General features: G+C 43.2%; 2 protein-coding genes across 6 annotated transcripts; both read right to left on the reverse strand.

Moving 5' to 3' along the window:
• Positions 1 to 17,850: 17,850 nt before the first annotated feature.
• On the reverse strand, positions 17,851 to 39,663 carry LHX9 (LIM homeobox 9). 5 transcript variants are annotated; one of them, XM_032770903.2, is made up of 6 exons: positions 39,392 to 39,663; positions 33,341 to 33,459; positions 31,391 to 31,593; positions 29,933 to 30,288; positions 23,871 to 24,073; positions 22,016 to 22,613 (listed from the first exon to the last, which is right to left on the reverse strand). In XM_032770903.2, exons 2-6 carry the CDS (start codon positions 33,455 to 33,457, stop codon positions 22,356 to 22,358), a joined length of 1,137 nt encoding a protein of 378 aa, XP_032626794.1. In that variant the 5' UTR covers positions 33,458 to 33,459; positions 39,392 to 39,663; the 3' UTR covers positions 22,016 to 22,355. The 5 variants fall into 5 exon arrangements, with proteins under 5 accessions (XP_032626797.1, XP_032626795.1, XP_032626794.1 ...); XM_032770899.2 differs by having other exon boundaries at positions 33,341 to 33,625; XM_032770906.1 differs by lacking the exons at positions 22,016 to 22,613; positions 39,392 to 39,663 and adding an exon at positions 17,851 to 19,238 and having other exon boundaries at positions 29,933 to 30,285; positions 33,341 to 33,894.
• Positions 39,664 to 44,187: 4,524 nt separating this feature from the next.
• C7H1orf53 (chromosome 7 C1orf53 homolog) lies at positions 44,188 to 49,089 on the reverse strand. Its single transcript, XM_032770897.2, has 3 exons — positions 48,824 to 49,089; positions 45,775 to 45,876; positions 44,188 to 44,414 (listed from the first exon to the last, which is right to left on the reverse strand). The coding sequence occupies exons 1-3, from the start codon at positions 48,998 to 49,000 to the stop codon at positions 44,343 to 44,345; spliced, it is 351 nt and encodes a 116-aa protein (XP_032626788.2). The 5' UTR covers positions 49,001 to 49,089; the 3' UTR covers positions 44,188 to 44,342.
• Positions 49,090 to 71,788: the final 22,699 nt, after the last annotated feature.

Consider the following 71,788-nt stretch of genomic DNA (forward strand, 5'->3'; position numbering starts at 1 on the left):
GAAGTTGCTCAAGCAGAGATAGGACTTCCCTTGTGCATTAAAATTTCTTCTTTAATTACACAATTATGTGCAAATACTTAGGGACAAATCCTGGGAATTACTGACCATTCCCAGTTCTGACTGATGCGGTACAGCACATTACATAACAGTGAGGGGAGAGGAAACTTGTAAGAGTAGCATTTTACAAAATGGAGCCCAGGGTCTAAATGTCAATGAAGCCAATACTGCTTCAGTTCTAAATCCCGGTCTGAAATATCCACATGGTAAATTGTATGGAACAATGTGTCCCTGTATCATAGGTGAAGGTCTGAGTCAGCCCTGCCTATGAAGATTCCCTCTGTCCCAGTGCCCATATACCAGCATTTCACCCTTAGAGACAACATGTATTAAGCATTAGTATGGCATGACTAAAGCAGAGCAATAGCCAATGTAGGGAAGGGTCCTGAAAGGCTTCTTGGCAACACACAGACACTGCCTGCTTTTAAAGGGACATGCATAGGTGTTTTGTTAGTGCCTGCTGTAACCCTTTTAACAGGCTGCAGATTGTGCGGGCTGCTACAAGCTATATTGATTTAGTTCCATTCATTCCCTGAATGTGGCTAAGAGTATACAGATTTCTCTCTCCTGGGATCCTATTATTTGTTCCCCACCAACAATCCTCATGCAATCAGGGGACAAACAAAAGTAAGGACTGTAGGAAGAAAGATCTCAGTTTTGAGTCTGCAGCCCTGATTTTCTTGAAACTCACATAAGTGTAATGAAGACCCTTGACTGAAGCCAAATTAAATAGTATTACAAGCTGAAACCAACAGTCTCCACAATAGGAGACTTACACACTCTGTTCTAAGAGCTGTGAACATGGGCTTTTGTCACCTTGGATTATGCCCCAGGGTAGTGTCTTTACAATGCTTCTGCATATGGAACTTCCTTTTGGGGAACATGTGGAGGTTCTTGTTCCCAGTCACAGGGTAACTGGTCCCTTCAAGAAAGAGAGCAGGATCCAGTGCACTTTGTGACATCCTTTCCACCCCTCCCCCTGAGCCTTCCTATGCCCAAATGTAGGCTTGATGGCCATTTTTTGTTCAAGTTCTCCAGTCACATAGGCACTACTACTTCCTCTGACACCAAAAGGGCTAGCAATCTTTGTCAAAAGTATTTGTTTTGCCACTCATAAACTGTGTGACAAAAGTCAGGCCAGCACTATGTCCAATGAACTTTATATACCTCATGTAATCCCCCAGAGTTCTTGGCATGCCATAATTTATAACAGAGACCTTGGGCTACCTGCAAAGCCATCTACAAGATCAGTCTCTGACCCTAGTTTAGTTTGTACAAACCTATATTTGCCAGCCCTCCAGGATTGTTCTGAAATCTCCAAGAATTAAAGATGATGATTTAATTAAAGATGCCATGTGATGAAACTTCCAGGAATACTTCCAATCAAAATTGGCAACCTTAAAGCTGTTTCATAACTCTGAGGAAGTGCCTTATCAGTGTACCCCCTTCCGCACTGAGAATGCCAGTAACAATATCCACCTCTTCTTAGGGTTTCCAGTGACTCAGGTCTGCATACCCTTATCTAAGGCTTTTAGGATGTCCTTTAATTGAACCCACTTTTTTTCTTCCACCCACATTGTTATGGGAGTAACATCTCCCCCGTAGACACTCTGTGTCCTTTCATACTTCTTTCCACAGCCAAAATACTGCCCATGGAGCATTTGTTTTTCTCCAGATGATCTGGTTCCCCACCATAGGTGCTGGAACTAGGTGCTGGTGGTGCAGCAGATTCCCCTGACTAAAAGTGGTTTCCATTATATACAAGGGTTACAATTTGGTTCAATGGCTCTCTGCACTCCCATTATACAAATAGTTCTAGCACCCCTTGTCCCCTTCATTTCAATCCCATAATAGTCAGGGGCCCCATCACCCTGTAACACAGTGTCTTTAACAGTCTGGGCCTCCCCACGTTTTCATAGGGTCCTGTGCAATGGGTCAGACCTCATAATCTGGATGTGGGTAGTGTGTGTGGGGGGGGAAAATACCTCACCTGTCCTTGTTGCCCACAATCCATCCATAGAGTTGGGTGAGGCTCATATCTCTTTCTCTTTCTGTCTTTGGGGCAGCTAATCTCTTCCTTTCAGTGGATCCCCTCAAAATGTTGCCATGGAAGCCTGAAACTCCTCTGGTCATTGGTTCTGCTCTACCTGCCAACTTGGGAAAGTGGCTAATTCATCCAGGAAAGACAACATCGCCAGCTTTCTGTTCTCCCTTCCCTCCTTGATTTAATGGTAGGGGAGGAAGGGTGTCCATCTCACAATCCTGCAAACACCACTATATGTTAAAGGCATACCTGCCTGGTAGCACCCACTTCTGGCCAAGGACAGCTCTGATGGGGCCTGCCTCAGTGTCTCCATAACTCAGACTCCCTTAAAAAGGGGGCAAATGTTCCCCCTTCTGGAGTCCAATTTATTACGTTTAATAAGAAGTCTTTGAAAAGTAAACCTCAAACCTTTGAAGTGTTCATCCTACTTTCAGCTGGGCCCAGCCCCTCCTCCCAGACATCCTATCTTCCCTTCAGTGTTCAAACACTCTTATGCTTCAGTCCCAAGCTAGTCACAGCTCTCTCCCTGAAGGGCTGTTTTCTTGCTCTCCCAGTACCTTTTGTCTGGAGTTCAGGCTTCTCCAACAGATAGCTTCCTCCCTCGGCTCAGAGACCTACAGGAACCACCATACTCCCTTCAGTGTCTGCAAATATCTCCCAATCATTTCCAGTAGTCTTTTTTTTTTTTTTTTTTTTAAATAAGGTCTAGGTGCCTTTCCTTAGGCCCTATTGGGCAGCAGCTAATCAACCCAGTGCACTGGACACTGCTCCCTTTCTTGCAGAGGCCAGTCACCCTGTGACAGGAGCCCTGCTGCTCTTATCTGCTATGACACTTAATCAAAAAGGGTCGAATTCACCTGTGCAGAAAGCCATTCTAGACCTTATACACCACTTACCAAGGGTTTAAGTGGGATTTAAGTTGATGCATAAGACTTGTGCCGTTTCTCCACACAAAAGTGAATATCACCCATATAGAACACAGCCAACACAGAGTAATATCAAGAAACAACACTTGTAACAACACAAGTGTTCTGATGTCCTCTGACATCAGGAAATAGTCAGCAATCCACAGATGGCTCTTCTCTGTAATCAATGGGGAAAAGTGACAGAGCCTTCAGAAAAAAGAACAATGAGTACTTGTGACACCTTAGAGACTAACAAGTTTATTTGAGCATAAGCTTTTGTGGGCTAAAGCCCACTTCATCGGATGCATGGAGTGGAAAATACAGTAGATAGATAGATAGATATATAGATAGATTTAGAGTAAACATGAAAAATGGGGGTTGCCATACCAACTCTAATGAGACTAATCGATTAAGGTGGGCTATTATCAGCAGGAGAAAAAAAGCCTTTGTAGTGATAATCAGGATGGCCCATTTCAAACAGTTGACAAGAAGGTGTGAGTAACAGTAGGGGGAAAATTAGCCTGGGGAAATAGTTTTTAGTTTGTGTAATGACTCATCCACTCCCAGTCTTTATTCATACCTAATTTAATGGTGTCCAGTTTGCAAATTAATTCTAGTTCTGCAGTTTCCCACGAAAGCTTATGCTCAAATAAATTTGTTAGTCTCTAAGGTGCCACAAGTACTCCTCATTCTTTTTGCTGACACAAATTAACATGGCTACCACTCTAGAACCTTCAGAGGATCTGAAGAAGAAGCTCTCTTTGAACAGGACTGTCATTAGCACTACAGATGAAAAACCACCCCAAGACACACTCTCCTGTTAGCCAGAGAGGAAATGGTAGCCTGCATTTTGACACATGTCAGCATCAAGGTTGAGCAGAAAAGCAGTGATGCGCATACCAGCATGTGTACTAGCAGCGTGATTATCGTCACTGCATTTTATATTTGGAATCAATTGACAATCACCACAACAGGGGATTTATGCACTGGACAAACTGTTATCCTGCTGAGACGACCTGTACAAGGGTGGAATTATTTGTTTTGAATGTTACTATCACGCTTGTGAGTGGATTATGAAATTCTGCTCCCCTTTAGAAACATTGGTTTGCCTGTGTGTTGGAAGGAGCATGAAGCCACTTTCACCTTATGCCACCAAGAAATGTATGTATGTATCTACACCTAAAAATCGGATATTTAGATAGGATTTTCCACACGTGCCTCGTCCCTAGTCTGAAAATCATCTAGGCTGCCTCTCTCCCACCCACTCAGAAATTGAAACCTTTCTTCAAGCCTCGGACCTTAAAATCCAAAGCCCTCCACCCTCTGTGTATAAAGATGTTAATGACTAGCAAATTCAACTTCACTTACTATATTGCTACATATCTCATATATGGAGGATTAGAGGAATCACCATGTCAGTAATAACCTGAAATGCCAGAAGTATGTGTACATCTGTACTGCGCCAGCTTCCCAAAGAACAGTGTATATACAAAGAATGTTTAGCACATATGGTAGAGACAGTCATATAATAAATTCCATTTATCTTTGCACTTCTTGACCATTTTCACTCTACTCGCCCACTAATCCATCTACCCCCAAAACTTCTGAGCCTTGTCAAACAGCTGTCATTTAAAAAAAGAAACTAACAAGAAGACTTTACACAACCTGCCAGAGAAATGTTTCACCAGTGCTGTACTAATGGTGTGGGAAGTGCTTTGGGATCCTTTAGAATGAAACAGGTATTAATGAGCTAATAAAATATACCCCAATTCTGCATGGGCTTATCTTCACCACTGAAGGTAGAAAACTAACTAAAACTGTCAGTAGGAGACTACCATAGCAATGAAGCTAAGCATATGAATGTTTGCAGGATCAGGGCCTTAGTGATCTTGTGTGTGAGAAAGAGCTGGTATTTGAGCTGGCTTCTTTTCTCATATCTATAAGAGGCAAGCACTTTTCTGAGACTCCTACATTACTCAATCACACAGGAGGAATTAAGGATAAAAAGATAAGCTTCACTTCAGAATTTTCTTGCTTTTGTCAGTTAAGGTTATGGCCTAAATAATATTTCAAACTTTTTTTTAATATATGTAACATATTCTGGGCTTGGGCTATCTTATGCCTGACTGACATTTAGAAAACAACATGTCAGTTGTTTCTTAACAAGAACATGCTTGCAGCATGCAGCGGAGAAAATGTTAGCATAGCAAAGAGTGCTGTGAGCAATAGAACATGTCAAGGTCCTTCCTAAGTTGAAAATGTTCTCCTGTGAGGAAGAGGATCAGATAACTCTAAAGCAGGGATAAAGCTAGTTAAACTGTTTATTGCAAATAATTTTAATTGCTGGTTATTCTGTTTGCAAAGTATTTAATTTTAAAAATTATTTGTTGTTTTTAAATATTCATCAGATTTTATTTGGCTGCATTTCAGTTGCTGGTTTGTTCACTTCAATTATACAGTTCAATTCACGGTGTGTGACTGGCCACCTGAATCACATGGTATTGTTACTGCTGCCTGACTAGATGGCTGAAACTTTTTTAAATAAGAAAATGAAAAGTGGTAAATAATGATCACCACATGTTTTAGACAAAAAAATAATTTGAAGATTGGCAAATGGCAAACATTTGCAAATACCCAGTATACTCATAATAATTAATACAATATTATGAATAACAATAAACTGAACTCATCACTTGTCTGAATTTACTTCCTGACCAGCTCTTGCCAGAACTGATGGTCAGTAGGATAACAAGAATCTTCAATTAGTGCCATAACCATTAAAAATAGGCCCAAAATGCAAAGTTCAAGCCTAGAGATAAACTTTCAAAAAGATCGCCAGAGAGATGATCAGTTCAGATCCAAATTCTCAAAGATCAGAACTGGCATTTTGGTGTAGGTATGTCTCTTTGTTTATTTCTCTTCCTCTGCAATTAACTCACCTTTCTTTTTGATTGCCTGATTTCTACTAAACCTTCCCACTGCAGGTTTGTCCTCATATAGGAACTTTTCCCCACCATGCTTTTCTAGAGTCTGGCTGGCCCTTTGACTATTGCAGAGAAACTCTACGGCAGCCTTAAAGTGGCCATTTTGCCACTGCTTGCTGTTTGTTGCTATTTCTGCTTCCTGAGTGTAAGGGACTGCAGAAGATTTTGTTACGGTTTAGCTAAGGCTGTTCGCCTTCTCAAGGACAGGTTATTAAAGGTTGCTGTATACTAGCCTATGCTGTTTGTAGCCGGTTGGAACCGCTTAGCCTGGGAAGCCCGGCGTGTTTGGAAAAGCCTGGCCCTTTGCCATAAGAGATAGCCCAGTTGTGGGAAAGCTCCCACATGCCTATGTATGAGCTGCTTTACATGCTATTAGCATAAAGTTATATTTATCAGAATTTGTTTTGCTGCTTTGGACTCGCTCCCCGCTTTGAGTTAGCAACGTGCAGAGTCCCCGTTGCGGGTGTGTTTTCTTTACCTTCATTAAAAGCCATATCACTCACTGTGTGTGTGTGTGTGTGTGTCTCGTCCCTGCAGAGCACTTAGGCACGTAACACTGAGATTGTAAAAATTCTTACCTTTCCATAGTTTTTTCTTTCTTCTTCCTCACAAGAGGGTGCATTGTGCAAGCTGCGTGGAAGCTTTTTAAAGACAGCATAATAGAGGCTCAACTTAAATGTATACCCCAAATTAAAAAAACATAGTAAGAGAACCAAAAAAGAGCCACCATGGCTAAACAACAAAGTAAAAGAAGCAGTGAGAGGCAAAAAGGCATCCTTTAAAATGTGGAAGTTAAATCCTAGTGAGGAAAATAGAAAGGAGCATAAACACTGGCCAATGAAGTGTAAAAATACAATCAGGAAGGCCAAAAAAGAATTTGAGGAAATAATAGCAATTTTTTTAAGTACATCAGAAGAAGGAAGCCTGCTAAACAACCAGTGAGGTCAGTGGACAATCGAGGTGCTAAAGGAGCACTCAAGGACGATATGGCCATTGCAGAGAAACTAAATGAATTCTTTGCATTAGTCTTCATTGCTGAGGATGTGAGGGAGATTCCCAAACTTGAGTCATTCTTTTTATGCAACAGACCTGAGGAACTGTCCCAGATTGAGGTGTCATTAAAGGAGGTTTTGGAACAAATTGATAAATTAAACAGCAATAAGTCAGCAGGACCAGATGGTATTCACCCAAGAGTTCTGAAGGTGAAAATGCAGAACTACTAACTGTAGTCTGTAACCTATCATTTAAATCAGCTTTTGTAGCAGATGACTGGAGGATAGCTAATGTGACGCCGTTTTTTAAAAACGGCTCCAGAGATGATCCTAGCAATTACAGCCTGTAAGTCTGACTTCAAGACTGGGCAAGCTGGTTGAAACTATAATAAAGAACAATATTGTCAGACATATAGATGAGCATAATTTGTTGAGGAAGAATCAACATGGTTTTAGTAAAGAGAAGTAATGCCTCACCAATTTACTAGAATTCCTTGAGGGGGTCAACAAGCATGTAGACCAAGCGGATCCAGTGTACTTAGATTTTCAGAAAGCCTTTGACAAGGTCCCTCACCAAAGGCTCTTACACAAAATATGCTGCCACGGGATAAGAGGGAAGGTGTTCTCATTTATTGGTAACTGGTTAAAAGATAGGAAACAAAGTGTAGGTGTAAATGGTCAGTTTTCAGAATGGAGAGAGGTAAATAGTGGTATCCCCTGGAGACCTGTACTGGGCCCAGTCCTATTCAACATATTTATAAATGATCTGGGAAAAGGGGTAAACAGTGAGATGGCAAAAATTGCAGATGATGAAAACTATTAAAGATAGTTAAGACCCAGGCAGACTGCAAAGAGCTACAAAAGGATCTCTCAAAACTGGGTGACTGGGCAACAAAATGACAGATGAAATTTAATGTTGATAAATGCAAAGTAATGCACATTTCAAAGCATAATCCCAACTATACATATAAAATGATGACGGTTTAAATTAGCTATTACCACTTACGAAAGAGATTTTAGAGTCATTGTAGATAGTACTCTAAAAACATCCACTCAATGTGCATCAGCAGTGAAAAAAGCAAACAGAATGCTGGGAATAATTAAGAAAAGGATAGATAATAGGACAGAAAATATCATGTTGCCTCTTTATAAATCCATGGTACGCCCACATCTTGAATACTGTGTGCAGATGTGGTCGATCCATCTCAAAAAAGATATATTGGAATTGGAAAAGGTTAAGAAAAGGGCAACAAAAGTTATTCGGGGTATGGAGAGATTAATAAGACTGGGACTTTTCAGCTTGGAAAAGAGAGACGGCAAAGGGGAAATATGATTAAGGTCTATAAAATCATGACTGGTGTAGAAAAAGTAGGTAAGGAAGTGTTGTTTACTACTTCTCATACCACAAGAACTAGGGGTCACCAAATGAAATTAATAGGCAACAGGTTTAAAACAAACAAAAGGAAGTATTTCTTCACACAACACACAGTGAACCTGTGGAACTCCTTGCCAGAGTATGTTGTGAAGGTCAAGACAGGGTTAAAAAAACAACTACATAAATTCATGGAGGATAAGTACATCAATGGCTATTAGCCAGGATGGGCAGGAATGGCATCCCTAGCCTCTGTTTACCAGAAGCTGGGAATGAACGAAGGGGGATGGATCACTTGATGATTACCTGTTCTGTTCATTTCCTCTAGGGTACTTGGCACTGGCCACTGTCTGAAGCAGGGCTGGCTCTACTGTTTTCGCCGCTCCAAGCAGCGCGCCAAGTTGCTGCTATGGACGGGGGAGGGGGGCAGTCCGTGTGCCATTAGGGCGGGATGCGCACGACTCTACTTTCCCCTTTCCGACCTGCTCCTGCCACCTGTGCGCTTCTGCTCTCCCAGGCCAGCTGGGGCGCTTTGTGGTGTGACATGTGGATCCCAGCGCACTCCACTGACCTGCCAGGACCGAGCTTGAGCTCCCCACGACAAACTCTTGGAAACCCCCGACCCCACCTGCTCAGTGCTGTTGCAACTCATCTGACCGGCGCACCCGGCCACAGGAGGAATAATCCAGCTTCAGGAAGGGCCAGCCTGGAACGGGGCAGGGAGTGGTACCCGGCCCCCCAGGGGAGCTACATGGGGGTAACACATGTCCCCTCCCCCTCCCCCCATCAGGCCCAGGCCGCCCAAAGGAACGCCTCTCCCTCCAGCTACACCTGGGCCGGGTTGACCCGTTACTCTGCGAGGCTGCCGTGGGTCGGCCCTAGCCGGCCAGCCACCCACAGGCGCTGTCCGAGTTACACGGGACCCCGGCACTCTTCCGACTGAGCTGCAGCCCAGCATTGGTGCATGTGGGATGTCTGCGCTCTTATCTCCATGGGCCTTGCTCGGCCCGCTGGGGATGGCTCGGCAGGAGCCGGCTCTGAACCTGGCCCCAGACCCCACTGGGCTGGACACTTGCAACTGGCTATGGCAGGGGTATTGTGCTTGGCTCTGCAGCCTCCACTGCTGGCCTCCAGGGCTGGCTCTACTGTTTTTGCACCCAAGCAGCGTGCCGAATTGCTGCTGCAGGCAGCGGAATCAGTCAGGGTGCAGTTAGGGCGGTAGGCGTGTTTCCGCGGCGGCGGCAATTCAGAGGCAGCTTCTGTCTTCAGCCGGAAGACAGAAGCTGCACCACCATGGACAGCTGAATACAGAAGCTGCCGCCAAATTGCCGTCACCATGGAAACCTGTGTGCCACCCTAATGGCACACTGACTGCCCCCACTGTCCGGCAGCAATTTGGCGGGCTGCTTGGGGACAAAAACACAGGGACTGCCGTCCCTTGTAGATTGCCGCCCCAAGCACCTGCTTGGGATGCTGGTGCCTGGAGCAGGCCCTGGTCTGAAGACAGGATACTGAGCTAGATGGACCTTTGGTCTGACTCAGTATGGCCGTTCTTATGTTCTAACTTATAGACTTAAGGTGACATCCAGGAAAATGCTTGGTTCAGCTCAGAAAATAGCAATGTTCTGCCTGCTAGCTAAACCCTGTAGGGCCATTCTTATATTCATTCTCATAGCTCCAATGACCATTCTGGTGGCTGATCCCTAAAAGCAGTTCATCCTTCTCCTGAAGGAGTTACTGAGGAATTATGTATAGATTGTAGCTATACAAACACATTTATTGAGGGAAAAAACTGAACCTGTGGAACATTTTTGTCTCTATGATGCTTGTGAGCTTGGTATTTCCTTTTGGGGTGAACATATGGACTTTCTTATTTACTTATTTGTTGCCCAGTTGCTCTTGTCTGCTAAGAAACTTAATCATGTATGGTCAAATTCACCTGTCCAGAGTAAGAATCATAAAAAAAATGAATAATTTTTATCATCTCCTTTACAAGTGTATGAAGTTGAGGGAAATCTTACTCAAAAGGGAAGTGTGATGTGTACTAAGGAGCAACATGATGAAAACCTTCAGGGTCTTGTTTACAAGTCACCTGCATTTTCCTGCTGTTCTATTGCTGGAGAATCCTGACATACCTGCTCCTTTTATGAGCCCATAATGATGATTTGCATGCAGATCACAGCTTTATATTGGGAAAATCAAAGATGGAAAAGAAGCCAGCAGATCTCCATCTCTGACTGTTCAAAGAGGAAGTGCCAAGAAACAAGCATGGATCCTAAGAATGGAGAGGGGGGAATATGACAGGTTCCTGGCTGAAGTCTGTAGCATTTCTTATGGCCCTCTGAAGAGGGGAGCAAGGAATTACATCTATTATCTAATGACTCCTTACAGCAATCGTTTGAGCTAGGTACAGTAAGTATTATTTCCATTTCATAGATGGGAAAATTTGAGACAGAAGGGATAAATAAACTGTTCAAGGTCACAGACGGAGTCAGTATCACAGCTAGAACTAGATCTCAGCATTCCTTAGGCCATGTCTACACCACCCACCAGATCGGTGGGTAGTAATCGATCTATTGGGGATCGATTTATCGCGTCTTATCTAGATGTGATAAATTGATCCCTGAATCTATGCCCGTACTCCACCTCAGCAGGAGGAGCAAGCAGAGTTGACGGGGGAGCCGCAGCAGTCAACTTGCCGCCGTGAGGATGGCCTGGTAAGTCAAACCAAGACACTTTGACTTCAGCTACGCGAATAGCATAGCTGAAGTTGCGTATCTTAGATCGATCCCCCTCCCCCGCCACTGTAGACCAGCCCTTAGTTTCTTGGAGTATTTTCACACCAGTATATCTCTTTCCTTCTCTTAGGAAGGGAGGATTAAGGGAGAAATGAGGCCTAACAAACTGAACACAAGTTCACCAAACAAAGCAGCTGAGAAGAAAGTCTGTTCAGTTCTGGAATATGTACTTGCTGAGTGATTGTTCTTACCAATGTAATATAGCTTTGCTTATAAGACTACATCTGAGATACTGTGTACAGCTTGGGTTGCCACATTTTAAAAAGATGCAGAGAAAACAAAAATGTTCAAAGAAAATGAAATAAGCAATAAAAGGAATTAGAGAATTTGATTTAGCTGCAGTGAAAAGTAAAGGGAAATAAATTCATTTAGCCTTATGACACGATGCATAAGGGGATAGACGTGAACTTTGTGTAAATTAGCTATCAGCAAACCTGTTTTTTTTTAAAAAAAAAAAGAAAAATAGGCTGTCCCAGCCCATCCTACTATCCTCTCAAACCTTTGCCCCTTTCTAGAACTGACCTGAACTGATCCTATTAGAAGGATCTGAAATGTCCGATTCACTGTTTAATCACATAGCCCCTCACTTCTGGGTTTTGTTCAGGACCAGAAAGGCCAAAATACCATAAAAAGACAGTTCTTGCATTTCAGGCCAGACACCAAGCCTTTGTAATGGGACTGGAGTTGCAATTTGAAATCCCAGAAATCAAGTCAGGGAGCTCCTGCTCTTATCAAGTTTCCTGAGTACAGTCTGTAGATACACTAAGGTCAGACAGTTTGGATAAGATTCAGACAAGCAAGTTCTCCAGATGAACCTTTTTGAGATTTTCCCATTGCTATTATAAATATTTAATGCAATGGAGTGATAAGAACTGTTGATCTGATCATCAGCTGTAATGGCCTGATCCGTCAAGTCCCCTAATCTCTGAACTCCCACTGACTTTCATGGTAGTACCTCACATGGAGAGCTTGTAGGTTTAGGTCCAAAATGAGACCCAATGGTTTTAAAGTAATTAATGTTTGTGAGGTATTCAGCTATCATGGTAATGCAAGGCATATAATTACCTAGATAAAGATTAAATTGCAGAAGAGATTAGCTTATTTGATGTGGAGAATGTGGGAATTTTTGTAATATTTGTTGTGAATAATAAATGTGACTCACTTTACCCACTCACTTTGTATTGCTAACTACTGGGCATGACAGAGTTAATTTCCTCCTCTGAGATAGAGGAAGAGGAATTAGTGGATGTCATATACACCAGAATCAGCTGGGCCTATCAAGAACCAAATGGAATGCACACGTGAATGGAGGGTCCTGCATAAATAATAGAAACCTCAGTGCCTGACAACCAAGGAAGAAGAACAGGTGGTCACAGAGTGACTGCTTCTGAAGACAAAAGAAACCAGTTTCGAGTAGAGTTTGCTGCTATGCTCAGACAGGAACAGAGATCCAAAGAGAAGCTAAAATGGATACCAGCCAGCGAACCACGGATAAATAAGGCAGTTGTTTAGCTTGGCTTTTCCATGCTGACCTAAGGACTCTCAAAGACTGTATACCAGTTGACTAATAATTGCTGGTTTGTTTAGAAAAGGCTTCCCTGTGTCATTGCAGCTACTCACTGGTTGCATTGCTCCCTGAAACAATTAAAGTCTATAAAGAGGTATCTGAACTCGTTGGGACTTGCTTCTTCTTAGCATGCGCAACATGCCTCGGGTGGCACATGACCAGGATTCATCACTGAATTTGGTCCACTGGTTGGATCATTAGCTTTCCCAAGTTGGGCCACGTACTGATGGAGAGTGCAGCGTAAATGCTGATCCAGGCCCCTTTGGGACTTGCTGTAGAGCCATAGAGAAAAACAGGGTACTGGCGTCTGAAGGCACGGTTTGAGTTTTACAGCTTCAGGGCTCATCCTTGTGAAAAACTGAGCTTCAAGCTTGGTAAGTAAAGGGGGTACTTCCATAAGAGTGTGTAAAGGCTCGGGCATCAAACCCCTGTAGGTCCATGACACTTCACTATTAGAAAAAACTAACTAAGTACTAACAAGACAAAGAAAGATTGGAACAACTTGTCTAGCTGAGGCAGTTATGGTTGATTCAACATAGATACATAAGTCAAGACTAAATATGTGAAAAGAACAGAATAACTATGTTGGCTTGGTGCAGCAGATCCTAACCCACGAGAATCTGATTCTTGATTGCAGCCTGAAAATAACATCATTAAAGGTTAAGATTTTGTCAGTTATTTTTAGTAAAAGTCACGGACAGATCGCAATCAATAAACAAAAATTCACAGAAGCCCATGACCTGTCCGTGACTTTTACTAAAAGTAATGGGTGGCGGTCTGACATGGGGATGACTGAAGCCTTAGCAGGGTGGGATGAGAGCCTAAGCCCCATTTTGGGGGGAAAGGCAGGGTCCAGCACCTGCCCCCTAAAACAAATAACAGCTCTAGCACCTTGGCGCTGTGGGACCCCAGCCGGCTGATAGCTCCAGGCCTGCTACCCCAGGGCTGAAGTGGAAAATGTCACAGAGGTCTCTGAAAGTCACAGGATCCATGACTTCCATGACCTCTGTGACATAATCATATTCTTAAGCACTATTTAAGTATGTAATGGTCCTCACTCAGAGTCTGGTCAGGGAGAGTTGCCTAGTGGTCATAGCTGGAACCCCTGATTGCCAAGGGGTGTGTGGGGAAGCGAGCCCAGGACCTCCCACTCCACCAGTCTCTGACCCAGGGCCCTTTGGGCTACTAACTGTCTGGCAACCAAGGCTGCTTAAGGCTGTCCTCCCTGGGTCTCTTCCTCTCATTCCCACTCTCCCCTCACCTCCTCACCCAGTCAGCTTAGTCCAAGGCTTTCCCTTGTTGGGAAAGTCCAAACCAAAATAAGTAAGAGAGGGTTACCATTGTCCAGGGTCCACAGGCAGGGGAAAAGGGAATACTTCCCTGTCTGATTGTCTGTGGGGTGGGTCCTTCCTGCCCTTAGGGAGGGCTCCTTTGGGCAGCTGTGACAGAGCCTTAAGGCTCATCTCAGCAGATCTGTTCACCTCCAGTTCTACCACCCAAATGAGCTAATTCCCTGTTTCTTTAATTCCTCCAGCAGATGGAGCATTTGCTGCAGGTGTGGCTGGGCCAGGCTGGCTGAACCCAAAATAATCTCATAACCCCTTGTTGCCCAGTGTGGGGTTTGTACACCCTATCACAAAGTACCAGGCACAAGGGATTTATACATAGTAAGTCTTCAGTCGTATATACCAACGTAACAAGAGGGAGCTTATGAGGAGAAACAAGATGCCTTCAAAATGAAAGTAGAAAGAAAGCCAAGCATTAAGAATGACACCACAACTTCACCATTTTAAGAGACACATTCTGTAACACCTATTCATTAGGCCCCATGTGCCACAAAATGGACATCCAGTATTGGTCATGGACTATACTGCACCAACTCAACTTTTTCTTATGTAGCATATGTTTTCTCCAAGTGTTAAAATTGCATGTTGTGCCTATTAAATGTGCCAGACAGTCAGACCTACGTAATGAGGGCTATTTTCTATTCTTTGAAGAAGTGCAGTATAAGCAATGGCGGTATAGGCCTTAGTCTAAAAAAAGAGAGTTTGCCTATTAATTGCAAAATCAGCTCAGTCTCCAAACTTATTCCCGTCCTTTCTACTGAGACTGCCCCCAAAAGATGCCTGCCATGCTAGAGGAGTGTAAGAGTTTGGCAAGGTTAGCTACCTGCTATGAACTGGACTGAGGTCACCAACACTTTTGTGGGATTTTTTAAATATACAGTAGTATTTTTTACTTGTATTTTCACCTTTTTTTAATGTAACTCTTTTATTGGTTTTGGATATTTGATAGCATTCCTTTTACCTCTTTAGGACAATTATTCACTTAAAGTTCTGCCCAGAGATTGTTCCCTGTAGCTTCTTTGCCCCAGGATCAGATTGCAGGGGGCCAGAGCAGGCTACTGACTCCTAGGCTCTTAGCAAATCCACACTCCTGAAGGAACAGTTAAGCATACCAGTTGCTGCAGAGCTCCAACTTCAAGTCTATGAACATTCTTCTTTCTCCACTCCCTCAGGCACCACAGAGCCTTAATCTGTCCATATTTGGTATACTGCTCCCACAGTAATGATATAAGGGTTAATCATGTAGGCAATGAGTGGAAGAGTCCCCATGGTGGGCATATGTGAATTCTCTAGCCCTGTTCTTATGCTGTTCCTTCTCCATCATTTGTTTGGTTGAAGACACCTGAGGGCTAGATGTAGCACCCTTGAAGACTCAAAATGTTGTGCATGTTTTCAGAGAGAGATCCCTACTGAACTGTGTAGTTGAAATGTAAGAGAGGCACAGCTAACCTTCATTCACTAGAAATACATTTTAAAAATGAATAATTATTGAAAATATTTTCCCCCTATTACAGTCCAGTTTAAAAAGAGCACAAAACAGAGATGGACATAGGATTTGCTGTACTGAATCAGACCCATTGGTCCCTCAAATCTGGTACCCTACTCCTGGGAGTGGCTAACATCAGCTACTGCAAAGGATGCTTTACTAGCAGTCTCAAGCCCATAAACAAAAGAAGTCCATTTGACCCAAAACCACAACTGAATTCACCAATAAATGCCTATAATTTCTAATACTAATTGCCTAAATACAAGTTAGAATTGAGTTTACTTTGAAATTGTTTAATGGTAATTTACTAGTGGAGTAGAATACTCCTTTTTAGTAAGAAAGAAAGCTCAGACTTCAAGGACTGCAATAAATTGCTGTTCTAGACATTACAAAGAACATCTGCCAAAGCAGTCTAGATACACGTGCTTTTCAGGGCATTACATATTTTAATTTTTTGGTCAAATACTATAAAAAGAAAAGTCATCCAGCAATATGATCCATAAGACAAAACCAATTCTGAAGACAAGCTTTAGTGTAAAGAAAAATTGTACCCAACTCTCTTTTGTTACAATGTGTACCTGTATAAAGACTTTTATTTTAGGTCTGAATGATTTAAATTGGTATGGAAGTGCCTGAATGTCTGAAGGCAAAACTAGCAGTATGTGGACAGGTATGTCTCTTAATAGGGCTGTGTCATGTGAGAAGCCCAGAAGAATTGCTCAACATTGCAGAATAACTGAGTGATTTCTCTAGCATTTCAGTAGCTGCTGGAAATTCCAGTAATAGAATTTGTGGCCTTTATTGCAGGGTGGACAGGGGGAGGAAAAATATTTCTGAAGTCAATATAATGCTCAAGCAGGGTGCTTGGATTAGCAACGCTGAAGAATGAAGTCCTCTTCACAGAACAGCATTCAGTGGCTTCTTTTGTCTTGTATGTTGTAAGCTTGTTCTGGAGGGAATGTTTTTTCAGAAGCAAGAGAATAACTCAATTCATAGTTCATTCATAGCCTGATCCAAAAGCCCACTCAAGTCAGAGGGAGACTTCATTAACTTCAGTGGGCTATGGATCTGACTGTCAGTCATTTGACCTGCTCCTGCAAATGATTTCTCTGGCAACCAATTCAGAGTAAGATTTTGCAGGCTTGGACCTACTGGCCTCTCTGTTGAGAACAAGGGTACCACATAGTGCTGAACATGGTGAGATAGTGGTGCTTGTCCACTACAAACTGGATTAAGCCTCCCCAACTCATTTTCTACACCCTATGTTTTTACGAACCCTGATCTGTATTGTGTTCTATCTTTTTTTGTTTCCAATGGTTCCTCCTCTTCTGTTGCAGTCCCTACCATTTTAACTTGCTCCCCTTTTCCTGTACTAAACAGGTATTGTCCTGCTTAGAACTAATCGAGGTGGGCTAATGTAAATCTCCAGAAGAGCCATAGCACCATGTGTACAAAACTCATTGAAGTCAATGGTAGTTCTGAGTATGGATTGATGAGCAGAATCTGTGCCTAACAGCACTAGTTAGATGGGGCAGGTGAAATTTTGGCTCTACTGAAGTCAATGGTAGTTTTGCCATTGACTTCAATGGAGCCAGGCTTTCACCTAGAGCTTTTAGCTAACACAATTTTCTCTGCCCTCCCACTTTTAAATCAGATGAAAACTGGAACCACACAGGATGAGTTTTAATGAAAGTATGGCTCTAAGAATGAATAGGGGAAATGAGTTAATCCATTTACTAGAGATAATGAACACATTGATTTGCGCAAGATTTTACAGGGAATAGATAGATTTCCCCCTCCATCCCGCACCTGACCTCAATCAGAAGTCGCTTACTGGTTAGATCAATTTCTTAACTTTTGTAATTGCATTATTTGTCTAAGCACAGCAGAGAGAACCAATAGTATAATGTGATATGACTCATTGCTTTTTTACCTTGAGTTGCTTCATATATCAACAGAGTTTAAATTCTTAAGCTGATTTAAACTAAATCCTCTGTGCTAATTTTTTTTCCAACAGTATGTTAACACATACTGTAAAAGTGTTATTTAAACAATATTCACCATAATTGCCACTAGTAAATGATAAGTAACTGCAGCTTGCACATTCTACATACTGGTCTTCAGAAGATTATTGAAGTAATCTGTGTGCAATTTTGTGTTACGTTGTTAATAATAATATGTACTGGACTTGTCTGAGTTTTCTCTTTAGTATTCAGAAACTGAGAGTTTAAGAAAACATTCAGAATGCTGAGGATACACATAAGTGAAATATTTAATGTCTGTCAGTATTCATAAAAGTTACACTGTTTACATAGGGTTCATTTCTATATAATAAATATTTCATCTTAATGAAAAGATTTTCTGGCAAGTCTCGTATATGTTAATTTGTTTAACATATGCTTTGGATATATAACTAAATAGCAATATAGTTTAAAAAAAACTTTCTGCAAATAGTCCTTTGAACAATTATAAAACCTCATTACTAAAGAATTGGTTATCTTTACACTTGCTTGTTGGCTTGTTAAACTCAGCTGTGATTTGGAATGGGCAAAGATCAGTTCTTTCTTAGGACAGCCTTTTCTTAACAGTTCAATAAATTTGTTCATTGCATAGTGAAGATATAAACGTCTCAGGGTTCCATAAATTATACCTTTGTACTCTAAAAAGTCATTGATGGTTTTGCATACTATACTGCATATGCTTTCCTATGCTGATTTTACTTCGTTAGTTTTGTTGTTGAGGCTGATGGAATTATTATTAATTTTATTTTAGATATGTCAATTGTACACAACAAATGAAGAGAAGAAAATGAAAAATTTAAACACCAAAGGAAATTATTTTACACTTTGCAACAATATTGCCACCTCATTCTTTTGGCTTTCTATATATAACATGATGAAAATGTACCGTACTGCTTCTTTTCAAAAAATGAGTTTAAATTAATTTCAACAGTTAGCTATGTGTTTACATAAAGTTAACTATGTTTGCATCAAATAAAATGTTTATTAATGAAAGCTATTTATTATACAAGAAACATCAAAGAGAAAATTCATCATACAGAAATGTACACTATCGGTGACAGATGGAAAAGTGCATGCAGATTTCTTTGTTTTATTAAAAAAAAGAAGTCAGAAACAATTGTACTAAATTTACTGGGTTTTGATCCCTATGATCTTAAATGAGTGAAAAGTTTTTTCTCTGAATTTACAATATGCCATTTAACAGATATGACTAATACACATTAGCAAGCAAGTGGAATGAAAGCATTTGGATTTTATTTTACAAGTACTTGTGCTTGACAAATGTGATTTTTAATTTGTTTTTAAGAAGAATTGTCTTCAAATATGGGCTGGGTAGATTGCTGCCAGGTTGCTCTGGTTTTATACACAGTATCTCTAAATTTGTTTTTAATACCACACAAATTGTTTAAGTCTTTTGTTCTGATAATTAAACACCATAAAACAACATATGTTTTGTTAACATTCAGGAAATGACATTGGAGTCTTTTATTTTATTTTTTAAATTTTTTGGCTCAAAAATTTTTTAAATATATGATTATCATAACCTAATATTGTCTTTGTCTTCACTGCAGTGGGTTTCCGATCAAACTTTTCCCCTTCTTTTAATACTTTAGGGAATTTTCAAACGTCGGGATGTTTGGCTGTAATGCCCCAAGATTTGTTCTCCCTGAAAGAAATCATAGTGACAATTTATTAAACTACAGAGCAACCTGGCTTTTAGGGGTCTGCAATTCTAGTTTGTGTTCAATATACCTAGCATTAAATCTTGATTCATTTCATCATAATTATTTGTTATATTTTTCATGCAATTACTGTAGCTGCTAGTTATCTGATTTTTAAAATCCTAAGATAAGGTTGCAATATCAAATCAGTGGGGCATTACTTTTCAGGTGCAAAAGAAAAAGGGGGGGATTTAAAAATTAAAACCTAAGTTGCGCCCTCAATGGTAAGTACATTTACTATGAAGAAAGTGAAAACCTAAAAAGAAATCACATTTATAAGATTGTGTTCACATGTTTAACACCATTCATTCATTCATCCATTCATAGTAAAAATGCAAAGAGACACATAGATATGGGTAGACTTAAATTAAAAAAAAAACTGATGAGAAATAAAACTCCTTGGATCCAAAATGATTTATTCACACAAATTTAATAGGATATATCACAATTGTTTGGTCCATAAATATTTAGGGGAAATAGTTTCTATACAATGCATTTATCAATAAACAAAGAAACATGGACAATTTTGCTAGACCACTTACTGTACTATAAACACGAAGCTCAATATATAAGATTATTGAATTTATCAACTATATCTGAAAGAGTGCACAACTGCTTTCTATGACATGTTTGTCTCCTCTAATAGGATACACCATAAAAAGAGTTTCAGAAATAAGAGGTAAAACAGTACAAAACTAGTGAGGTGTCAAAAGGGCTTAAAACAGTTAATTTAACAAACAACACATATATCCTGATTTTTCACAAACTTACTCCCAAGTTATATCATAAGGCACATAGTAGAACTGAGTTATAATTAGTCTACTTAATAAAGTAGATCTATAGTACCATATATTGTTCTGTCAAAGAACAAAATTTATAAGTATCAATATTTTTACCTGTAAAAGTGTATTAAGATCTCAGCCTTACCAAGGTTGTTTGGTCTGGTTAGTGGTAAATGCCCATAAGATAATAGAAATAGGAAAAGTCAAGATTTAAGCTCCACAGAAGATGATAACCATACTTGCTAAATATATAATGGCAAACACACTTTTCTTCTATTACAGTGTTAACATCTCTTCCATCATCTTTTTTTTAAAAAATAAGCTACTTTTCTGTGCTAATTTTCTAAAAACCCTGAGCAAAAGTTACAATAATGCACTTTAATGTGGGCAGTGAACTGTCAATATGTAACCACACATTTATACAGCCAAAGAGGACATCTTTAAAATATATTAACTATCCACTTTCACCACCAAAAGAGAGATTTGATGGGGTCTAAAAAGTGGATCTATGTGCAAAGCTATTCTTAACAATCCACTAAAAGCAAGATGTAGATCTTTATTGGTATTTTTTGTTTTTGTTTCTCAGACTTTCCACAATCGAATTGTTTTAAACTACAATAAAGGGGAACAAATGAACATTCACCACTGCCCAGACCATTCCGACTTTTAGCTTAATTAAAAGAAAGAAAAAAGGAAAAAGAAAAAGAAAAAAAATTGCTATTGTAAACTAGGAAATGTATTTAGATCAGCATCCACAAGGTCTTCTGAGTTTATCTGCCTCAAAGCTACCCACTGCCAATTCCAAATTTCATAAGAATTCTTCTAATGCATTTTTCTTTTATACAAAAGTTAAAAAACTAAAGTATATATTAGAAATATTAATGTACTAAATATTTAAGTTCATGTATTAAACAAAGTGTCTGATACAATCTCATGAAACATCTAAAATAAATTCAAAATAGCATGAATAAAATGTACTAAAATCAGTTTCCTTAAACATCTTAATAAATTATATTTTGCTTATTTCCATCTTCCCTGAAAAAGTTTAATTCATCGAGAATTGCCTTAGTAATAAACATATGTATACGTTTAGAACTTCATCCTACACTCACTAAAGTTAATGACAAATCTCCCATTGGCTTTAATGATGCAGGATCAGTGCCATATAGAGTGAATTGTTTTCATTTTTTTAAATTAAAATCAATGGCATTTATGGCAGAGTGGGAAAAAATGAAATTTTGCCTAGGCAATGCTAAAACTTATATTGAAGTATTCAGCCTTGTGGCCCAATCCTGCAAACAGTCATGCAACAGAGTAACCTTACTCATACGAGAAAACTCATTGAGATCAATGAGACTCTTCATTTGAATAGTTCCTCTGGTGTATACTTCAGTGAACCTCCTTACGTGAGTTAAATTACTCTGGAGCATAAGTGTTTGCAGGATTAAGGCCTTTGGTATGCATAATTCAGAATTCACAGAGCAAAGGCCTGATCTTGCAGTCCTTACCTACACACCAGTCCCATTGAGCCTAATCCTGCAAGTCCTCCATCCGTGCCCTACTCCCACTGGTGTCAATGGACATTCCACATGGATGAATGGCTTGCAGGGTTGAGATTATTGACCTGTGTGGGAATTTTGGGTGCTCAATGAATACAGGGTCAAGCTCATAACTAATATTTATACCAAAAAAAAAAAAAAAAAAAGAAGGAGGAGGAAGAAGAAGAAGGAAGAAGAAGCAGCAGCAGCATTGACACTTGGAATGCCTCTGTCTGTTCCAATTCCTAATTTAATTTGTTCTGTAGGTGTGAAAAATACATAGTATGAAACTTAAACATGTATTATAAAAATAAAGTTAGACTTAGGACTCTGAAACTCCATAAATGCACATACAATCCTGGAGCAGCAAACTATTGGCTTTAAATGAACTGTCAGAGGCTTTCTCGGATTATCAGAGTGGGAATATAATTTTCTTCTCCCTCTCTTCCCCCCCAAGATTCTGGAAATAAGTAACATACAATTTTAAGAGGCACTTATTAGAATGATTCATAATTTTCCCTTCAATTGTCTGATGAATTAAAAAAAATCCAAATACAATTTATAGACAAAATATGTTCATTTATAATGGAGACATATTACTGCAAACTCATTTGCCAAGTGGCTGCAGATGCTACACACCAAGCTGTTTGTTTTCCCAAATATTTTGTGGGTTTGTTTAAAAAAAAATAAAGAGTCTTGTAAATAATAATAAAGAAGAATAAGAATTAAAAAAACTCAAATGTTAGAAAAGGCTCGTTAAGGTAGTTTGTGAGGGGCTCCCGGATTCGTGGCTGTCCAAGTTAGAGGTCACTGATGTCACTACAGTGATAGTGGGATTGGTCAGGTCTGTTAAAGTGGTCGCAGTGCCGGGTGAAGTGAGAGCGCCGCTGTCTGCTGAGGGCGGTGCTGGAAGTGACGTGCCATCAGCTTTATCGACACCCCCATTCTCCTGCCGCAAAAGATTCCTTCTGAATTTGGCTCTTGCGTTTTGGAACCAAACCTGCAAACCAATCCCAATTGATTTCTTTACCGATGTTTGCTTTTTGTTTTTGTTTTTATGTTTGTTTTTGTTTGGCAAATCATCTAAGTAACTCTACATCTTTGTTTACTACTAGTTTGCATCATTTCCGTCATACAAAGGCATCTGTACATTAGTTCCAGCACTGTGGGTGCTGATAAATGGAACATTGAAGCCCACAGTGAGGATCTCTTAGAGCAGCCTTGCAGAACTCTACTCACCAACTCATCCAAGGAGAGTAACTTTTCTGATGGACAAGTAACACATCCTTGGGGTGGGAGGTGTTGTTCCATTACCTAGGTCCTAGGTCATCATGGTAAAGGATGGGTAAAGTAAAGATTTTGTGCTTGGGCTGGTAAACTTTCGTGACCATTTTTGAAGTCTGAAAACTTTAAAAGGGGAAATGACACTATCCTTTATAGCACTGGTTATTAATATGGGTTTTCTAGTCCTCTTCCCTGTAAAGCTGTAGGTTCATTTAAAATATTTTAGGTGACATGTAGCATGGACAAGCAATTAATGCAAATAGATTCTCCTTTTGCCTTGATCACTGCCCTCTCTCTGAATACTGCACACAGCACCACACACCTCACTTTAATTTCACTGAGCTAGCACACAATGAGAGGGCATTTACAGTTATTTAGTTTTTTAAACTCTGATTTTTTGGGGGAGTATCTTAGGTAGGGGAGTGACTAACTGTTGACTTTACTATGGAGGACCTTAGTGATAGACATGGAGTAGGAAGCAATCTGGTCCTGGAGGATTGTATCAGCCAAAGCTTGCTTGCCATATCCCAGGGAAACCCATACTTTGCCCAACCAAGGGCCACAATGACAACTTAAAAGGAGCCCAAAGGCTGCACCCCAGTTGTGTAAAATGGAGCAGATTGCTTCTACCCCCTTAATATAGAGATCACCACATAGAGACTACAAGTCCCAGGATGCATTGCTTCCCTCACTGGGGCTTGGAGTCACTGGAGACAGTTCCCTCCTATCAAGGATGAGGGTGATCACAAACCGTATTTCAGAATTCTGTGGGCTGAATTTGGGTGGTGAGCTATACACTGGGCACTCTTGCCATATAGTACTTTACCCATTAAGTTCTCTGCACACTCACTAGGGACACAGCAATATTATACTAAGAAGAAGAGATATACATATAACAGTCTAAATAAGGGAGATACTATTGTATTGGCAGGGGGAGGGGAGTTTTGTTAAGCCTGTGATGGTGGCTTCTTACCTGCAGAACTCTCTTGGTCAGGCCCGTTTTCTGGGCAAGCTGCTTGAGGTCCTTGGCATCTGGATTGTGGTTGATAGCAAAGTAGGACTTCATGGTGCGGAGCTGGTGGTGTTTGAAAGAAGTGCGCATGCGCTTAGTCTTCTGGGACGGGGGGTAAGGCTGCTGGTCTCTGTCCAAGTGATCTGCCTCATTCTCATTACAACCTGATCAGTAAACAACATGACACAACAAAGAGTTGGTGGTGATCATGCATCATACTGTAGTAAATAAAACTAAGGCAAGTTTCCAGAATCACACACTAGTTTTGGAGAAGAAAGAGGGGATTGAGCTAATATGGTGTCGGGATGGGTAGGAAGGGTATTTAGATTAACAAATAAAGGTGAGGAGGATGGCCTTTTCCTGTTCTTAACATTTATTATATCCCCCAGGCTCATACCTGCTAAGGAAACAGTATAGTGAGGGTAGATCTGCCAAGTTTCACTGCTTTGGCATTAATTTTCAGGTCCCTCTGGTGATGAAGGGTTTCGTTACGTTTCCAAAGAATCATTTAAAATTTCACTCATTGAAACTGCCCTATCTTGAGAGAAGAGTAAAGATCAAACCAACATTTTGAATCCTCCCAAATCACCATCAGGCAAAAAAAGAAGCATAAGGTGGGAAGGCTTGTTATGACAAGTATAAATACTGAACTGTTTGTTGATAAAACCCAAAATAAATGCATTGGATTCTGCCTAGAATTTTATATGAAAAGTGTTGGGGTTGGTGCCTGCAATGGTACCACAGCTAGACTGGCACCCACGTAGACCATTCTGTGGAATAGCCAACTACCAGATCATAGAACTAAAGATGTGCCTTGATTTGATGATGTGTAAAGTTGTTAAAGTGACTTTGAATGAGAGATATATTACAGATTACTGCCTCATGGGTGTGAGTTGCACACCAGGCCAGTAGCAGTGCTGGGTATCATGGTGTCACTGCCTATGCTTGGGACAGGAATGACACAAATACCAAGAAAAATAACAAAGTCATCCATGTTTTACTTTTTGACCTGAAAAATAATCTGATAACTCTCAGGATTATATTTTACAAAGCTAGCACAATCACACAGAGGGCAAATCTGATTGTCACATAACAAAGAATATGAATTAAAAAACATTAATTTAAAATTTGTTAAGAATGTACCATGTAAATTAGCCTAGGCTTCATTAATCCTTCATTTGAATTTCCTTTAGTCTACTTCCCTAGAGTTGGATTTATTAACTAGTTTTAGCCAACTCCTAGTTCACCCCCCCACCACCAATATGAAAAGCACACAGCACTTTGCATTGCATCAGTTAGTAGAGCCTCTGAGACTTGCAATGCTAAAAAGAGGTAAAACAACTTTCAACTACCCCCAAAATAAAAAGCTCAAGTCTTCTCAGAGCTTTGCTCCCTACTGAATTAACAGACAAGTCAACAGTTACATATGGTAGCTGCACAACACACAAACAAAGGATCAAGTGAATGCTCATCCAGGATGGAAGAGATTCTATCTGCAATTATAGTCCAATCTGTATTTTCAAAAAAAATAAACTGATAGCTCTGAAACCATCTGGAAGTGGAAATTACATTGGAAGTAACTTAGGATCAGGTTTCCAATATTTTTACTCTTGCTGAATAACATTTTATTCCACTTGCAGTCCTACTGCCTTCAATGGGACTGTTTGAGCAGTAAAATACTATTCATGGTGAACAAGGAAATCAAAATTTTGTCCTAAGAAGTTATTTTAGCCAATTGCAGGCCATTCTTTATTAAAGCATTCAAGTTATGCAACAACAATGCCAGTTTATCTGACTGATTAGCCTAGCTAGCCTCTTGTAGCACATTTGTCACCCTGGTTTCTGAGCATTTCTTTTTTTTATCATGGCTTGGCTTTTCCAAGGTGCCTAAGTCAATGGGACATGGGCTCATAACTACCTCAGGTGCCTTTGACAATCCCAATTTATATAATAATTACACCAGTCTGTTCTCTAAGTGGCTGTTCTAAGTGGCTGAAATAGCATCATGTGGCTTAACATGCTACATTATTGCCTGAAAAACTAGTCTACAGCTCAAATTCAGGCAATACATTACTGCATATTTCTTTGCACCATCTTTTTTTTAGTGGCCAGCACAATACACTTCCCATTGCCAAGATCTCACCAAATACACTTTGCATAGTTATTACATTTACACACCATAAGAGATTGAGCTCTTGAGCAATAGCGGTGGAAAATATTCCCCTAGGGAAAGAAAAATTGCCTTCATTTTGAGATAACTTACACTGTTCAGATTTGATGACCTTTCTGTCCCTTGGACAATTGTTCAACACAGTTGCTCTCAAAATAGAAATTATTTCAACATATAGTAGCTAATATGGATCAAGTACATTATTTATAGGGCACTTATCACTATAGTACCTGAGCCCTTCACCAATATTAATGGTGTTAGCATCATAACCCTCTGAAGTATTGTTAGGTCTTCAGTTTGTAGCTGAAGAACAGAAAAACAAAGAGATTAAGTGATTCATCCAAGGTCACAAAAGAGGACTGTGTCAGAGCCAAGAACAAGACCCAGTTTTCCTAGAGCCTACTCCAGTGCTTAGCCACAACACTATCCTGCCTTTTTTTGTGAGTGTGAATATATAAAATATATACACATATGTACATGCATAATCTAAGCAAGATTCATATAATCTTGTTTGAGAATAAACTTTTTCTCCATTGTACGGTCAAATTGTTTGCTGCATCAGGGCTAGCAACACAATTAATTCAATTTTTTAGAAGTTTGGGTTGTTTCCATAATGTCCTTCACCTTGCAGTATGAATAGGAGGATATATGCGTTTTGATTAGGAAAGCATCTTGATTTATTGGAAAGGTAAGTTTTTCCCCTCTTCAGATTCTTTTACATCGTCAGTTACAATCCAGCTTTTAACACAACAAATGGGTTCCTTTGCTTAGAGTGCAGTCCCAAGCTTGGTAAGTTTTAGCACAAATAGATTTAAGTTATGTTCTGCAGTTCAGATATGTTTTCACAGTGAATTGCAGCTAAGAGACAAAACAATCACTGATCACTAGTGTCCGTGTTCAGGAACCTATCAGGGTGTAAAATTGCAGTTAAACGGGTCTAAAGACAAATATTTTGGTTTTAGTAATGATCAGGGTTCTGATAAACATAGTTCTTTAACGGCCTGAGGAATACGCTTTCCTACAGATGCCACTAGGGGTCACTAACACATTCATTTAGCAGTTCGAACATGTTGGAGTTTGAAAGTAGGAGCAGACTTGGAATTGCAATATTTTAGAGGTGGAAAAACTTACTGGTTTTCTTTCATACAGAATTAATGAAATACCACCAAAAGGAGAACACCTTTTTGCTGCCCTGCCACATACATTGGAAAGTGATATTTGGTGAGGTTTTTTAAAACCAAATCCATCGTTCCTGACAAAAGACTTTCACTTCATCCTTTCTATTCTGTTGTGTTGAATTAAATTAGAGAATCAGTACCCAGGTTTCCAGCTAACCCGTTAATTACATATGCAAAAGGGCAGCACATGTTGTGGCTAATATCTGAGGGAAAGATACCCTACAATACTGCCTTTTAAACTGTTCCCTGCTTTGGGAAAGTGTAAGTGTTAAACACCTGATTTCTGACCCACTTTTCCGATTACTCTAAATTTTCCTTTTGAATCCTGTATGTTTGTTTCTATTTAGATTCGTTACCCTTTGGAGACAATTACATAAAAGAATAGTTCTCAATCCTGAAGCCAAAGGCGAACCAGGAAAGTTGTATTTTTTTAAATGGCTGCCTACTGCTGAGGGTTTTTTTCCTTTCAAATAACAATTATATCTATTTCATGTCATTCTGTGGCTTTCTTGGGTGTTAAATTGGTCAATGGTTGGAATTATCAGCTCTAGACCGTCTTTAGTTTAGTTGTAAAATGTACTTTCTCCAGACCACGTGCCAGCACTGGGTGTTCATATTCAATAAGTATCCCCTTCCCCCGCTCCCCCCCCCCCCCAATGATAATGCTAAACTACCAAAATTTTTTACGTTGCGCTGATGCTAGGACTTGAAAAGAAAGTCGCTCCAGAAGTAGCAGTTAGCTAGCTTTCCCTCCCCGCCCCCTCCCACCCCCAATGATATGCTAAAGCTACAAAAATTACGTTGGCTGATCTTGACTTGAAAGAAGTCGGTCAGAAGTAGCTTAGCTTTACTAGGACATTTCCCCGTGTAAACTCTGCGTTGCCGTTTGGGTGAGCTGCATTTTGTCTCCTAGTCCTAGATGCGGCTCTTTAACCTCCGTTGCAGAGAGGTGCCCCGCTAACTATCTGGGGACAAGGGGGAGAAAGAAGGAGAAGACTTTTTAGCCTAACAAACAAACGCAACCACCATATTTGCCTTTAAAAATGCGTTTCACTGCGCCCCACATTAGCGTTCAAAAGGTTTTTCGCTGTAGCCAATTTTTGTTCGCCTCTCCCCAAGCTTGCGAGCCTAATTATTATAGTGAATGACTGCTAAACGTTTGGTTTCTAGAGGTCTGGAGGAGCTCGGACAATTGTTGCGAATACTGAATTCCTGGCTCTCAATCCACCGTTAGAAACGAGTGACTGGGCTACAGGGTCCCCTTCCTCATACCCTGTAGAGAATTGATTAGGGACTGCTCAGTGGCCAGGGATTCCAATGTCATCTTCAATTAACAAAGAACAATTAATGCACTGATTGCCCTGGCTCCAAGGTCCACGCATCAGAGGAGCTGAAATAGCCTCGTACAGCTAAGCAGTTCCACACTAAAGCCCTCTTCACAAACAGCCCCAAAGAGAAGTGCCCGCCCGGGGAGAACTGGGGTTTGTGCTGATGGGGGGAAGGGGTGAATCTTTGTGTCTCAGTGGCAATGGGTTGAACTTGGGGACGGAATTCCAGGCCGGAGCTGGTGCGTTTTTATGGAGCGCAGAGCAGTTTCTTCAAACTGAAATAGACAGGTCCCCTTTTCTGTGCACCCCTCCGCCGTGACCTCTTCAGAGCGCTTTGCTTCATTGAACCAAGCTGTGAGTCCTCGAGCACCCCTCGCCCCCTTACAGGACATGGACACACCATCCATAGGCGCCTTTCCCAGCCCAACTACAGATCACCGCCCTGAATTCCGTCCCCCAGTTTAACTGGGAGTTAAAAGTCTTGCTGCCTACACAGGAAAGCACAGAGCTGCTCACTGTAACACCCCCACATCCAACACACACCTTTCTTTCCGTGTTACAGGGCAATGTCATGAATAAATCGAAACTCAGTAAAGGCATTCGTTTGGGATCGGTCATTTTTTAATTCGGTCTAAATTCTGTTAATTCGTTCGTCTGCAGGTTAGTGAAACTCCGTGTGACTCGCCTGAAGCTCTTTAATTCGGGCCCGTGGCGCTTTCTGATGTTTGGATGACAAAGGTACTAAGGTTAAAAGCGTTTCAGCTCAGCTGTTGTCCCTTCCTTTCATTGTGAACGGAGCAGATACGCTGCTTGTTATTGCCCCGCTGCAGGGAGCTGCTGGCGGAGGAGAGGGTAAAAAAAAAAAAAAAAAAGTGCCAGCAAAATAGGAAACTATTCAGCCTGAGGAATGAGTTACAATATCAGTACAGTACCTATGGATTCACATGCAGGCTTGCGGGCCTAGGGAAATCAGACATATTTCCTCCAGATTTATTTTCTGTCGATCAGTTTAGATGACCCTGAATTGGGGTCGGAGTGATGGAGGGTTTGATTTTGAGACAATCAAAGCAACCACCTCTCCCGCATTCCTACAAAGCCACAGGGCTGGGTTTGGGGTGGGAGTGGAGGTGTTGTCTTCACCGTGAGAAGCGACTGTCTGGGTATTTGACATTAATAGAGGAAGACAGCTTTTTAGAAGGGCTTCTGTTCGCTTTCCTGCAAATGCTCCAACCCTCAGAGCACCGTTTGTTTGATTTCCAGTGGTTAACTGGGATTTGGCCTGGCTGGGGAGGGGAGTCTGAGAAGGCCCCTTTCTGTGGAGTGAAAGGTTCAGGGCGCTGTTCTCACCTGAGTTGTAACTGACGATGTCCACTCCTAGAGCTGGGCTTTTTCTTTTCCTGGGTCTCCCTTTCTGGACTGTGCCAGTGCCATTGAAGTAAGGCAGTGCCAGCCCTCCGCTCTTGGCAGCCAGCTCAGTGTAGCTCAACTGAGGCGGGTATTCGCCCTGCAAAAGGGTCTCGAAATGGGCCCTGCAGTAAACCAGGTTGTCCTTCATGCCAAAGTGATCGCCTGTGGTCAGAGTCTTGTTGCAGGTGGTGCAGGTGAAGCAGCTCAAGTGATAAACCGACTCCCTGGCTCTCATGACCATTTCAGAGGCTGAGATCCCAAGGTGGCAGCGGGCACATCTCTGCACGGAGAACCTTCTGAAGGAAACAGAAAAGTGGGTATCAACCAGGAAGGTGCTAGGTACTACCCAGCCCCCAGGTGCTGCTCAGCTCTCCCGACTTGAATCACGCACCCCACCCTCCTTTCTGCTCCTGAACTGAGAGCCTAAAAATATTTGCTCCCCAAATCTTGCAGCTGGACCGGTTTCTACCCAACCCTCAGAGAGCGGCCTTCACGTAGGTCTCTCCTAAAGCCTCTGCCCCGGCTAATGTAAACTCTTTGGGCTTGTTAGAAATTCTGTGTATGAGAAAACCAGAATGGGCCAGAAATAGTCCGCTTCAATTTTCTCAGGAAACTGACCTTTCTGCCTGGATTTTATTTATTTATTCATTCTATTTTACAACATCTCGACAAGCGTTAGTGAAGATAAATAAGCAGCATTGAGGGAAAACTTGTTCTCACTTCCCTTTCGTTCCTTAAACCGTAAGCCAGATTGAGAGGCTGGGAGGGAGGGAGAAGGCACGGGGGCTGGGGGGAAACAACAGAAAATCAAAACAAATCAAGCAAGCCACAAAACTGCGCTCTGCTGGAATCCTGCATGTCTAGAGCCACTGACCGATGAGAATTAAAAATCTAGTCGTGAGCTGCAAGGAGCTGATTTGATTTAGCAGAAAGGATGGTTTGTTGTATCAATAAGAGCTGTCTCTGCTATTCTTTACAGCGTCTCTCCAAAGCAGAGCTTTGCCATTAGCTTAGATACCTAGCCATTTCAGGAGGGGGACCCTTGCTCTTGGGAAACGGGAAATGAATATACACACTACAGCGAGAGGGAAACTTTTGTTTGAAATTTAGGCAGAGATCCCACAGCACTTAGACCAGTGAGAAACTGACTGACTATCTCCTGTTGTTGTTTATACCGTAACATGCTTTAACTTGTGCCTCTTGAAAATGTCGATCCGTATTTTCCACGTGCGAGATTTACAAAGGGGGCACATTTGATGCAATTGCCCTAAAGCCACGTGTATATAAATGAGGAGTCTCTGCCTATAAGAAGCTATCCCTAGCTGGAGATGAGAGGTTTGGCCGCTGCTGTTCTGGGAAGGGATGTGCATTTGAAGCGGTAGGGACTGAGTGCTGTACCTGTAATAATCCTCCTTGCAGTAAATACTGCCGTCCTTGGCAAAGCAGGTGAGTTCTGATTCCAAAGCCAGTTTACATTCACAGCATTTGAGACACCTGAGGTGCCATTGTTTGTCAACAGCCAGCAGGTAATATCTGTCTGAGATCTTCCCTCCACAACCAGCACACAAAGCAGGCTTCTCGGGGCTCATTGGGGGCATGTTCTGCAAAACAACCACACAAAAGTGGATGAGAAAACAAATCAAGACAAGCGGACGGTGTGATGCTTGCACTGGGACTGCTGCAAGAACCAAAGGCTGGTCTCACAGAAAGAACCCCCAGCTGTTCCGAACCGAACTGGCTGCATTTGCGCTGGCCTTTGAGGGGGCCAGACCATCTCCCATAGGGATGTATTTACTAGGACACGACTTGGCTGTTTAGCCCATTAAACCTTCTCTAATGATGTAATTTCATTTCGGTACCCGTAGCCCGGTGATTAGGCCTCACTAGGAAACGAGACCTGATTGTTTTCTAGTCCTGGGGAAGTTACAGAGTTGGCTGTATCTTCCCCGTTAGCTTTAAAATTGCACCGTTTGGTGCTAGGAAATCCAGACTACCGAGTATTTTACGAGTAGAAAAATATCGCCTTGCTGCCCTGAAAATTTGCATCAGCGGAGACATTCCCAATTCGAATTCCTGTTAAATTTGAATACAGCTTAAACTATTTAAAATCCCTCCTCTAAATGCAAATAGGCCTCTTAAAGCAGAAATGAAGGGGAAATAGTCCGTAAAGAATTAATTGAGAACAATCAAAATGTTGGAGAGTGATCCTAATGAAAAGAATGCACAGGGAGGGTTTCTCCCCCTTAAAATTATTGACTTTTCCTTTCATTAATAAACTTTTTCAAGTTTCTGTTGGCCTGTTTTCCATAAGAAATCCCACTAATAAGAAACGGAAAGGGAGGGATAGTGTACATACCAGAATAACCCCCCAAACGTGAACTTAAAATAGGTCAGTTTTGTTTTGTTTTGTTGTTTTATGAAAAGTAAAAAATTCATCTGTTTTTAGCACCGAATTCTTTTTAGCTGAAAATGCAAACGCAATTCAATGTTTTTCCCCTTTTGTAACAACTGGGGGAATGAGTTGAATTAACACTGTAAAACGCTCAGGAGTTTATTTAACAGGGGAAGGGGGAAAACCAATAGCTCTGTAGAGCAGTTCCCCAGGCGATTACTTTGTGTTCTAGTGCTCAACGGAAGTCCTACAAGTAGGAGAAAGGCAGAAGCTAGCTTTGCAGAAGCTATTGCATGAAGCTAGGGGACCGTTTCTCCAGACATGGGATGCCAAGGTTACAACTCGTTTGCTAAGAAAAGAGAGATTATTTCCAGACAATGTATGGTAAGAAATAACATTCAGCGGGGCTGCTCCCTTTTCAGACATTAAAGCGACATTTTTACTTAAAACATCGCCCCTCACCCCGAAGAAAACAAACTATTTTGCAGCGAAGATTTCTACAATCCAGTCTGGAAAGTGCCAGGGCTGCTAAGGGTAAAATGCACCTTTTCAAAACCCGGCCCGTAGCTCCTTGATAAACGAGAAAGCAAGGCTCCCACTGCAAACTATGCAAGAGTGAGAGGTCTGCTTCGCTGTAATGAGTTAAAATGTGTCCCTCTTATGAAACTTAAAATATTTTCCCTCTTATGACTCAGTTGAGCGCGCGCGCACACACATACACACACACATACAAATATTAGACGAATGCATGGCTCAGCCTCCCAGCGTAGCAGACTCCATTAGAGAGCGATTGGTGATTAACTTGAGCCTCAGAAATGTTTCTAAACTTAAGGGGCATGAGGAAATGGGGGAGGGAGAAAAGCAGAGTCTCTCTCTTCCCCCAGACTGTGTCTATCAGGCTGCAGGTTCGTATCTTGCAGTGATTCCCTTTAAAGAGGTGCTTGCTTCTTTCTTACCGTTTCCCGGCCGTTCATCTGTCCGCCTTTGGCCAGGCGGGACTCGGTCTTGGACCTCCTCTCCATCTCCTCCATGATTCCTTGGATGTGGCCTCCGGAGATCCCGTGAAAAAGCATGGCTGGGGGACGGAAAGGACAAGTATTTTCTTCTGCTCTGCACCCCACTATTTCCATATACAGACCCCAGAGTCTTTAGATCATCCAAAATGTCTACACCAAGGCGCACGGCGCAGGCAGGGGGAGATTGCAATAGTGGCTTCTCTTTGCACAAGCACCGAAGGCTTCCTGAAGATGTGCAGAAAACAAACAAGGGGGAGAAGAAAAATAGTATAATAAGAATAACAAAAAACAAAACAATAAAACCGAGCAGGAGAATCTGTTACTGCGCTGGAGAGCGGGGGCTCCTGACTGAAGAGACTTGGAACTAGGGGCAGCCAAATCGGCCAGCAAAGGAAATAGTTTTGAGCACAAAGAAAGCAAAAAGAAGTGCTATTTTCAGCAGTCTCTGGTTGCTTTAAAGTTCCCAGTGCCTGTAGGTTGGATTTGGGACTGCTGCTTTCCGGAGCTCTGTCCAATTTGTTAAGAGACTAAAGCCAGCCCATTTTTGATAATTTAGTAGGAGGAGTTCTCTCCCTAGAGCTGCTACTGATTTTTATTCAGACAACAAAGACCTGTCATCCTCCTCTCAACCCCCGGTGATGGGCAAGCAGTGACAAACTTGCCAGTTGGGGATGGTGGGTGGGATGGGATCTATACCCCCACCCTACCCCAAATACAGAGAGGAGAGAGAGAGAGAGAGAGGAAACGGAGGTTACAGGGACAAGGGAAACTCAGAGCATCCTGTGCAGGGTTGGTGAGCTGAGAAGTACCTAGTGGACTGTTTTGGTGGGTCTCTCCCGTCTCGCCCCCAGCCTTGCCCATAGAAGTGCAGGATCTTGCAGTGTTTATTGTCTCCCTTGGTGGTGCTGAATGGCCAAGGCCGCCTACAGATCCCAGATTCACCCCCATTTAGGCCCTTTGGTGGTGGCAGGAAAATGTGAAGAACACCTTCGTGGGCGTAGGTGGAGGTTACTATCGTGGGGAGATATCGTGGACCTTGCCAGCAGCATATTTAACCAAATAGCATTAAGCTCCCCTCAGTTACTGTGCCCACGGAAATGATGCTGGATAATTAGCCCCGTTCGTGTCGGGTAGACTCCGGCTTCCACGTGGAAGACGTAACCGCAGATTCCGGGCAGAGATTGCACGCTGGGGATAGCGCCAGGCACCTTGCTCCTGTCCAGTCGCAGGGTATGAGTCACCCCCCAGCATTCCCCCCAAGCGAAGTTTAAACTTCCAGCCCTGTTAACGTCCAGCCGGGCGCTGACCCCAGTCCTTCACCCTCAGCCTCACAGTGCAAGCAAACTCCAGCTTCAGCCCGTGAGCTGGGGGAGGGGGGGTTATGAGACAGGGAGGAAGCCCCCCCCCCGGAACCATTCCCCAGCTGCAGCGCTGCGCCGCGCACTACAATCCCCGAGGAGAAGCCGGGATTTCAGCTGGCTGCGCCGGTGCCAGCGAGAGCTATGTGCAGGGCTGGGTGGGACAGTCAGGCTGGGCCAGCTCTCGCTTCTCCCCACTTACTTTTCACACCATTCTCCGCCTTGCCTTTCTCTGCAACAGCTGCAGGCTGTTTCCTGACACCTCAATCCCCGCTGCAGGATCTTCCTGGCGGCGGTTCTGCTCCCCTGGCTCCTTCAGTGGCCTTCCGCCCAAAACTCCAGCACGACTCGTGAAAATACCCCCTCCAGCCCCCATTTCCTTTCGAACAGGGACTCCCGGCGTCTCCGCCCCCGCCCATGTAACCCCCAAATCCTCCCTTCTCTTTCGCCCCAAGTAGCTGAAATTAATGTTATTCGCCGATTGAGTGTTGCTACATTCCTCCCAGTGCCAGAATACAGCTCATAAAACACAATTTCACACAAAGATGGAGCCAATCAAGTGAAATAAGCCGGTATTTTTTTCTCGGTTGGCACACTAGACCCTGGACAGCAGGGCTGCTATTTACTGTAAGTAATGTAATTAGCCCTTTTGGATGGAAATCAATTTTTTTTTAAATAGGAGAGTAATTCCTATAACACGATACGGCAGACACAAAAGGGTCAGGGATTCTCCCTTAAAAATGGGTAGGTCCTCTCCCAAATCGCAGTTTCCTGAAAAGCAGTCAACGCCTGGAAATAAAAGGGGGGGGGGGTGCGGATGTTCAGAGGGGTGGGTTCTCCTTGGAGAAAACAAGTCAATTAGCACACAAGCCACAAGGAGAAGGTAAACAAGGCGATTCAATCCGGGCTGCGGGTGTTGTTTGCAATGGAATTTCTAAACTTTAAATGTATTTATTGCCGAGCTGCGCAAACCAGGCCAAAAAATGAAAAAGTTGCCTTTCCACCTGCTTTGCCCCACAAGAAAAAACAGTGGGGGGGGGGGATTCAAGCCAAGATTGCACAGCAAATGTGGGTAGATGAAGCTTTAGGAAAGGAATTCAGAAGCAACGGCTTTGCTGCCTAATTATAACGATTGTAATGGAAGAGGAAAGGGTTAATGGCTTAAAGGAAAAGGACAAACTCTACTCTCCACAGAGAAGAGATTTAAACCGTTTACAGAGAGTGTGTGTGGATACATGTGCACACACCTATTAGAGAGATTACAGGTGTGCGCGCATATATAAATGGTGTGTGGTGCATTGTAGATTACAGAGCTGTTTGGGAAATATTAAAAATCTATTCTAAACAGATGGATGATATAAATATCCCCGTTATCACTGTAAATCTAGCGAATTTCTCTTTGCCTAACGTGTTTTTTTTATGCCCTTCCAAATATTCACGTAGCAGCGGGAACAAACCATGCCCCAACTAGCTGGCTTCCCAGTATTTTCGGGTTTATGAGAACGATCAGGATTGCCCCGCAAGGCCTATTTGCCAGAGAGGAAGTCGCTTGCGTTTGGAATAGATACGTCCTGAAAAAGTCCCCGGGCTTAGCGTGGAGGGGACCCTAATCCGATGTGTGTTTGTTTCTCTCCTCAGCCTGGACCGCTCGAGCCCTGTCCTGCGTGTTGCTGTTCGCTGCCCGTCTGCCTGAAGCTGAGACCGAGCAAACTCATCGCCTGTGCCCGGAGCCTAGAGAGGTGTGGTTTGGTGCGAGCGCACCTCTGGGACCGCACTGAAAATAAAGGCTAGTCTCCGTGCCCGGAAACGAGTTCAATGAGCTGCAGGTTTCCCTCCACCAGGTCACCCATCCGAAAGTGGCTTCTTCTTGCCCTCTCTCCTTGCCAGCCCGCCCCAGAGGAAGTGGGGTTTACAATAGCAGCTCCCGGACGCTTTCAGGCAAAGTGCTCTTGAAAAGTTGAAGCGCTCTCTCCCCTTTTCCTCACCATTTTCTCTGCTAATGGCTTTTTGCTGGGTTCAATGAAAAACTTGCAGGTGCAGAGGGAAAGCTTCCGAGCCAGCCAGGGCGTTTGAGAGAGAGACCAACCAGCCAAAAATCATTTGTTACATTTCTATCACTATGTTAGCTCAGTGGCGCTATTAGGAATAATTGGGCAGATCCCGTAACAAAACTCAGAAGTAACTAAACCCCTTACAACCGGGAGCACTTAATTAATTAGAGCCCTTTCTTTCTGCTCCATCAGCTGCGGTGAAGGATACACTAGTAGCTGCTGCTGGTCCAGCAAAGAAGGCCAGGGGTTTCTTAAGCTTTTTCTCGTTAACATCCTAATGTTGACAGACCACTCCTGACCTAGAGCGACACTAAAACTTTGTTGCTAGCATCAAACGTGACTTCTTCGTTTCCAAAAGGCCCGCAGTAGACCAAGGTAAATCTGTTTCAATATTCTTAAGATTTCATTTCTCTTTGTACATTGTAACTCTGCTGCTCTCGGGCAGGTTGGTGGGCGACAGACACCTGGCTCCTGGAGGAGTTTTGCTGGTTTGGTTGGCTGGGAGAGAGAATTCACCATTTAAAACCAATCCGATAGGAAATGTCACATCCAATCGAACGATTCTCCTCTGGGAATCGATTTATACCAGTGCCCCACTGATTCTGAATTTGGTTTCTCATTTCACACGGCCTCACCCACCCAATCTCTCTATCAATGGCATTTTAGGAAGGATACAATGATGCTGAGTAATATCCAGGCTCTATTCAGATCGTGCTATGTGATTTCAGATTTTCCCTTACAAAGACACAGACAGGGTGCGGCTCGGACTCCCGGACTAAAGGGGTGAGACGGATGCTCTTGTTTTTGAGATCATCCCGGCAGGTAAAATGTTGCCCTGTCTCTGTATCGCGACACCGAACGCTTTGCAGTGCTCACAAAGCGCGCCTCCGCTTCAGCGCTTCCATGGAACCTTCCCTGCGAGGGCTGAAACCACTTCCAGCTTTGCAATTAGCATGCGCCCAGGGCAGATTTCCTGCGTGCGAATGCGATCATTTGGATCCGTTTTGCTATCGAGACCGTATTCTTTTTGCCACGGGCTACTGCCTCAAGCCTGCTAAAGCGTGAACGGATCTTGTGTCTAGTTCTGAGGGTTTAGGACAAGGTCTCCATACAAACTAATAACTGACAAATAATAATTAGAAGAAGGGGGAGGGTATTCAAGCAGGCGGGCTCTGTAAGCAGAGGAGGTTTTGCCTTAGTCTACCTTAAATCAAGCGTTTGCTTATTTGGGGAGAATGACACCGTGGCAATACCAGCGGGTTGTGTCGGGCTGCTTAGTGCTACTCTGGCGAGCCGGATCAAGGGTCGGACAGCTGACCACAGACACAAAACCCAGCAATCTACATGCCGCCTCTTTCACGTGCCCGAACTGTTTCGCAATTTCCAGTTTAATTGACTCTGGAAAATGAAATAAAATTAACAAACAAACAACCCCCTCGAAGCAGCAGTACCATTGATCCTGGTGCCTTCGAGTGCGGTGGCTACAGTGAAATCTATTTTCAAATCCTAATGCTGTTTTCTGCTCTAGAAGGTAGTGACGGGATAAATGCTTTTAACGATCAATTTAATCACCTCACAAAATCCGCGGCTAATACAAGCACTTTGGGCACAAAGGAGGAAAATCTGAACGTTGTTACATCCCTTCTGCAGTGGGCTCAGATATAGCTGCTTCAGCATGTAAATAAATTGCATTTTAAGGGAACAATACTATCGTGTAAATATCCTCTTCAATGTCAGAAATAGTCTCTCCTCTGCCAGCACCACCTTTTTTCTATCAGGTGAAGTCTGCTCGAATTCCCATAAATATTCTGCGGGCAACTTTCGAATGATACAGAAATGGAGAAAGCTGATGCATTACAATCTCAGAGATTCACAAAAGCAGCTTCTCTTTCCCAGACTGGCTGTGCGGTGGCTCTTAGTCTCGGAGTAACACAAACACAGATTATCTTTATCTACAGAACAATTGAAGGAAAAAACCCAGCCAGAGCAAAGTGCTTGTATCTCCCAGTAACCTGGAAATGTGTACGTATTGATTGGCTTGAGGCGAGGTTATTTTAATTACAAATAATGCGGTGCAGTAATGCGAAACACATAGCCAAATGGGGAGTAACCGCAAACATATAAACACACATCCAAAAGCAAGATTATAGTCTAGCACCGAACTGTGTTGAGCAGTTCAGAACTGTTAGCTTGTTAATTGTTTTCTATGAACCTTGTATTTGCACCCTGGTTGTGATCAGAACAAGGACACACGAAGCTTCCCAGGGAACTGGTCATATTTTAGTGTATTTGGTAAAGAAGCTCCCGCCCGCCCCCAAGAAAAACAACAACAAAAAACCCACCCCAAAACAGCCTCCCCCCTTCCAGCCGCTCTTTTATTAAGAAGAATGGCTCAGTCTTCGAAGGCTGCTATTTCTAGATTAAAACACACTCACATGCACCAAATGTCGCCTGCGAATACACCTGGGGAAAAGCCCATTCTGTGCGGCTCACAAAAAAAAAAAAAAAAAAAAAGGCAAGCAAATGACATCCGTGAGGTCTAAATAGTTGTATTCTTAGCAAAGACTCAGGCAGGATCTTACCTTAAGACCTTAGCAGCTTCCCCCAGAATTGTTCTCTTCTTAATGAGTGAGGAATGGGTTTTGGAAGGAGACGAGACGTAATGATCTAGCCAGTAGATGGAGGTTGTTCCTTGTTTCTAGCAGAGAATCCCAGTGTTAATTAAAATCAACAAGCTGCTTGGTGGAAAGATATTTTTCCTCTCCCTGCCCCATGCCACAGCCTCTACCACAGAATTGACGTGAATGTCTAACCTCTGACCTCTCACCAACAGACACTTTATACCTGTCCTTTACTTTCGTGTTTACTCCTCCAAATGTTTTTTAAACAGAACAAATAAACAAAAAAGCATGAAAAAAAAGAAACCCCACCTCCCAAAAGTAAGTGGTTTTCTGGATTTTTTGGTATAGCTCCCTCAGTCATCTCTCCTGATGTAGCTCTCCGGCCTCAGTAATCAGGTGGGGTGCTAATGGGGAGCTAGTTGTAAATAAACCTAGTAAAGCAAATAACATATTAGGGCTTTTTTTAAAAAAAAAAAAAAAAGGCGGCAAGGACTGGAGGGCTGTTAAAATACTGCACTATTTCCCCATCATGCCATCATTTCGCTCTGTGCCTATTCACAGCTGAGCAGCAACTCCTCTGTGTTGGGGCCATCTCTGTACTTTTTTTGAAAATCGTGCTGAACCAGCCCTGGAATGTATCGACCCTTCCCACTTTCATAAAAAGAACCCCTCTCGAATGGATTCTCTAAACAGCAAACTTCAGTCTGATGTGATGTGATATGATGTACGGAATAACCTCGCATTGCCAAAACCGATGAAATTGGGAGTTGTCATACAATACAAGGCAGCCAAACCTCGGATAATTGTAAACCTGAATCCAATTTAACCTATTAGAATAAAATCAGATGCCAAGAAGAATTGGAATCATTGCTTCTTAGGTGAGGGCACGGATGACAAACGATCCACTGACTCAAAACAATAGAAAAAATATGGATCTGAGAGTAATTTTTAAGAGTCATTCTCCTTACAGGGCCATGCGAAACCCAGCACCGCCAAGAGCCCAGGGGGTTCAACCATGAGCGTAGGGGAGAGCAGTACACGCGTCTGTCTCACCAATTATTTACAGAATGGCTTTCCTGGAGATGGGTTTCCGGTGAGAATCCTAAAGGCGGGGGCAGCTGGTTCTGGGTCAGGAATACTAGATGACTTCCCCACCCTCAGTGACAGTTCCTTCTCCTATCTCCTAAGCAACGTGGCCATTTAGTGTCTGTAGCCAACATGAGTCTTTATTCGAAACAGCAAAGAATGCTAATGATCTTACGAAGTCAAAAATAACGCTTTTGTGGTACAGTCATGGACAAAAATCTGTAAGTGTCTGAAAGCAATTAATCCACCACGTGTAAGGAAGGTGCAGCGCCTGGAATGGGTTTGGGTTGATGATGCTCTCTGTGGCAGTTCAGCAAATCCCCTAGTCTAGTTTGCCTAGACTCTGGCAGTTGTGGTGGTAGCTGTCAACAAACAGCTGCTGGTGTGAACCGAGTTCATGCTGCAGACAAAATAATAGCATCGTGTCACTGAAGTGTTCCTGTCCACGCCACGACTTTTAGCGTCTCGTCAGTAATCCCACCGTTGGTGAAGGCTCCGCTCCTGGTGTATTTAATCTCTCTCTCTTCGGTCCTTACAAGTAGCTAGATGACTTATATACTAATGCATGGAAATGTCATGTTGAACGCTTGAAATCAGAGTTTCAGGGGTGACATTCGGGGAAGGCTTGTTAATTTCAGTTCCCATAGTATTTTAACTTGGACCTGCAGTAAATACTGCGATCTCGTGTTACAGCAACTCATCTGAAGTGACTGACTAAGCAGGTGTGAAGGAGGGAAAGTAATTAAAGTGCTATAATACTAAAAGCGTCGCAATCTTTTTTGCAGGATGGGTATTTTGTGGGCGGGTGATAAAAAATAAATACACGAAGTTTGACTTATTGACATTAAGGAGCCGCAGGTCTATTTTGCTTTCATAATATGCATGGTAGTGACACGTTTTTTAAAAGTTTGTCTTCGAATCCACTTACAACCAGGGAGTTTAAAGCCAGCCCTGCCAACGGCAAGAACAATCCTTAACGCTGAAGAGCTTTAATCACAGCAACGGCATCTCTGTATCTGCCTTGAAATTGGCCGTGTGCACGAATAGATAGATAGATAAAGGTATATTTCAGTGGGCTTGTTCTATTTGGAATCTTCTTGGGACACCTGCACCTTCTGTATCTTTTCTATTTACTTCGAAGGAGCCTTTTTCTTGCCCCATGACCAATGTATTGCTGCTATTCCCAGGCTGCATTAGCTACTTTGGAAGAAGCATTGTTCCTCTCACAAAATTGAAAGGGGGCAAAGACAGATTCCATTCTAAAGTGAGCTCCAGCAGTTTATATGGCCAGATGTATTGCCCTTTCCATAAGCAAAAGGCATCCAAAGGAACCTTCGATGCATTTTCCCCATCTAATGATTTCCTTTAGAATATCTATATCATCTATCTATCTCTATACGTATATATATCTTCTTCCAATTACCGACGCCCTAATGGGAGCAGGAGGCAGAGGAATATGCAAGGCTTATAATAAGCTACTTGCTGTGTCATGCTTAAATAATGTCACGCTTTATTTCATTGTTATTATTGCTGTGCAGATGACAAAACTAGACCTTACATTGGAAATTCTCCTGCTAGTAAGATAACCGAGAACGATGGATCCTCCTCCTATGTTGACACAAGGGGAACCAGTTGCTTGTGGATCCTTAAATTATAGTAACTACCATTTGATTCCCAGAGCCCCAAAACTGATGAGATTCTACCTTTGGATACTTTTAAGTGCAGCAGATCAGTTTATTTAGGATTTTTATGCCTCTATTTCCCTGCAATAAAAATCTCCCTCTATGTATCTGCATGCATACATGGGACTATCTAAACACCCCTAATAACACTAAACATTAATTTACTATTTGCTAGAACGTTGATTCCAAGGACTTTCCGCTATTTGTACACATTCTGTTTAATGTGGCTTCAGTCTGTTTACTTGCTAGACGTGAATGTTCATTTAGATCCAATCACTAAAACGAGGCAAATAGAATTTAGCTCTGAACTGCTGCTCTCCCATCTTAATACATAAGGAACGATATTAATACGCAAACGAAATCCGTTTGGATGTTTAATGTTACCAGAAGGCTGCGCTGACGTTCAAACGATCTAAATCTTAGCATCTGGGAGGCTGCACAGGGAGCTTTCTAGGATGGGCGTCAAGCCATTTCGTTCAACCAAAGCTGAAGTGGACCAAACCGGGACAACCAAACAACTGACAATACTTTCCAGTTTAAGTAGACTCGGGTGCTCCACAATCCACAAATGGGGAGGGGAAGGGAACCCTTTCGGCTTATTACAACAGCTAAGGGTAACCATATCCCCCCTCCTGTCCTTTTCTAAGACGGAATGTCCATCTTGGAGTTCTCAGATAACATCATGATAGCTAAATGTCCAATCACTGCCTACAAATAACCCAGCTCGCACATATTTGAGGGGAGGTAGGTAGGAAGGGAGCCATCTCGATCTTAAAGATATTTGTCAGGTACTTGCGGGGGGGGGGGGTGTTGTTTGTTGGAAACACAAAGCGATCAATGGAAAACTTAATCAGGAATATTTGGGGGCTATTTACTCCTAATGAGAAAGAGACAAAAATACAATAGTTAAGATACCACCAACGTTCATGGGAAATAGAACAGGACTTAAAAAGAAAACAAAATAAAATAAAATAAAGCTGAGATGTCCTAGTTAGGTGTCTTCTATCATACAACAGTTAAGTACCTCCTGGGTGCTCATGAATATTTGTAGGATATTTTACATTTCATTTTATGTTTGCAAACATAGTTCTCTCGTCTTTTCAAAGGCACTTGCTAATTTGGACACCAAACAGACTGATGTTCAATCAAATACATAGAAGTTAAATTATTCAGAAACTCAAACGCATCTGTGGGACCCCCACTGCCCCTCCTTTCAGTTCCAGAGACTTTACCTTGTAATGAGTCTGTCAGGAAGCCTCCTTTGATTTTTACCTCAAGGAGATGGCAACAACCACCCCTTTCCATAGGGGTGGAAAGATCGACGTTTGATTCTGTGTGTGCTTTGCCACGCTTAACGATGCTACGATGTTTCATTGAATGGCAGATGGACTTGGTAACGACACATTTGTCTTCATTCTCCTTGGACCAGAGTGGCGGAGGAATTGATGGAGGAGAAAGTTTGATGCTGTGGTTCGATCTGGGTTTAATGCCACTCTCGGTGTCAGTGGTACTTCAGTTCAGTCTAATTTTTTTAATGGCCTATCTAACGATCTTCGAATGTCAGCATGATGCGATAAAATAGTATGGACCGTGCTCCAAACAGACTTCTCTAATTTGATTCACACAATATAACGAAATACAAATAGATAGTCTTTTAAATTCTTACTGCTAGAATAAAACCGTTTTGCAATGGGATTACACTTCTTGGGCATTCTTGTAGGTTACACATGGCCATCAGTGATGTAAATAAAAAAAAAATCACTGAAACTCCTCGATTTACTACCAAAATCAACATCTCTTGAAGTGATTTACGGTGTATACAGTAGCAGTGTTAAGTAAAGCGATGGTAATCTGAGTACTGCCTGCACCCCTATTCTTGATTTTACAGCGAAATTAATCGTGGTCTCAGTTTGTAAAGCGTGATTTATAACGCTAAGGAAAGGGAAAGGAGTATCACTAATACTGTAGCATCTGAAAAACCCAGGCACACACAGTTTAGCTTGGTTTTTATTACAATTAAAATGTATTCAAATAACCCAGGATCGATAAAAGCAATGCCAATATTCATGCACTCGAAGCCACAAAGAACTGATTCTGGCTTAGGTTTCTGCAGTCTCCATCGTAGATGGCAAACGCACTGATGGTCAGGAATAAAAAAATGAATTGAACCGCTTCTTTTTGGACGGGTCTTTCACGTTAGCTTGATCATATGGACACTGCAGAAGAAATAAAACACGTCATTATTGCATTACTTAGCAATCAGTAAGAAAAGGCTCAACCCTGCTACGGTTAAAGAATCGTTAATTATATTATATAAATCATTTGATCTATTGTGCCCTCTAGACTAGCAGGAAAATAATGGCAACCCCAAGCAAATGGTCCTAATTAGTGCCCAAGAACCATTTCCTAAATAGTCCTTCCAACTCGAAGAATTTGACTGACCAAAGCAATCTGTCCCCCCACCCCCTTAAACTTCTTTAGTTGGTGCATTATTGCAAACTGTTCTGCATAACAGAGCTCCTAGCAAGGCAAAGGGGCAGCCAGGACAATAACATTCTAGCCTTTCAATATTGTCTGTAATAAGTGTAAACATTTCCCGATCATTTTAAACTTGTTTTCAAACGTCTTAGCAACTGACTCTCTCTTTATAAAAGTGCTTAATGAGTTTTCATCAAAGAGTGAGTCTTTGGCATCATTACTCACGAATTTCACACTGCAATAGTGGGACAAGAAAACTTTTTCAACTAAGAAGCCAAAGAGGAACTAGAAATGAGCACTGCACATTTGAACTGTAAATTACCTCCTTCTCCCTTTTTCCGTGCGCTGGTCTTTAAAGTATGTTCTAATAACTATAAATTTACTAAGGGGAAATATATGTTACCCACCTGGGGCGTCAAACACTACTCGCCCGAGTAAGGTGAATTTGATCAACATATTATTATGGGCCTGATCTTGTCATTGAAAGCTACGGGACTTACGCTATTTACTTCAGTGGAAGCGGGATTGTGCTCTGTATGCAAAATATAAAATATCATCTTCTCACACTGCACAATTTCGATTTCTAAATGGTATTCAGAAAATACCAACAGCAAGTCCTATTATTATAAAAATCACACAATATTCCACCGTACTTCTCAGTCATACTGGAAAACAGATCCTTCAACATAATTCTAGAAAACTAAACTACATTTGTGGCGAAATATCTCGGTTATGTTAGCTCATTGCTTTAAAGGGAGAAAGTTTGCTCGGAATAGACTTTCTGACATGCTGGTTCTTTTCATAGGCATCTGGCACTTGCCAAGGAGAACGTGACTTATATAAAACAACAGTCTATTAAATAACTCTTGTGAAATTCTCCTAGCAGTTCAAGGAAATAATGTTAACCTGAAATGTTGCAGCATTCTATTTTAACGTTAAGAAAATCCTTCAGTGACCTTTCCTGGACTTATTGTCCTTGGCTAGTCTAAATTTCACAGTGAAACATGCCAGATAGCTTGCTAGCTTTTCCTAATGCCAGCATTTAAAATATTTTTTCAAAGTTATTTTAATGCTGCAAAGCAAGGATTTCATACTCACATGTCTGCATGCAGAACCACAGCATTTTCCTCTCTGCAAGTGGGCAACTTTGGTGAACACTAAATAGCCAGTAACTGGATCCACATAGTTTTGCAGGCCAGCCTTAAAAAGAACCACCCAAAACAGAGTCAACCTCAATTCTACATAGTCTTCATCTCTTTGTGGTTTCGAACTGGAAGTGCTTTGACATTATCTCCCTAAAATCCAACTGTTTAACTGCACCAGTTCAACCACTATAATCTGACCCTTTATACTCTGTAACTCAGAACTGACAAATAAAGAGATTTGGGAAGTAACAGAGTATCCAGCCGTGCATATTTTAACATAGCCTTCCCCATTCATTTCCTTAGAGATATTTTATATATTCTCTAAATCATTCTAAACTTTTTAGAAGAAAATGGACTTTCACTCCCAGGCTGCAGATGCATTTACACTTCGAATTATAAGAAAGGGTAAATGTATGATGCTGTATTTATGCTTCCAGAGAAGGGTCTAAGAGAATGTGACATTTACACTCTTCCTGTTCACTTTAGTCACTTTTGGACTTTTTTATGCCACATTCTTTTCCCTTTCTAAATGTTCCTGAGTTTTGATTACATTGTAAATTATTTTTTAAAGTGGTTATAAAATGTTGACACCTTCTGCTGCTTTCAAGTGCTGCTTCATCAAAAGCAACTTTCATCACGCCAGCTTTGACGCTAAAAAGTATAACTGCAGTTTGCAAACATGGTGCAACTGTTAAACCATTTTATATTGGAGGGAACGTAAATACTTGGCAGGCATCCGCCTCTGGTGCTGGACAAAGCTGTGTGGTAGCAAGATATCACTTTTAATATTTAGGTCACTTTTTGATTGTCATTTCCATCAAGTGACCTTTGCAATTGCAACAATGCTTATAGCGAATGGAAACGTTAAGATGCCAGGATTTTGGATCGTGACCGGTATGGACATAGTTTTAAAATGTTCTACACCAAATACGTCACTCCTACGTTTTGGAGAGCAAAGATAACGCTCCCTGAGTTCAGCTGGAGCTACACATTTCAAAAGTGATACGCGCATCAAGTCCTTTGCTTCCCTGTTCTGTTGCGCCAGTGCATCCGTAAAGGGGCACATTTCCTGGTGTTTGCCTGCAGCCCCTGAGATAGCGGACGGACTAACACAAAGAAGCGAAGCCCAAAGGTATTTTTAAAACGGGTCCAGAAAACCTGCTAAACATCAGCCATCACTAATGGTTGCAAAGGCACAGAGCCAGCCGCCTGCGCAAGGGAAGGCAGGTGGAAAATCTAGCCGCGGGACAGTTCCATGCCCACGTTGAGGTCATTTACCGTAACCATGCTGACTGCCTACAACTAACATTTGACCCTCCGGCGGGCAGCTGCCTAGGAACGGGGGAATTCCTCAGTGGGAACCTCCTGCTGGGACCGATCTCCTGGAGCCAATGGCAAAACTCCGCAACCGGAACAGAATCGGCCCAATGGCTGTCCATGCAAACTCAGCGACTGCTGGCGGTGGAAGAGGCCGTTGCAGTGCAGAGGGGCGCGCAGCACAAGGTGCTCGGAGATGCACATCCGTGGGAGAAGGGGGAAAGGGCCAAGCGTTCGCCATGCGTTGCAAACAGGGAGTGTTGTCTAGATCAGGGGGAGAGGAGGCGGAGGCCACGTATTGCTACAGACTCAGTATTTACTGCAGGTTCTCATGGGTCTAATGTATGCTGCCCTTACCGCTAGTGATGAGCCCCGCGCACAATTACAGCAGGTTGCTTCCATCTTTGCACAAAACAAAACAAAACAAAACAAGGCGGCCCCACTTTCCTCCGCCCTCCGGTATGGGAGCTGAGGTACCAGTTCAGCAGCTCTCCGCGTGCAAAGGGGAGCAGAGCGGTTATTAATCATGTCAATGCCGGAGCTGGAGATGGAAGGGGAGAGTCACTTCACATGTCGGCACCCTGTCTGCCTTGAGGCTGTTATCGTGACATGTTTCCCCTCCTGCAAAACACCCGAGCATTCCATAAAAACTAGGACTATAAGCTAGTCTGTCAGGCTCGGAGGCTGAGTAAATACACATTGGTGTTCAGGCTACCAGCACTGGGCAGTTTGCTGGGCGTCCAAGAGGTGCATTGCATCACCACATTGCTATTTTTGGTCATATTTCTCCCTGACATAATCAATAACTAAGCTCTAGTGCTGTAAGTCCCCAGCGGGCAAGTGACATGGCTCACTCAGGGCTGCACGCGCTTTCTGTCTGGGGACTGCTGCCCCTCTCCGGAAAGATTTCGCTTTTGCTGTCTTAATTGTTCTCTTTGTGCCGGGCCTTCCGTGACTTGCCCCAACTTTACAGGATGATGGAACTGGGAGCGCGCTCGAAAGGCTTCTCTGGTTTCCTGTGGGATGTTGTGACTTTATTTTCTTTACAGGGCCCGTTGCACCAGGCAGCGTCTTGTGAGCAAATAGCCACTTCTGATCGTCTTGAGGCACGTGCCAATGCTTCTGTGCAGAGACGTTCGGGCTAGAAAGACCATCGCTATGAAATACCCCCAAAGGACCCCCGGCCACAGCAAGCCCCGGGGAAGCTGAAAGGGCAAGTCAGTCGCTGATCGTTAATGTGGCACAAGTGTTGCTGGGACACGAGCTCCTGTCACTCTCTCGGCTGTGCATGGACGTCCACTTCTTCCTTGTGATCCCGAGAGCAGCCGGCTTAGCCCGCCTCCTCCCCCCTTTCCCTGCATCTCCAGGCCACACGCCGGTGCTCGGGACATGTTGGGTCGACCCCCAGCTCAGGCTGAGGGAGAGGCCCGGGCAAGCCAACCCGCCCATGCACTTCCATGGGGCTGGCTGCAGAGGGCCAGGCAAAGCTGCCAGCGTCCGCGGCACTGAGCAGCCCCCGGCCGCCCATTAGCCTCTGCAGCAGGGGAGCGGGTCCGCCGGGAGCCCCAGCCTGCAGCGCGCCGCCTGCCTGGGGCGCCGCCAGCCCCGCGGGAGCAGCCGGGAGCTGTGAGGCGGCTGCACAAGCAGCGCCCTGCGGGCCCGAGCAGGAAGCGCGCGGGACTCACCGCGCAGGCCTCCCGGTGCAGCGCCACGATCCGCTTCTCCGCCGCCGTCAGCAGCTCCTCGCTGCCCGGCCGGCTCGGCTGCTCAGAGCGCTTCCCGCCGCCGCCGCCCATGGCCCAGCGCACCCAGATGCCGCAGCCGCTCCGCCTGCAACGGGGAGGCAAGGAAGCCGCTGCCATGGGCCCAGGGGAGGGACGCGGCTGCAGGAGAGCGGCCGCAGGAGAGCCCGAGCCAGCTGGCGGGCCCCATTCCTGGCACCTTTCTCCGGGGCGCCACCCACTCCCGCCAGGGCAGGAAGCAAGTCTGGGTCACAAGCTCTGAACAGAGCCAGGCTGGTCTCCCTCTGGGGCTCGGTGCTGGTCTGCGTCCACCTGGGGAGGCCAAAAACAAAAGACCCGAGGTCTGGTGCTGTCACCTGTCACCCACCTCTGCGCCCCTCCTGCTTGTCACACCCCTGGCTAGTCAGAGAACCCTGAAGGCAATGGCAGGACTCCAGCGAGCTTGGATCAGGCCTTTAGACTGTCTCAGCTGCTTGTATAGCCCCTAGCCTAGCCATGCCTCCAGCCCAAGGAAGGACTTTGGAATTAGTGTAATATAATAATTAATAATGGCCTTGCCCCTGCAGTTGAATTAGAAATGACCCATTCTACATGGACAAGGGGTTTACAGAAATATTTAATTTTTGCATATTTCTGCTGTGTAGCCCAATAGTTTTCAGTACATCCCAGCCAAATCCTGCTGGCATGTGTATATATATTTGCACGATCAGAGCCTTAAAAAGAAAATACTAAATATGTCTGTTTTTTATTCTGTATTCTCTCACTTCTTAATAGCTGGGTTTCCTGCCTGGGCAAGGAAGTGAATATCCAGATCAAGATGCAGTAAGTAGGCAGGCAAAGCAGGCTGCTGGAGAGTCTTCAGTGAAAAGCATGTGTTCCAAGCTGCAGGTACATGTAACCAAACACTATGCTCTGCACAGGGTGAACCACTTTCAGATGGTCACAACTTTGTTAAATCATAACTAACTTATTTGCAACCCCAGTAAAGACCTTACTCTGCACAGAGGTCTATTCATCTGCCGAGTGTCCACTTCTGTATTTCAGTCATTTTTGTGCTCTCGGTTCTATTCAGGTTGAATTTAATTGTATTTTTGTATTTTATTTGAAAATAAAAAGTATACCGTATAAACTTATGAACATCATATTGTTTTATTCCACAGCAAAGGAAGACATTCATTGTTGGTATTGTCATCTCAGAGCATTTCTAAAAGTGCCCTAAATTGTGTCATTATATTTTAAAACTTTTTTTGTATTATTCAGATAGCATTGTATGTGATACCTTAAAGTAGCAAGAATACACACAAAATATTGTACCTATCCTGAAAAACTTAGTTTACTTTCTTTCCCATAGTGTTCTTTAATTTCATCACTAAGATGAGTAAACAGTCTGTATTGATTATATAATAGTTACAGGTCCCACAAAAAAAACTGTAACTAACTTATACAGTAGTTAGTTGAGTTCATTTCCTATCAAGGTGATCAATAAAAAACAAGGAATTCACCAGTTAGATAATACACACTCAATTCACAGGCTTTATCACCCACACATCATGATACACAAACATATTGGGCTTGATTTTCCTCTTACTGATACCAGTTTTGCACTGTGTAACTCCATTGGCTCTAGTAGCACTGATTTACACCAGTCCAAGTGAGAAGGGATTCAGCCCTACAGACATAGCTCCAAAGCAAAGTCCTTTTCGATTGCAGCATACTACCCCAATGCACGTATGCAATCCCTTGCAGTCACACCCAGATGTACAGCTTGATCTCTGACCTCAGCTAAATTAAGATATATTCCCTATACATAGTGGTGAAGTCTATGGTGTGTTATTTGTATGTGGAAAAGTGTGACATTGGAATTAAGGCTGTACAGTTGAGTGTGGTCGATGGAAAGAGGTAGTGAAAGTTGAGATAGGGAACTGGTAAGTGGAGTGTTGATTGACTTAACTACTTGCTTGTTACAGTTTGGGTTGATGGGTTATGCATTTTAGCAGTATGAGCTCAAACAATTTTTTTTTTTGTAGGAGAATACCTAGACATATTACTATATTCAACAGCTTCACAAAATGAAGATGCTGGCTGAATATCCTATTTCAGAAGTTTCTTTGTTGTAAATATCAGTAAAATATGCTCATTTTTGCAGATGTTGGCCCCTATCCTATAATTCTTGTCAGATTTAATGCGTATTTCAAATTTTGACAGATAAATTCCTCGTGAACTTCTATGAAATCCTGAGCAGAGCCAGAACCAGGCAGCACATATATCTTTAACTTTTTCATTGAGGATTTTGCAGACCATGTTGTGTAACACCTTCCACAATTTGTCACCTGAAATATTGCCTGTGCAATGAGAAACCCTGTCACAGGCACACATTTTTGTGGAACATATAGGCATAACTGTCTAATTGCTGATTTCAGTCACTTCACAGCACGGTGAATTTTGCTGATTAAAGGTCAAAGTATATTAGAAGCATAGGGAGCTGAAGTCAATGCAAGCAGGTTAAGGCCTGGAGTATGCGATGCTGCTCTGTTATCACTGCTTAAAATAGCAGTTTTGCCTGTTCCTATAGAACAACCAGTTCTGATATCTAGGCTATCGCCTGCCAGTGGAAGATTGTTCCAGCCAGTATATTCAACCTTTTTTTTCAGTTTTAAATTACTCAAGCAATGGGGCTTCTGCTGCTTCCCATAGGATATTCTTCCACAACCTGCTGGAGAAGGCTTGCCTGTTCTCATCGTACAGTGATGAATCAAAGTAAGATGGCTGCTGCTTTTCAAGGAACCTGTGTGGTGGAAGTTGTGGAAGCAGCTGAGAGCAGAACAGTAACAAGTTTCCAGCAGTGATGGGACAATCTGGAGAAGGGATTGTCAGAACCTTGGCAGAGCTGGTGTGGTCAGGGAAACGAGATGGCAGTGGAGTGCTTAGAGCCACTCCACCTGGGACTAAGCCTGAGGGTCCTAGATTACAGCTACCTGAGAAGTTTACTCTCAGGCTTCAGATAAGCAGTTGGTCATAACAGGAGTGACAATGAAGGATTGCTTGTAGGAAATAGAGGGGACTCAGTAGTAGAGATCCTGAATCAAAGTGCGCTGGGACCTGGTTCTGTGATTGCTGATAGAGGTAGGTGGAGTACTGGGATGTGGAGAGCAGTAGGAAAGGGGAACTGTGGAAAGGGATCAGGAGGTTGATCTCTACCTGCAGCTGGGCTTTCTTCCTGGAAGGGAAAAGCTGATTGTTAGGGGGGATTTTTCTGTTAATTGTTTATGAGGGGCATTTGTTCTGAGATGGGAGGAGCGTGATTGTTCAAAACCCTTTGGGTTTGCAAGTGGTCTGGCTTAGAGCTGGGAATGGTGTGGGAGTGTAGTGTGGAAGGACATTAGTTAATGACATTTTGGTAATCAAGGTAGGTTGGAGGAGGAGATAAAACCCTGGGTGAAAGACAATAAGAATGGAGGACTGGCAGTGGCTAAAGTAGATTGAAACAGGAGGGAAGCTCTCACTGCACCAGCTGAGATGAGGCAAAGCTGGTTATTGAAGCCTTCATTCCTAGCACAGGAAGGTGCCCCTTGCTTTAACCTGTGTGGATGGGGAGGCCTGGCTTCCCATTAGAGTATGATAGCTGTATAATTTCTGATTGTGGCCATGCCATATAGGATGGGGACTTTGAATGCTCTGAATATTGGGGTGTCAGATCTCAGGCACTAATTTGAGATTTTAAATAGAACAGGGCAGAAAGGACAAGAAAAGAGTTGTGAGAGTTTGAAAAATGTTTACATCCCAAATCTGTATGAAAAGTCATTCTTCAAAATTTTTGCAAGTCTGAAATCAGCGGTTCATTTTTTTTCAGATCAGGTAAATCAAAGCGTTTTGTTTTGATTGTCTTTTTTATTTTTAACCTTAAATTAACTTTTAATTTAAAAATGAAGTCAAAAAGGAACTTTTCTGAAGCTGTATTGTTCAAAAATGTTTTGAAGTGGGAAATTCATCAAAACCGACCTTTTCCTGTGAATGGTTCCAGTTTTGCTGAATCAGCAGTTTTGGTAAACAAAAAAAAGTTTACTTGAAAAATTCTTTACTGGCTCTAGGTTTAAAGCCTTTGCCACTGGATGTCACACTTCTTCAACAACTGCTGTTTAACTCAGGAATGGAAGTGAGTGCAGTAGAAAGAGACGGGCATGTAGGACCTATTGGGCCAGAGGCCAGTATCAGTATAGAGATATTGCCTTACTCCAACTGAATAACCTGCCACAGGTTCTTGAGATACAAGCTTGTCTTGTACCTCTTCACTGCCCATCTATTAGTGTTAGTGTCAGAGTCCTCACCTGAATAGCCAAGGCAGGGCATCAAGATGGGACAGCTGAGAGCATAACTCCTGGGGCCTGATTACCAGGTCCTGTCCCTAGAGTAGGTGCTTCTACCAGTGCACAGCGAATGTGAAATGATTCATAGACTCTAGGACTGGAAGGGACCTCGAGAAGTCATCAAGTCCAGTCCCCTGCCCTCATGGCAGGACCAAATACTGTCTAGACCATCCCTGATAGACATTTATCTAACCTACTCTTAAATATCTCCAGAGATGGAGATTCCACAACCTCCCTAGGCAATTTATTCCAGTGTTTAAATTACCCTGACAGTTAGAACTTTTTCCTAATGTCCAACCTAAATCTCCCTTGCTGCAGTTTAAGCCCATGCTTCTTGTTCTATCATTAGAGGCTAAGGTGAACAGTTTTCTCCCTTCTCCTATGACACACCTTTTAGATACTGAAACTGCTTCATTGCTGCCCTCTCAGTCTTCTCTTTCAAACTAAACAAACCCAATTCTTTCAGCTCCTTCATAGTCATGTTCTCAAGACCCCTAATCATCTGTTGCTCTTCTCTGTACCTCTCCAGTTTCTCCACATCTTCTTGAACGGTGCCAGAACTGGACACAATACTCCAGTTGAGGCCTAACCAGCACAAGAGTAAACGAAGAATAGCTTCTCGTGTCTTGTTTACAACACACCTGTATATGCATCCCAGAATCACGTTTGCTTTTTTTTGCACAGTTCACACTGTTGACTCATATTAGCTTGTGGGTCATATACCCCTATACTCTCTTTCTGCCATACTCCTTCCTAGACAGTCTCTTCATTCTGTACATGTGAATTGATTGTTCCTTCTAAGTGGAGCACTTTGCATTTGTCTTTATTAAACTTATCCTGTTTACCTCAGACCATTTCTCATTTGTCCAGATCATTTGAATTTGACCCTGTCCTCCAAAGCAGTTGCAATCCCTCCCAGTTCGGTATCGTCCGCAAACTTAATAAGCGTATTTCTATGCCAGTGTCTAAGTCGTTGATGAAGATATGACACACAGTCCTAAACAGACCCCCTGCAGAACCCCACTTGTTTATACCTTTCCAGCAGGATTGGGAGCCATTTAATAACTACTCTCTGAGTACGTTATCCAGCCAGCAGCCCACCTCTTAGTAGCCCCATCTAATTGATATTTGCCTAGTTTACGATAAGGTATCATGCGTACCATACCAAATGCTCTTACTAAAGTCTAAGATTACCCACATCCACCCTTCTCCCTTATCCAGCAAGACTCGTTATCCAATCAAAGAAGCTATCAGATTGGTTTTGCATGATTTGTTCTTTAAAATCCATGCGGCTAATCCTACACCTTACACTTCCAAGTTTGCAGATTTGATTTCTTTAATTACTTTGCTCCATTATTTCCCTGGCAGAGAAGTTAAACTAACTGGTCTGTAGTTTTCTGGGTTGTTTTTATCTCCCTTTTTATAGATGGGCACATATATTTGCCCTTTTCCAGTCTTTGAATCTCTCCGTCTCCATGACTTCCAGGATAATAGCTAGAGGCTCGATCCTCCTTCTATTAACTCCTTGAGTATTCCTGGAGATGCATTTCATAGGCCCTGGTGACTTGCAGGCATCTGACTTTTCTAAGTGATTTTTAACTGCTCTTTTTTTTATTTTATCTTTAATCCTACCTTCCATAAGCATTCCTATCGTTATAGACATTCCTTCAGACTTCTCACGTGAAACCGAACAAAGAAGTCATTAAGAATCTCTTGCCATTTCAAGTTATTCCTTGTACTGTCTCTCTCCTCACGAGCAGTGGCGACCTGTCCTTGATTCTCTTGCTAAGTATTGATAAAACGTTCTTCATGTGTCTCCTTTATTCACCATGCTAGTTTTGAGCTCATTTTGCCTTTGCCTTCTAATACTGCCTGCAGTCTCCGTGTTATTTGCCTTAATCATCCTTGTTAATCTGACTAGTTTCCATTTTTCTATATGACCCTTTTTATTTGTAGGTCATGCAAGATCTCATGGTTAGCCAAGGTGGTCTTTGGCCACATTTTCTATCTTTCCTACCCATCGGGAATTGCTTGCTTTTGGGCCCTTATATGTCCCTTGAAAACTGCCAACTGCTCATCAGTGTTTCCCCTCAGGCTACGTCTACACTACCAGGATAATTCCGATTACTCATTAAACCGGTTTTATAAAACAGATATTATAAATTCGATTTCACGTGGCCACACTAGCAAGTACTCGATGGTGTGTGTCCATGGTCTGAGGCTAGCGTCGATTTCTGGGAGTTGCATGGGGATATTCCATAGCTATCCCATAGTTCCTGCGTCTCCCCTGCCCCTTGGAATCTGGTTGAATCATGTCACGGGTGGTTCGGGTAAATGTTGTAGTCATCATTCCTTCCTCCGGGGAAAACAACAGCGACAATACTTTCGTGCCCTTTTTCCCTGGATTGCCCTGGGCAGACGCCAAGCACGGCAACCATGGAGCCGTTCAGCTTTTTTTATTTTCGTCACCACTATGTATACTGATAGCTGCGGACAGAGCGATACTCCAGCGCTACGCAACAGCTCATATGCTGCAGATTAGCAGAGATGGTTACCAGTCATCGTACTGTTACTCGCTGATAAATGGAATGAATGCGGTTACTTTCCCCTTTGTACTGTCGATGCTATCATAAGTGCCCCTGCTGAGATCGGCCCGAAGAGCGCACAGAAAACGGAAGACCCCGAGTCAATCCCTCCTTTATGGTTCTAAAAAAGTCATCCTGCCTAGAATATGGGCAAGTGTACTAGAGCCGATGTACAAGAGAGCACAGCTGCTCCGTGTCCAGTATATCACGGGGTTCTGCAACAACCCCACCCTTGCTTCCCTCTCCCCAACTGCCTGGGACGTGCGGGTCCCGCCCATTTGTGTCATGAAGTAATAAAGAATGCAGGAGTTTTTAGATGACATAAAATGAGGGAGCAGCTTCCCGGTGCTATGATAGCCAGGCAGGACATAACGCGTGTGGGAGAGGAGCCCAGCTCCACTGCTTGATAGTCCGGCAGACAGATCTTCTTTACACATGAAAGGGGGGCTGATTGAAGCTCCCCCATTGTTTATGATGAAGACGGTTACCAGCAGTTCTTAACATCTATGGGAGTGACCAGGAATCATTCCTGTTCTGTTTTAGCAGCCCCCCGGGCTGGCTCTCTAGCCAACATGTTAGATATTGAAAATATCAAGCATTGGCGCTCTGGTTCATAAGGACCATTACCAGTCCTACTGCACCGTCTGCACCGGAGAGGGGAGAGGGAGCGAACCCGCTTCACTTCGTGCAGCGTAGCGTCTACCAGCAGCATTCGATAGATATAGGGTGACATGAAAGAAGTTCAAGAAATGATTTCTTTCCCTTTTCTTTCACGTGGTTGCGGGCGGGAGAGGAGTAAACTAGAGCTATCCCGACACGTACGGACATGGTGTTTGACTACAGGCCTGATACCAAGAATGCAATAGTTTTCGGGAGAATGCTGTGTGACTTGTGGGTAAGCTGGAGTCCTTGTACCCCTCCCTCCATTAGCATCCATTTGTCTCTGGCTTGCCGTTACGGTTGTCACGCAAGACGTGTACCTGAGATTTTTTTCAAAACGCTTTGACATTTTGTCTTCCACTAACGGAGCTCTGATAGAACAGATTTGTCTCCCCATACAGCGATCAGATCCAGTATCTCCCGTCAGGTCCATGCTGAGCTCTTTTGGTTGGACTGCATTGCACCGTGCTGATCAGAGCTCCATGCTGGGAAACAGGAAATATATTCAAAAGTTCGCAGGGCTTTTCCTGTTTACCTGCCCACTGCGCCGAGTTCTATATCTGTGCAGGAGCGGTCAGTGGTGCACTGTGGGATACCTCCCGGAGGCCAATAATGTCGATTTCCGTCCCCACTAACAGTATTCCGAAGTAATATTATCGATTTTAGCGTTACTCCTCTCGTTTTGTAGGAGTACAGAAATCGATTTAAAGAGCCCTTTAAATCGATTTAAAGAGCACTGTAGTGTGGACGGGTACAGCGTTAAATCGATTTAACGCTGTTAAAATCGATTTAACGGCGTAGTGTGGACCAGACCTCAGTCTTGATTCCCATGGGACCTTACCTATCAGCTCTCTGAGCTTACCAAAATCCGCCTTCCTGAAATCCATTGTCTCTATTTTGCTGTACTCCCTTCTACCCTTCCTTAGAATTGCAAACTCTTATGATTTCATGATAACTATCACCTAAGCTTCCTTCTACTTTCAAATTCTCAACGAGTTCCTCCCTATTTGTTAAAATCAAGTCTAGAACAGCTTCCCCCCAGTAGCTTTTTCAACCTTCTGAAATAAGAAGTTGTCTGCAAAGTTGAATGCTACCATTCTGATTTGGGATAGCAATCTGTTTGACTTTGTGCTGATGTAAATGATTCCATATGGTGCAGGGCAATGGAGGACCAAGTCTCTGGGCTCACATACAGAACTCCTATTGATCATTTGTATGCCCAAGAGCAGGAAGTCACCAGAGGTGCAGATTTTAAATCGCAGTCTATGGAAATCTCTGAGGTGTGTGGGGAGGTCTCTGGATACATGTGGTAGAGTTTTGGTTGATTCAAATCTGTGGGCTCTTAGATGCTGCAGAGGTCACTGATACTGTAGCACCTGGTTTTATGTAGGCACCCAGGCTGAATGCAGTGCCCTAGGTATGGTCTTTCCAATGTTGTAAGAAGAGGGGCACTCACCTTCCTGGTTTGTGAAGTGATGTCTCTGCACGTGCATCTCACCACCCTGCAGCAAGCCGAGCAAGCTTATGCTTGGGGCAGCAGTTTCTATGGGGCGGCATTCTGCCCAATCCTACGGCCGCACGGCTGCTTTTTTGTTTGTTTGCTGATCCGGTCGCCCTGTAGGGGGCGGTGGTGTGGAGGAGGGGAGCGCCCTGCTGGGAGCAGGCTGCACGTTCCATCTGCCCCAGCTGGTGCCAGGTCTGCAGCAAGCCCGGCAGCCCGCATCCTCCTCTCCCCGCCAACTGGAGTGGCATGGAGCCCTCCCAGCAGGCGGCGTGGTGGTCGGGGCTGCATGGCGAGCTCCCTGTTTAAGCCCTAGCTGCCCTGCTTCTCTCTTTCCTTCTCCTCCCCCCCGCTAGCTGGGGCACGTCTGCAGTGCAGGGCGTCCCCTGCACCCTGGCTCTGGCCGCCCTGCAGGGTTTGTTGTTTTTTTGGGGGGGCAAAAAAGCCAGAGCCGGGCCTGCCACCCTGAGCAACAAGCAAAGCAGCCTAGCAAATCAATAATACTTTGTTGAACTTGTAGCTGCTATAATTGTGCAGGGTACTGCTAGTATATATTACACAATCACCAGACTGGGTAGTTTTACTCCATATTTCACACTGTTTTAGGGCTTCCTTGCTTGAAACTTGTAAGCTGGAATACATGGTACAAAGCATTCTTACCTACTTTTCTTGTAGAACTGCTGGTACAATTGCTATTTCTTTGTTCAGGATCCCTTACCAGCGCAGCAGTCCCTATTTGCGTCCATGTTTCACATAGTTCAGTTCTCTCCTCCCCAGAAGGTTAGAAGTATTTTAGCTATGAGTAAGAGAAGCTCTTCCTGTAGATTTACTACTTATCTAGCAGAGAAATAGATTGTTCCCTTTAAATGGGTGGCAGTAATACGTCTTGCTATTTCTTCCTGTGTTTTGAGGAAGAGCAACCAGTATCTTCAAAATCACACTTCCAGACAGAGAGCCATCTGTGAGGGACATTTGGAAATGATACTGTGTATCCTAGTGAGTGTGTCTTTTAGCAGACTCTGCTTTTCTGGTTCAGGCTTACCTTTCTTTGAGTGGAAAGAAGACAGTTTTTCTGAAATGCTGTTCAATGAGCTCTTTTGCATTTTCAGCTCTCTAAGCTTCATAGCACAATCAAATGGGAGCCTGGAAATGTCACACATTTGTGGTTCAGAAATGAAAATAGCCTTTCAGTTTGTATGTAGTAAAGTCATTTTATGATGCTAAATGGACTATATCTACCCCTAGTATTTTTGTAGCCAGCCATACTCACGTGGCCTCAGCAGGTGATTGTTTCCCTCCCCCTCTCCAGCCATTTCTTACATGTTTCTGTTTCCTATATCAGGTTCTTCTGCTGCAGCAACTGCAGTTTTGCTCTGATTGTGGATCCTTTTCATCGGTTTATTTTACAGCCAGCAATTACTCCCACTTTAAACTCTTCGGAATTGGGACTTTGTGTTTGCATTTGCACAGTGCTTAGCACACTGGGAAGATTAGCGCTACTGAGCACTACTCTCAGATCAATAAATAGTAGTACTAGATTGCGCTGGGCCTCAACATTATTTAAGCCCCAAACTGGTTTGTTTTATTTTTGCTGTGAAACCTTATTATAATTTGATCCTGAGTTCTCTATACATGATTTCCATAATCCCAATGTGTGTCTACCAAGTGAAACTCAGGCAGTTTGCAGAATATGAGTGCCTGATTCTCATTTACATGGGAGTTGATTTACCCTGTGCCACCGGAGTAGAGTAAATCAGTCTTAGCTATACTCAGGGGACACAATCATAGAATATCAGGGTTGGAAGGGACCTCAGGAGGTCATCTAGTCCAACCCCCTGCTTAAAGCAGGACCAATCCTCAGACAGATTTTTGCCCCAAATCCCTAAATGGCCTGCTCAAGGATTGACCTCACAACCCTGGATTTAGCAGGCCAATGCTCAAACCACTGAGCTAGCCCTCCCCCCAATTGCAGCATGTGTAGCCATACCCACACTAGCTTTGATCAGGCTAGCTTGCTAAAAATAGATATGAAGCTGCTGTGGCATGGGCTAGCATCCCAAGTACAGTGTACTGATGTACATACTCAGGCAGCTAGTTCATTATGCCACCTGTGCTGCTATGGGGACACTGCTATTTTTAGCAAGCTAACCAAATCAGAGCTAGCTTGGATATACCTACACATGCTATCCAAATTACAGCCTAGCCATAGCCTGAGTGTAAATGAGACTCAGGCTTTGAATTTCATGTTTGATATACATGGGGATGTACAGTGTCTACAAAAAATATTTGGCCCCAGAAATGTTTTGATCTTTTGAACATTTTTTTTTGGAAAATAGATTAGGTGGGAGCAGTTTGAGAAACTAATCACAGAGTCTGGATGGTCTCTGGGGAGATCCTAAGAATTGTCATTGTAATGCTCAGAATCTCATTAGGGATTGTTATAGAGGCAGATCAAGGAGAAGGCATGTGCAGAATGGGGAGACCAATATTAAATATGTTATTCCTTACTCTTATCCCTTCTTCCTTCCTTTATAGTTGCATATGTTATGTAAGCTCATCTCCTCTGCCATTTAAATTAATACAAAATTTTGTGACAGTTGACTGTTATTAGGAAAAGTCACGTTAAGATCGGAGGGTAACTAATGAACACAGAACACCCGTTTGATAGTTGGTGACTGCTGTAATTTGCTATTGCGTATTGCATGTGAGATTGCCGATAGTATTACAGTGTTGTCATGTTGGTGACATGGACTAATTGCAATGCTATTATGATAAGTACCAGGTATGGGAGGAGTAGCTGGCAAGTGCCCTATCCCTTCTTTGAGTGCCTAGCCTTTGCCAAGGCTGTATCTGGACATAGATGTGGAACTGGGGGTGCCTGTGATGCTGCTGCACCCCCAGCTTGGAATGGTTTCCATCATATACAGGGTTTACAGTTTGGTTCAGTGACTCTCAGCACCCCCACTATACAAGTTGTTCCAGCCCCCCTGTATCTTGACAATTTTTGTGGGGTTAGTTCTCTGTTCCATTATTCCATCTCTAGCAGACCTCTCTATACAGACCTTGGCTATTACAACTCTTTCCTTTGCTTTGCCTTCTTTTGCTTGTATTCTTTAGGAAGGCATGTGTTGTTACCTTCCTTTTGAAAGATGGTTCAGTGAATGTGTCCCATGCAGAATAGTTCAAGTCAGGTTATAAGAAACCAAAAGTATTTAAGAATTACAAAAAGAGAAAACAGAAAGTAAACAGAGCTTTACAAGTTAACTGCAATGCATATGAACATTTATAGACTTAGTACAGTTAGCATGCTACTTTAATTTCAATAAGGAAAATAATCATTATTAAATGCATCTAATAATGTTTGCTAGGAGTTAAGGTGAGCACAGATCACTTGTCTTAGTACTGTTTTTTTCCCTCTACACTGTTGCAAAAATACTGCCCAGTCCCTCTGGGTAAGAGGAGATGAACTAAGAGGAATCTCCTAATCCGTGACGTGAAACAATGGTCAGTATAAACATATTTGTATATACCACATGGGCAAGTAGTCCTCTCTTCTTTTATACGTATTTGTAAACTGTTTGTTCTATCTGTTTGAATAACATTTAGCACAGTGGGGCGTTGGTCCATGCCTTGGGCTCCTAGGTGGTAATGCAAATAGTAATGATTATAATTAATAAAGTAATTAATCTTATTCTAGTGTTCATGGTGTAGGAGGATACTGCAAAACATCAGGGCAGGTTGATTTATTAGAAGCTTTACATCTCATATTTTAATGGTGACTGCTGTAAGAGATGTATGTAACCTACACAAGATCGGTTGCAGCCGCCCAGTTGGTGCACCATGAAGTCTGCATCCCCCTGCAGCTTCTTGCTTGGAAAAGCTGGCTGCCAGCATGTCCCTTTCCTCCTTATAGAGGTAGGAATCACACCTCTGTAATGATCAATTCACAGTGTTCTTCTGTTAGGCTTTACTCACACTGAAAAATGCAGGGGAATATACCAGTATAACTCTAGCATTGGTGCACCAATAGGGTGAGCTCTAGTGTACACAGGAATCAGGGGTTTTTACTTTTGTCATCTAACCTCTTTCAGAGTCTGTTTACACTAGTACCCTCATTGCTATCACCAGTGGAGCTGTGTACCAGTGCTTGTGCAATGGAGGACCATTTAAAAATATTGTAGCATAGAGAGAGCCACTGAGAGCAAATTCATTTCAGACCTTTCAGCAGTATCAGGCAAATAGAGCTGAATGACCCTGCATTATTTCTTAATGTTTAGTCTACTCACTAACCTTGTCTACGCTAGAGAATGTTGGCAGTGCAAGCCCTTGTTGCATTAATAATTCCATTCCATTTCAGCTCCACACACGCAAGGGTTAGCAATGGCGCACAAGCATTGCGGATATTACTGCAACTACATTTTTTTTCCAGAGCAAAGTTCACCGCTATCATGTCCACCACAGATTCATTTTGTATAATTGGTTTTGGAATTCTAGGTATACAGGTCTTGGCTTATGAGGTGCAATGCAGCAATTCTGAGCCTTTTGTTATTTAAAAATAAGAATATTTTGTCATTTAATTTTACAAAATACATGCAATTTTATACAGGAAAAATCCACGTTTAAAAGGAATGTGGGCACAGCATCTCTCAACTGTGAATTGCTATACCAACAAATACCTGCTTCAAGAACTTTGTGTTGAGAACTGGCGGATAGGTACCCACAATGCACTGATGTTGCAAAGATGGACATGTACTATTGCTTGTTACCAACATCTGTTTGAAATACAAGTTGTAAAGGTGCAATTCTCTAGTGCAGAGAAGATGGCAGGGAGCAACCATGATACAACAGCAATCTTTCCCTTTATAAGAGAAATTTGAAAATTTTCCATTAGCCAGACATAATAACAAATACAGTAACTCCTCACTTAACGTTGTAGTTATATTCCTGAAAAATGCAGCTTTAAGCGAATCCAATTTCCCCATAAGAATTAATGTAAATGAGGGGGGTTAGTTTCCAGGGAATTTTTATTCACCAGACAAAAGACTGTATATATAATATACACACACACAGTATAAGTTTTAAACAAACAATTTAATACTGATACACAAGTGATAATGATTATGAAGCTTGGTTGAGGTGGAGGAGTCAGAGGGTGGGATATTTCCCAGGGAATGCCTTACTGCTAAATGATGAATTAGCAATTGGCTGAGCCCTCCAGGGTTAACTCTTACAGTCTACAAGGCAGCAGGAATGGAGGGAGGGGAGACAGCATCATAGACAGAGACACCGACCGTGTGTGTGTGTCAGAGAGAGAGATGCACATTTCCCCTTTAAGTACACTGCCTTGTTAATTAAATCAGCTTGCTGAGACCACAGATGCTGCCAGCAAGCTCACGCCATCATGTTGGGCCCCCCTTGCTCTATGGAAGATGGGGTAAGCGGGGTGCAGGAGCAGGGGGGAGGGGAGCACCCTGACATTAGCCCCCCTTTCCTCCCCTCCCCCTGCACAGCAAGCAGGAGTCTCGGGGAGTAGCTCCAAGGCAGAGGGCAAGAGCAGCACATGGCGGTGGGGGGGAGGAACAGTTGCAATTGCTAGCCTGCGGGGCAGCTGCTGCACAGGGAACTTATGGGGGCTGCTGGTCCACCCTGGTTCCAAGCCCCCACCAGCTAGCTGCAACGGGCTTCTCTTCCTGCAAGCAGTGGACAAAGCAGGCGGCTGCCAAATGGCATTAGAAGGGAGCATTGCACAACTTTAAACGAGCATGTTCCCTAATTGATCATCAACGAAACAACGTTAACCGGGACGACTTTAAGTGTGGAGTTACTGTATATAGTTAAAAATAAGTAGATCTAAGGAATAGACACAGGTTAGTCACACTTGGGATAAAAAAGTAAAACACTGGTGCATAGCAATGAAATCTAAGTTATTTTTTATCACTTGAGAACATATGAAGCAATATCAAATGCATTAGGAGTCTAAAATGATGCAGACAAATGTGTGTAGTTTTTTGCTGAGCACAGAATAAGAACAGAATATTTATATATGAGGACTGGTTTCTCTAGCCACAGAAGAGAATGACTGACTGTTTAGAGTACAGGACCCCTACTAATATGGTAACCTGATCCAGTACAGAGATGATAATACAAGAATGGAAAAGTTACAGCGCTTTAGATACATGCAGATCTGTTTAGCTGTGTAAATGCTCTTTGAGATAGTCCTGCAGGCCTGGAACATATTATGAATTAGGACTTAACTCCAGTTCCTGTATATTTAAAATAAAACCAATGTTGTTTTTGGAAGTCAATTCATTAGGATTTGCCTTCATCAACTCTTAGGGTCAGATGGAATGGAAGTCCCAAATTGTTTTAGTACATTGTAGTGTACATACTACAATTTGGTTAGAACAGGGTTGTGCAAATTATGGCCCACGGGCCGGATCCGGCCCCTCAGGGCTTTGGATCCGGCCCATGGGATTGCCTCCTGTGGCACCGTGGGCCCTGTGCCACTCTCAGAAGCGGCTGGCACCACTTCCCTGCGGCCCCCAGGTGGGAGGCAGAGGGATCCGTGTGTTGTCCTTGTCTCCAGGCACCACCTCGTGCAGCTCCCATTGGCTGGGAATGGGGAACCGTGGCAAATGGGAGCTTCAGGGGAGGTACCTGGAGGCGTGGCAAGAGCAGCGCACATGGAGCTCTCCGCCCCAGGGGCTGCAGTGCTTCTTGGAGCTGCGCGGGGCTGGGGACAGGGCAGGCATGCAGGGAGCCTGCCCTGGCCCCAGTCTGTGCTGCTGACACCCTAGAGCCACTTTAAGTAAACGATGCTGGGCCGGAGCCCGAACCCTTCCTGCACCCCGCCCCCAACTCCCTGCCTAAGCCCCCTGCCTGCATCTCGCACCCCTCCTGCACCCCAACCCCCTGCCCTGAACCCCCTCATATAACCCGCACCCTTTCTGCCCCCTGCCCCCCAACTCCCTGCCCTAAGCCCCCTGCCTGCACTTTGTACCCCTCCTGTACCCGAACCCCCTGCCCTGAGCTCCCTGCTGCAGCCTACACCCCTGTGCACCCCAGCCCCCTGCCCTAAGCCCCCTGCTGCACCTCTGTGCACCCCAATTCCCTGCCCTGAGCACCTTGCCACAGTCCACACCCCTTCTGCACCCCTGCCCTGAGCCCCCTCCTGCACTCTGCTCCCCTCCTGCATCCCAACCCCCTTCCCTGAGCCCCCTCAGACACCCCACACCACTCCTCTGCCCCAATCCCTTGCCCTGAGCCCCCTCCCACACTCCCTCTCACACCCCAACCCCCTGCCCCGGCCCTGCATACAATTTCCCCACTCAGATGTGTCCCTCGGCCCAAAAAGTTTGCCTGCCCCTGGGTTAGAAAGACACTCCACTTCTAGTGATTTTTGTCTGTGGAAATAATGACTTCATTATGGGCCCCGATCTGCAGGCCTTGCTGACATAACTAAGGGATGCTGGATTGGCTGCTAAGAGGGTTTTACGCTTTCTGTTTGGATGTACAAGACCAAGTTTATTTAAAGTCAGAGCTGTTGACAGAAGCAGAAGCAAAAGGACTTAAAAACAAAACAGAAATATTAAGTGGAGAATGGGCAATTGTTTGTATCTCTAACATCTTTACTGTTTCCCCTAACTGAAGAATGTCAAAACCAAGCAGAGTGGTTGCGGCAGAGTATAATGTTGCCAGGGGGCAGATCCAACTGTGGGGCCTGAGCTTGGCTCTGCCCTTGCCTGGAGGCAGAATATTTCTCTTTACCTGCTGAAAATGCACGTAGAGGGATGCTAAGTAGTGGAATTGATTGTTTCCTGAGCGAGCTGTATCCAGCCTTCTTCCAATAAAGTTACTGTAAATGTTATAGTATATGAGAGAAACCACAGTATGCGGAAAGGAGCAAAGTGGCAGGAGTTGGGTGTGTGTACTTGTTCTTTCCAGAAGGTCTCGAAAAATGCCTGGGAAAAATAACACAGTTGTGTCATTTCAGGTAATTTCTTTAAAGTCTGTTGACAAAGAAGTGAATTGAGAGGGCTGTGGTCCAGAAAAGCCCATTTAAAACTGGCACACAAATGCTACCTGAAGGCTGTTCAGTGATCTGGTTAAAAGAAGTTGCTGCTCTTTGCCCAGTTCTTGGAAGACACACATCTGCGTCACAGACGTGGCTCCTTCTTTGGCAGTCTCAGCAGAAAGGCCAAGGATCTGGCCTCATCACTTAAAGGTGATTGTTCCTGCCCAGGGCTGAGGTATACTGGCAGGGTAGTACAGCGTACTACCATCATTCACACTGACACGCTTTAGTGGATAAGGTTGGCAGGAAGCATGATCTCATGATTCAGGCAATGGACTGGGTTTAATTCCTGGCTCCGTCAATGACTTGTGATTTTTGGTAAATCACTTAATCTACCCTATGCCATAGTCCCCATCTGTAAATTGAGGTTAATCCTTCCCTACCCCATAGGAGTGCTGTGAGGATAAAATCCATTAATGATTGTGCTGGACTCAGATACTACAGTTATAAGGGTCATCTGAGTACCTAAGTATTTAGAGAGCAGAGTTTAGGTTCCAGTGCTGATATTCTGACACCTATCAGGAGCACTACAGTAACATACTACAGGCTCGCTGACAAGGGAAGGGAAGGCTGGTAAAGGGGATAATTGCCCAGGGCCCCAGGTGATTTAAAAGGGTGCAGGGACCCTTGGCTGCTGCTCCTAGGCACATGGGGGATGGTACCGGCAGCAGTGAAGGCAGCCAGGCGGGTACGTGGAAACCCTGGCTGTGCCAGAAGAGAGTGCCCAGGAGAGCAGCCAGCAGCATCTTGCTGGGCACCAGCCAGCACAGGCGCAGCATTGCCCAAATGTCAGGCGGACTGCATTCGCACAGGTGTGGCTTGTGCGTGCATGCACCAGCCGCCACACATGGTCCAGCTCCATGCCCACCTGGCGACACCACGCTGGGCCTGGGGGCCAATTGACTGTTCTGCTCTGGGGCCTGGAATTGCTGTCGGCAGGCCTGCATACATTCCTTCCCCCCGAAAAAATTGGTACCCTAAACCTACAGTAGATAGCAAGTTAAAAAGGACTGTGGCAGTTGGCAGAACATCAAACTACCAGAGGTGCCATCAGAACTGAAATGGGGGAGGGGAGATGGTGGTATCCCTCAAGCTCCACCCAAATGCTAGGCTCTATCTCCTCACTGAGCTCTGCCCACCACTCACAGCAGATTCTGCAGATGTTGAAAATGTGATCCCGCAGGTTCTGCTGGGCACTCTCAGTGATGTTAGGATACTCCCAATACGCAATAGGCAGATGCTAATCTCTGGATCCCAGAGTCTTGTGATGACATCAGAATCTAAGATTCATTTTAAAAAAAAGTTTCCAGCCCTCATGCTTGCAAAGAAAAGCTTGAAAATGTGATTTGAGTGTACGTGATGCAGTGCTGTCTGCCTGAGTCTGCAGACAGCCTCTAGCAGAGGGTGGAGCAGCAGTCACTAGGGTCAGAGAGGAAGCCCATATAGCTTCAGTGCAGACTTGGTCCTTTTTATGTCTTCTGTGGAATTGTCTCCCCTCCAGTGGGGCTTGGATTGCCTTTGGGCTCTGTGGGATTTCCTTCCCCTTGGTGTGACTCAGAGGCCACACCTGGGCTCTACTCAGCCCCTCAGGCCACTTAGCTCCCTGGGGCACATTAGGCACAAGAAATGCTGCTGCTCTCCCAAACACTATTAGCTATTGGTACCAAAATCAGATGCTGATGACTTAGAGTGAGCACTCATGCATTCCTAGAATACCAAACATTCCGGTACCTCTGCAAATGGTATGGGCCCAGGCCCATCCCCGCCTGTGTGACCCCACCTTGCCAGCATGACCTTGCAGTGGATGTGAGGTAACGCTGACATGGATGAGACAAGGTGCTCTTCAAAATGGAACCCCATCTAATATAAGACAAAACTACGCCCGGTTTTGTCTCAGTATCAGTTGGAGGACAGACCTTAGAAAAACAACACTGTCCATCTTAAAACCTCACGAATGATCTGCCTACACTGACTATAGATTGTGCAGATCTGTGATCCTTCCTCTCTTTTCTTCCATGCTGTGACATCAGTGAAATAGTTAAAAATGTTGACATTTAAATCATCATTGGATGTGAGTTTCCCACCATCAGGTATTTGGATGAATTGTGCAGTTCACACCTCTCAAATCTGTTGTTTCAGGCTTGCTGCAGACATTGCTACATCAATTTACACTAGTTTCATGTTTCCTTGATTTTTCTCTGCATCCATAGGTTAGACCTCTTTTAAAAAAGAGATTAGGTCCCGGAGAACAAGATGGCATCCTAAAAAAAGGCCAGTTTTAGGCCTCGGTGCCATGATCTGATCCATCCTCACAGTGGTCAAGTAGAACATTATTGTTAAAGCTTTAGAAATGCAGGGAAGCACAGTGTTTTTATCATAGCTTTTTTAAACTTTCCCGGCATCACAGGATAATCAAATGCTCCTGCATATATTGTACATGGGGGAGCACAGTTTCCTCCTTGTATTTGTTTACAATGCTTGTGATACTGTGTTGTAAACACCAACCCCTTTGTGTGAGCTGAAATAATTGATTTATTAGGATGAAAATTGCCACACAGGTTGCACAAATTGACTAAGTGTTTTATTGCCGGCACTGATGGATACTGTGAGAAGCTCTTGAGAAGGGAGGAGTTGTGTTTGGTTCAAATATGTTCTTGACCACCTCAGACTGAGAAGAGAATACTGGAGGTTTGTTTGGTCCTTTTCTTGGGAGCCCTGGGAAGTCTGTTACTGTTAAAGTGAAGAGTAGCTTAGGCTTGGAAGGAATGCTTTTGTGGTTCATTGACTTCTCCCTGCTTCCTGAGTAGTGCTGTTAGTTCCTTTTCCAACCTGCTCTTGCACACAGTTGGTACATGGTAGAATAAGAAACGAGCCCCTTTTCTGGGGTTTGGCTTTATCAACCCAAAACGAACAATAAGAGAACAAGTTTCAATCCCAACCTTCTCCCCATGACTTGGATGCTCCTGGGGCTCCTTCTCCTAAACTGCTCCGCTCACATCCTAGATCCTCTGTCTGCAAAGAGCCACTCCCACCTATCCAAGTGGGATAATGAGTCATCTGCTTTAGTGAGTCAGTGGAATTTACTTAACTCTTTCTCAGCAGGACCAACACTTGCTAGCAGTGTGAGGCATTTCAAATGAACATTGCTAGCCTCATACAGGATCTCTTTTCTGTTTTTCATAGGGGGAGTATTTTGGTATGGTGAACAGGCATTTAGTCACACATCTCTAATTAATTTTAATGGATTTGCCCAGATAAATCCATGTGCAGCATAAGATCCCTTATTGCATGTGTTAAGGAGCAGCCCAAAATTTTTGTCATAGAGCTTAAGAAGAAAATAGCTTATGTTTCACTGCAAAATCCATGCTCCTGTTTTCCCAAGGAGCACAAAACACTTAATGCCTTCTTTTTGTCCCCACCCTTTCTCTTTATGCCCATTGTTAGATCCATTTTTGTACCTATTTGACAAGTCCTTTAAGATGAGGGAAACATTTAAACTCCATTGCATGGATTGGATGGCCAATAAGGAACAGTGTTTCGTTTAGGATTTGATAATTAGACACTAATCTGGGATTTTTGGGCTGCCTTAATTTATAATTTATGAGAAAATATACTACTCAGCTGAAATTATTATTCATATTTTAGGTATTTTTAATTCTGTAGCCACAAAAAATATGCTACCAAGAGTTTAAAAAAATTGACACTTTGACTGCTTTTTTGCCTGTTGGGTTGGAAGCATAAAGTTCACACTTGTTCCATAACACAAATTTTGTTAATTTTCCATTACTAAGCCTAAAACAGAGTCCATTAAAGTCAGTGGCAAGACTCCCATTGACTTTGGTGGGCTTTGGATCAGCCCTTATGTGAGGAAGGAGGCTTTATGGCCAGGACACACAGCTGCGTCAGGATACCTGGGTTCCATTCCCTGCTCTGCCAAAGACTTCCTATGTGACTTTGGGTGAGTCTATCTTTTAATTCTTGGCTCAGCTTCTTTATCTGTCTGATAGGAATAGTGCTGCTGTATCCACCTCACAGGTATGTTGGGAAAATAAGTTAAAGTTAGTAAAGTCCATTGACTACCTCTAATGGAGCTGGCCACTTAATTGCTAAGTCTTATTAGGTATATTCACTAGTTTGATATTGCTGGATTGTTCATGAGTGCTAAGGCTTTTTTGTTTATATAGAATATTCATTAAGAAAAAAAATAGCTAGCCCTGGAGCATTTAAAAATAACAAAGAATTACCACATTTGCAAAAGATTATAAGACTGAAAATACACCAAAGTTGGGTTGGAATAATCTTGAATCTAGCCCTCTAGTTGTTTAGAAATCTGTTGTTGTGCTTGTACCGATAAAGTTATTGGCTTATGTGAATGTGCATATTTTATAAACTCTCTCTCTCTCTCAAAGAGAAACAGAATATTTATATGGTAGTGTAGTGCTTTTATACTGGCTGTCCCATAAACTGCTTTTTCCCCTGCAGAAAGGGGAGTTCTGAGCTGCATTCCAGTAATTATTAAAATAATGGTTAAAGTAGATCAGTCTCTGAACCTTCTTTTTCTCTCTCTCACTGTTTTTCTTGCCATGATGACTGATTCCTGCATAGAAGATGGCAATTTATTGAATGTAGTTAGCAGGCCATGCACCCACTGAAAGATTTGCTAGATACTTAAAAATTAAATTGGTATCACTTCTACTCTGCATATCCTTTCTATCACTTTCTATTGTGTGGTGACATAGTACCACGGTAGAATAATACCCAGCGAAAAACGTCTGGTGTGAGCATGACTTTTCCAAAATCAGGAGAATATGACACCAGGGATGGGAGACTCTTAGGAGTTTGGATGTTATTCTGACATTTATATCGGAACTATCCAAGCTTTTTGCATCTTAAAATTGGACTCAGTCTCAATGAACAAGCTTTCACTGAAGCATGACAGGAAATGTGAGAGATGGGTGGGTTTTTTCTGAAGATTTTGGCACTTCTGCTTTGTAAGGGGTGGTGGAGGGACTTGGTTGATCATTTCTATAACCAACTCCCTACGGTTCTGAAATGTGTGAACATTTTGGGAGAAAGAGGGTTCTTAATTAACTACCCCATTTCTACAAGAGTTAGAGGTAATCTTATGACGAACCTTCTCATTCCTTCCTTTTGGAAGGAATAATCAATTGCACAAATACAAAATGAAAATGGTTGCCTAAGAAGAAGTACTACAGAAAAAGATCTGGGGGTTATAGGTGATCACAAACTAAATATGAGTCAACAGTGTAACACTGTTGTAAACAACATGAACATCATTCTTGGGTGTTTTAGCAGCAGTGTGGTAAACAAGACATGAGAAATAATTCTTCCACTGTACTCAGCACTGATAAGGCTCAACTGGAGTTTTGTGTCCAGTTCTGGGCACTAAATGTCAGGAAAGATGTGGACAAATTGGAGAAAGTCCAGAGAAGAGCAACAAAAATTATTAAATATCTAGAAAAGATGACCTATGAGGAAAGATTGAAAAACAATTTGTTTAGTCTGGGAAGAGAAGATTGAGGGGGGACATAACATTCTTCAAGTACATAAAAGGTTGTTATAAGGTTGTTATAAAGAGGAGGCTCTCCTTATCCACTGAGGACAGGAGTAGAAGCAGTGGACTTAAATTGCAGCAAGGGAGATTTAGGTTAGACATTATGAAAAACTTCCTAATGGTAAGGATAGTTAAGCACTGGAACAAAT

Source organism: Chelonoidis abingdonii, chromosome 7 (assembly GCF_003597395.2).
Source record: "Chelonoidis abingdonii isolate Lonesome George chromosome 7, CheloAbing_2.0, whole genome shotgun sequence".
In the NCBI taxonomy this organism is placed as follows: Eukaryota; Metazoa; Chordata; order Testudines; family Testudinidae; genus Chelonoidis; species Chelonoidis abingdonii.

Coding starts and splice junctions, on each gene's coding strand:
- C7H1orf53 (XM_032770897.2), bottom strand. CDS start 49,000: ATGGCAGCGGCTTCCTTGCCTCCCCGTTGCAGGCGGAGCGGCTGCGGC. Junction 45,877..48,823: donor TGCACCGGGAGGCCTGCGCG/GTGAGTCCCGCG, acceptor GTTCTTTTTAAG/GCTGGCCTGCAAAACTATGT. Junction 44,415..45,774: donor GTGGTTCTGCATGCAGACAT/GTGAGTATGAAA, acceptor TTTCTTCTGCAG/TGTCCATATGATCAAGCTAA.
- LHX9 (XM_032770899.2), bottom strand. CDS start 33,514: ATGGAAATAGTGGGGTGCAGAGCAGAAGAAAATACTTGTCCTTTCCGT. Junction 31,594..33,340: donor AGATGAACGGCCGGGAAACG/GTAAGAAAGAAG, acceptor GTTGTTTTGCAG/AACATGCCCCCAATGAGCCC. Junction 30,289..31,390: donor TGCAAGGAGGATTATTACAG/GTACAGCACTCA, acceptor TGTTTCCTTCAG/AAGGTTCTCCGTGCAGAGAT.